The sequence below is a fragment of the Bipolaris maydis genome, assembly GCF_028858645.1.
Source record: "Bipolaris maydis strain C4 unplaced genomic scaffold PSV08scaffold_1, whole genome shotgun sequence".
NCBI classification, from domain to species: domain Eukaryota; kingdom Fungi; phylum Ascomycota; class Dothideomycetes; order Pleosporales; family Pleosporaceae; genus Bipolaris; species Bipolaris maydis.
The window spans coordinates 6,693-78,781 of NW_027093857.1; the positions used below are offsets into that span (position 1 = coordinate 6,693).

General features: G+C 35.8%; 4 protein-coding genes across 4 annotated transcripts; 1 reads left to right on the top strand and 3 right to left on the bottom strand.

Annotated features, from left to right (window-relative positions):
* Positions 1-10,218: 10,218 nt before the first annotated feature.
* PSV08DRAFT_242210 (uncharacterized protein) lies at positions 10,219-12,603 on the bottom strand (the record flags this gene model as incomplete). Its single annotated transcript, XM_066092281.1, has 4 exons — positions 10,219-10,428; positions 10,488-11,796; positions 11,845-12,172; positions 12,300-12,603. 4 exons carry the CDS (start codon positions 12,601-12,603, stop codon positions 10,219-10,221), a joined length of 2,151 nt encoding a protein of 716 aa, XP_065949889.1.
* A 15,239-nt stretch (positions 12,604-27,842) lies between these two features.
* On the bottom strand, positions 27,843-29,681 carry PSV08DRAFT_169718 (Alpha/Beta hydrolase protein; the record flags this gene model as incomplete). Its single annotated transcript, XM_014217147.1, has 4 exons — positions 27,843-28,913; positions 28,953-29,122; positions 29,177-29,300; positions 29,364-29,681. The coding sequence occupies 4 exons, from the start codon at positions 29,679-29,681 to the stop codon at positions 27,843-27,845; spliced, it is 1,683 nt and encodes a 560-aa protein (XP_014072622.1).
* A 1,138-nt stretch (positions 29,682-30,819) lies between these two features.
* Positions 30,820-32,167, bottom strand: PSV08DRAFT_357673 (beta-lactamase-like protein). The gene has a single exon (XM_014217148.1). The coding sequence runs from the start codon at positions 31,956-31,958 to the stop codon at positions 30,894-30,896; it is 1,065 nt and encodes a 354-aa protein (XP_014072623.1). The 5' UTR covers positions 31,959-32,167; the 3' UTR covers positions 30,820-30,893.
* A 1,380-nt stretch (positions 32,168-33,547) lies between these two features.
* On the top strand, positions 33,548-37,302 carry PSV08DRAFT_242213 (heme peroxidase; the record flags this gene model as incomplete). The annotated part of the gene is made up of 4 exons (XM_014217149.1): positions 33,548-34,535; positions 34,604-36,534; positions 36,587-37,085; positions 37,166-37,302. The coding sequence occupies 4 exons, from the start codon at positions 33,548-33,550 to the stop codon at positions 37,300-37,302; spliced, it is 3,555 nt and encodes a 1,184-aa protein (XP_014072624.1).
* Positions 37,303-72,089: the final 34,787 nt, after the last annotated feature.

Consider the following 72,089-nt stretch of genomic DNA (forward strand, 5'->3'; position numbering starts at 1 on the left):
GGATAGGCGAGGCTGGGCTTCCTTGAGGGGTACCTGTCGAGATCTCCTGCGGCTCCTCAGTCTGTCCGTCAAAGGACAGCTGCAGTACTCTGTCCTCTAGGAAGGACTTTGTCCAGGCTAGTAGGCAGCAGGGGAGGCCTTGATCTCTCATGCCTTCAAGGAGCTTGTTTTTTGAGACATGATCGAAGGCTCCTTTAATATCAAGAAAGATAGTAGTAGTAAGTAAATATCTATAAAGTAGATAGATACTTAATTTATAGAATAAAGAAGCTAAGTCTAATAAAAGAGTTTATAAAAGAGAATATACTATACTAAAATATCTATTAGAGCTTCTATTATAATAATTAGTATATAATATACTATTCTACTAAAGATAGTAAAGGCTACTTTCCTAAATAGAGAAAAGATAAGTAGGTAAAAAACTAAGATACTACTAGAGATAGAGTTACGCTAGTAAAGGTAGTTTTAAAATAACTCTTAAGAAAGTACGTAAACTAGAAGTATAAGATTTATAGCTATAAGCTATAGTACTTATAAATAAATATAAAGTAATAGCGCTTATAGATAGTAGAGCTATATAAACTATTATTTTACCCCACGTAGTAGAGAAGAATAATATACTCTATTAGACTAAGAAGGTACTAATATAAGTAGTATTAGCTAATAATAGTCTTATAATATATAAGAATAGTTAGATTTAACTTAAGACTAAGGTAGTATTATTACGCCTAGCTAGTTAAGAAAGCTAAATAAAGATTAGTATTATAGATCTTAGTAAGACTAAGATAATAATTAGCTATAACTAGTTATTAGAGTATAACTCTACTATTAACTAGTAAAAGAAATTAATATATAGCTAAGAACCTATATATAAGGTTATTAGTATATAATAAGAAATATACCTAATAGATTAACGCGTATACCTAGATAAGAGATTTAATATAATTTTACTATATAAAATTATAAGAATCTATATAAAGGACTCTTAGAAAGTAAAAGTTATCTAGATATAGTAGGTCGCAACTATAAAAAAAGGACTAGTACTATAAGTTATATCTATTTATAATAAACTACTACTAGTAATTCTAGTAGAATACTAAATATTAGAGTTTAAGGAACTATTTAAGAAAAATAAAGTAATAGACTTAGTAGAATACTAAAATTAGAATTATAAGATTATATTAGAGAAGAGAGTAAAGTTAAGCTTAGAAGAAATATACTTTATAGTACCTAAGTATAATACTAAGCTATAGAAGTACCTTTAGAAGAACTTAAAAAAAAGATTTATCTAACTAGAATTAGGCCTAATAGCCTCACCTATATTATTTATAAAGAAGCCTAATAAGAAGTAGTAACTATATATTAACTATAGAAGGTTAAATAGCGTTACTTAGAAAAATTAATATTTCTTACTACTAATTATAGAGCTTATAGACTAACTTTAAAGAGTAAAGTAGTTTATAAAGTTTAATATTTAAGAAGAATTTTACTAAATTAGAATTAAGAAAGATTATAAGTAGATAATAGGGTTTAAGATAAAGTATAGACTCTTTAAATATATAGTTATACTATTTAGGTTAATAAATATACTAGTAACCTTTTAATTAGTTATTAATAACGCGCTCTATAAATAATTTAGAATCTTTACTACTATATATCTAGATAATATACTAGTATACTCTAATAGTATACGCGAAGAATATATTAAGTATATTAAAAAGATTTTATAAAAGCTTAAGAAATATAAGCTATACCTTTAACTAAGAAAGTATAAGTTTTATACGTAAGAAATAAAATTTCTTAAATTTATTATTTTAACTAAAAGAGTAAAAATAAACTCTAAGAAGATATAGACTATATAAAAATAGCTAGAACCTAATATAGTTAAGAATATTTAATCCTTTCTAGAATTTATAAACTATTATTAAAAGTTTATTAAAGATTACTTAAAGATTATAGTACCTCTTATAGAGATAATAAAAAAGGAAATAAGTTTTAAATAGAAATAGAAATATTAGAAGGCTTTTAATTAAATTAAGTAAATATTCTTAGAGGCGCTAGTACTTAAGATATATAGCTCTTAGCAACCTACTAAAGTTAAGACTAATACGTCTAACTACGCACTTAGAGCTATATTATTATAGTAGTATATAGATAAGAAATAGAGACTAGTATTCTACTATTTATAAAAGTTCTTAAGAGTAGAACTTAATTATAATATTTATAATAAGGAACTACTAGAAGTAGTTAATACCTTTAAATAATAGAAAGTATACTTATTTAGACTTCCAAATATAATTAAAGTTTTTACTAATTACTAGAATTTAATAAGTTTTATAATAATAAAGAAACTTAATTAATAATAAGTATAATAGGTAGAGATACTAGCTTAGTTTAACTTTAAAATTACCTATAGAGCTATAACGCTTAATAGAGTAGTAAATACTCTTAGTTAATAAAATAACTTATAGGAAAAAGGTTATAAGAAACTCTATAAAATAATACTAAGATAGATACCTAATAGTAGTCTTAAGTATAATTAGCTAGAGCTAGCTAAAATAGTAACTACAATAGTTTACTAAGTAATAACGCTTTAATAGTAGTAGTAAGAGAAAGCTAATAGCTAGTAGTTTAAGCTTAAGAGCTCTAATAGACTATTATAAGACCAATAGAAGTACTAATATATAGTTTTAAAAGATTAAATATATATACTCTTATATATAAGACTAGATCTTATTAAAAAATTATATAAGTCCTCTAAGTATAGATATATAGAAATTAAAGATATAGTAAGATAACTATTAAAGGTATTTACTATACTATATATATATATAAAGGTATAGAAAATACTAAGTAACTATTTAGTATATTACTAGAATAAGCTTAAGAGATATAAGCCCTATAATCTATTATAGCTCTTATAGCTACTATCTAGACTATAGATAAGTATAATAATAGACTTTATAGTAAAGCTTCTAAAATTATAAAAACTAGAATCTAAATAACTATATAATATAGTCTTAGTTATTCTATATTAATTAACTAAAGAAGTAAAGTTTATACCTATAGAAGAAATAATTATAGTAAAAGAATACGCGTATAAGGTTTATAAGGCACTAGTGTTAGAGTATAAAATACTTAAAGAATTTATTATAGATAGAGATAAGCTATTTATATTCTTATATTAGATAATATTTCTAATAAAATTAGATATAAAGAAGAAGCTTTTAATAAGCTTCTACCTAGAAATAGATAGCTAGATAGAATAAATAAATTAAATATTAGAGTAGTATTTATAGATATACATTAATAAGTTATAAAATAACTAGATTAAGTACTTACTAGTAGCGTAACTAGCTTATAATAGTATAAAATTAGCAATAATAAAGTAGTTATTATACTATATAAACTATAGATATAAGCTAGTAGCTTATTAGAATCTAAAAGATATTAAAAGTATTACTAATAATATAAATAAGAAGGCACGCCTTTTATAAAAATTATATAAAGAACTAAGTAAGTATATTACTTAAAGGAACCTTATAACGTCTAAAGTAGTAAATAGGCTAAGAATTAAGAGACTAACCTTTAAAGAAGAGGATAAAGTTTTTCTATTAAGATAGAACCTAAAAACTAAAAAACTATATAAGAAACTAGATAATCTCTAAGTAGAACTATTTAAGATCTTAGAGAAAATAGAGCTAATAAACTATAAACTATAGCTACTACTAAGTATAAAAGTATACTCTATATTCTATAAGAAGCTTTTAGAACTAGTACCTTAGGACGCTAAACTAGTAGAAGATATTAAACTTAAGAATAATAAGTATATAGTTAAAGTAGTTAAGAACTTATAGAAAATTAGTTATTAATAGAAATACTTAGTTAAATAGTAAGAATAGCTAGATAGCTAGAATACTTAAGAACTAAAAGGAAATTTAATAAACTATAAGAAATTAATATAAGTGTATTATTAGTAGCACTTAGAGAAGAGAGGACTAGGTTCTTAAGAGAAAGAAAGTAATTAAGGGATAAAGAATTAAAGGAGTTAGCCTATAACTAGCCTAGATTAGCTATTAGTCTAGATAGTAATAATATAGTAATAGAAAGGTCCGTACTAGAGGCGAAGTTCCTCTTAGCCTACTCTTTTACGCGATCTTAAAGATTTAAGATAGTAAGATCTTAATTAATAAATTCTTACTCTCGCGCCTTAACCTCTAGAAGTTCTAATTTACTTTAAGCTAGCTAAGCCTTTAACTGCGCAACCTCTAAACGCTTTATACGCTTCTTAGCTTAAACCTTCTCCTACTTATCTTTAAATATAAAAAGACTATATAATATAGTAATAGAAATATAATTAGTATAATACCTAGTAGTAGTGTCTATAAAATAACGAAGATTCTTCTCCTTATAACGCTTATAATAGAAAGTTATTTTATTCCTCTACTCTTTTATATAGTTAGCACGAGCGTAGCGCTTAGAAGTTAGACTCTAGGTATAAATATAGTAAGAGGATAGGACCTTAGGTATAGTTAAGAAGGTATAAGAGAAAACAAGCGTATAATATAATAAGCGTACTAAGACCTTATATATAGCTAGCGCTTTAATACGCGGTATAGGAAAATATTAACTTAAGGTATTAAGATAATAGCTCTAAGAGAGGAGGTAATGTTATAAGTAATAAGTAGAAGGATTTACTCCCTAGATATAATAATAGTTAGTTAGGAAACTACTTAGGATCCTAATAGGAAGGATAGATATCGCAGGACTAAGTTACGTAATATACTATTACGCTAAGATAGTGCCATTAGTAATAGTAGGACCTATATATAATAGCAGCTATTAGAAGTAGAGATAACTATTAGTAATAGTAGGTTAATATTCTAATAGTAGGACTAGAAGCAATAAGGATATAAGGATAGATAGATTTTATTATTTACTCTCGTTATAGTTAACTTAAATTATACTTTCTTACTAGTTACTTAACTTTATAAGATTAATACTTATTAGTCTATTTAATATAGATTAGGAATTATTAACTTATTATTACTTTCTATCTAAGCACGCCCACTCTACTATATCGCTAGATAACTACCTCACAGCGCTCTTCACACCATCTCACTCGCCCTAACCTAGATCGAGCTTAGAGAAGTATCGGCACTAAACCCCGTGTAACAGTAAACTACTTATAAGTAATTAGTTTAGAGAATCTAAAGAATAAGGCTATGCTATAATCTTTTAACTATACTATAGTTATAAAACTAATTATATACGATTAGATATATCTAGCTAATTAGAGCGTAATTATTAATAATTACTTTATTAATTATATATAATTACTTTAATAGCTAATTAAAACTACGCCTTCTACCTAATTATTTATAATTACTATATTAATTATACACGATTACTTCTACTCTATAGTATATAGCATAGGCATTAAGCCCTTATAGCTTAATGTATTTAACTTAAGTTTTAAGTGTAAGTATAATATAGAGAGTTATTCTACTTGCACGTTACTATCTACTATATTGCACCCTGCCGCTCTATCTGCGAAAACTAACTAATAAGAAGCTTAACACCGGAGGTCTTATATTACTTCTACTTAAGCTATACTCTTAACAACAACTTAGCACTAGTTGCAATCGATTTCTTAGGATGGATTTGTATATATTAAGCTAAAATTACACCTATTTTAGAAAACTCAAAGTTAGTATATGTGTCGCTTAGTATATAAGAGGTTATATTTAATAGAGAGCTAAGCTTCTAAGCTATATAGCTTAAATAATGGTAGAAAACCTTAAAGTACTACAAGTAAACCTAAACAAAAGTATGCACGCTACAGAGTCAACGCTACAACTAGCAATTGAACTTAAAGTGGACATTATCGCAATCCAAGAGCCGTGGATTGCACCTTCTAGCAGTAATAACTACGAAGCCCCAAGGTCAATAGCCCACCAGAGCTTCTACCAAATCTTTCCAAAAGTAGACCCAAACCTCCGCCCAAGAGCTCTATTTTATATATCTAGATCTCTAACAGCAGAGGTTAGCCAGCGAGAGGAGATAGGTGACCACGACGCTATTGCTATCACGATTCAAGAAGGACGCCTAAAGTTCAACATCTACAACGTATACAACCAAAAAAACGCAGAAAATATAAAAACCTTTCAAAGATTACTCGCTAATACTCAGCTACCAATATCCACCTTACTACTAATAGACGCCAACGAGCACCACCCTTGGTGGGACCCAGGCTGTAAAACTAGCCAAGACGGCCAGCTATTAGCAGATTGGATAGAAGACCAGGACCTTAGCCTCCTTAACACGCCAGGAACAGCCACTTTCTTTAGACCGCACCTGTCTAGAGAAACAACGCTAGATCTAACTATCGCCACACCAGACCTAGCCGCGAAAGTAAGAGACTGGCAAACAACAACAGAAACAGGATCTGACCACTATGGGATACTCTTCTCAATCCAGACAACAAAGGACCTAGTTAATAGCCCTACTAACCAAACAAGATACAATACAAAAAGGGCAGACTGGGACCTATTTAGAGAAGAGCTAGGCAAAGCTATCCAGAGCAACGCAGCTCTACAATCGCTAGATCAGATCCACCAACCAAGAAAAGCAGATTCAAGAAACCTACTCCTAGGCCAAGATAATAAGCTAAAGCTGCAACTAGACGCAATTGGAGAAGCTATTACGCTAGTAATCCAACAAGCCGCAGATAAAGCTATTCCACAACTAAAAGAAGGGCTAAAAGCAAAGCCCTGGTGGAACCAGGAGTTAACTAAGCTACGAAGAAACGTATCTCACTGCCAAAGAATATTCGCACAACAACTTCAAGCTACCTCTATAGAAGAAGCCTATCTTTTTAAGAGAGACTTCCTTCTAGCGCGAACAACGTACCAAACGGCAATTAAGAGAGCTAAAAGAGAACACTGGAGTAACTTCCTAGAAAAAGAAGACCCACAATCTATCTTTAAAGCTATGGACTATACAAAGGAAAAGAGAGTAGAAAGAATCCCTCCTATCCAGGGAGAGACGCTAGAAACCTCTTTTAAAGGAAAGTGCAAAGCCTTTCGAAAAGCATTATTTCCACCGCCACCAAGTACAGCACTACCAAGCTTTAATAACCACCAAGAGAAAGAGTGGGAGTGGCCAGCGCTATCAACAACTGAGCTAGAACGCGCTTGCTCTAATAAGGTTAAAAGTAGCTCACCAGGCCCAGACGCTTTATCACAGGATATTATCACAGCAGCCTACCAAGCTCAGCCAAATACGTTCTTCAAAGCTTACTCTCTGCTATTCAACTACGGATACCACCCAACCTGCTGGAGAAGAGCTACAGGAGCTATTCTAAAGAAGCCGTCCAAGCCCGACTATTCTACCCCAAAGGCCTATAGGGTAATTACTCTACTAAGCTGCCTAGGGAAAGTAACAGAACGGATAATAGCTAAAAGACTCGGCTACCTAGCCGAGACTACCAACCTCCTACACGACTCGCAGATAGGAGGGAGACTAAAGAAATCAGCTATAGACGCAGCTCTACTTCTTGTAGATCAGATCCAGCACCAAAAACAACAAGGCTATACTACATCAACAGTCTTTCTAGACGTTAAAGGAGCGTTTGACCACGTTTCGCACAATCAGTTCCTAGATACACTAAAAAGACTAGGCCTACCTATCAGCCTAATCACTTGGGCTAAAACCTTTCTATCTAACAGATCTCTAAGGCTTGCCTTTGACGGCCAAATAGAAGAGTTTAGCGAGATTAACGCGGGCATCCCACAAGGCAGCCCAGTCTCGCCAATCTTCTTTCTCATCTATATTAGAGACCTATTCCCTCAAATAGATGGATTCCAGCTATCCTATATCGACGATATCTCAATCACAACCTCGTCAACGTCTATTAAGAAAAACGTGAAGATACTACAACGCGAGGTTAACAAACTAGTTACAAAAGGAAAACAACTAGCAATCGAATTCGACATAGCAAAGACAGAGCTAATCCACTATACAAAAAACAAAAGAAGAAAAGAAATACCTCTAGAACTCCCTAGCAAGGAGAAAATATACCACAAAGATACGATTAAGTGGCTAGGGGTATACCTCGACAATAAGCTATCCTTTAGAGAGCACGTAGCTATTAGAGCTAGCCAAGCAAAAACAGCTTTTAATAGACTAGGGAGACTAGCTAACATCGACCGCGGGCTATCTCCCTTTGCTATCAGACAACTATACCTAGCATGCGTCACCAGCATTGCAGACTATGGGTCGCCAATCTATTGGCGCAACCAGAGCTTTATTAAAGATCAGCTTCAACCGCTGCATAACGCGGCTTGTAGAAAGGTACTAGGAGTATTTAAAACAGCTCCAGCTATCCCAACAAGTATCGAAGCTAGCTTGCCGTCACCAGCCGTACGGCTAAGCCAAACGAATCGAAAATACGCTCTACGAGCTATACAACTAGCTCCAACCCATCCAATTACAAAAGCTATTGCAAGGCTACAAAAAACAACCCTTCAGCAATCAAAACAGCCAAATAAACCAAGACAACTACGCGCTATCACAAGCTCCATCCCATCTACCAAAGAGATAGAAGAGATCATCTCATATAGGTTCAGACCATGGGACTCTCTTAACTACAATATCTCTATATCAAAGAAATCCAAAGAAGAAGAGGCAGCCGCCCACAAAGATTATATCCAAACAATAGAGGATAACTCTATAGTAATCTACTCAGACGCCTCTAAAACTAAAGACAGAGATGGGATAGGAGTAGGCCTAGCGGTCTATAACCCTAACCAAGAAGAAATCTACGCAGAGACAAAGAACATAGGCGAGCAACAACTAGTCTATAACGGAGAGCTTGAGGGCGTTACAGCAGCGTTTGAATACGCTGCTAAAACAGCCCAAAAAGACCAGAATATCCACGTTTACGCTGACAACCAAGCTGCCATCTATAGGCTCCAAAGTCTATCAGATAAGCCAGGCCAACAATGGGTAATTCGGTGCCAAAAAGCAGCCAAAGCTATCCTTAACAGAAAAGCAAAGATCTTCTTAAAATGGGCACCAGGCCATACAGACATAGAAGGAAATGAAAGAGCAGACGCTCTAGCAAAGGAAGCTACAAAACAAACACCAAAAAAATCACAAACAAGCCTAGCCTTCCTAGGCACTAAGATTAAGCTCCTCCAACGAGCTAGCCAGGCAGAAGAGTGGAGAAAGTATAGAGAAAAAGTAAGAGAGAAGAAGACCAGCTACGGAGCTATCTTCGATCTAAAGCTCAAAAACCAACTAGCAATCCCTAGAGGCACGAAAAGAGACATTTTAAGCTCCTTCTACTCTCTTAAGATAGGGCACGGATACTTTAACTCCTACCTAAAGAGAGTAAAGAGAAGAGAATGCGACCTTTGTAGATGTGGGAAACCGCAAACTGCAGAGCACCTACTTCGATACTGCGGCTTTTACAGCGTAGAAAGAAACCAGCTTAAAAAGACTCTAAACCAAAAAATACTCAAACTCCCACGACTACTCCATACCACGAGCGGTATAGAAGCTACATTAGCTTTTATTACTAGCACGCGGATAGGAACAAGAAAGTGGCATCTCGGCCAAGAAGGCTAGAAAGAAAAATAAGAAAAACAATAACAAAAGAGGAAAAAAAAAAAAAAAAAAAAAAAAAAGGAAAAAAAAAAGAATAGTTAAAAATTTGAAATATTTAGCACTATTTCCTTCTCCCTAAGAGAGCTCGCTGGAAGGAAGCCTAGCTGCCCTACATCTCTCCCTGTTACCAAACTGCTCTTAAGCACCAGGCGTCTAGAAAGCTAGCAACAGCTTAGCTAGATATAGGCCGAAGCACCACAGTCACGCAATACAGCACAAAGTATCAAATTGTAACTAGTTAGATAGAACGGCCGTCGGCCAAAGTCCTACATAGCCAACGGCTGATACAGGACTATAATGGAATAATAATAATAATAAGCTATATAGCTATCTATCTATAAGTAGTTACCTAAGTAACTATCGGACTAATAAGGCATAGCCTATTAAGTACCTTAAGTGAACTAAGATTCTATCAAGGATCTTATGTAAAGGGCGTTCAGCCCGTTACACTTATACTAGAATTTTTAATGTTCCCGCACGATCCACTTCGCTTAGGCTCACGCCTCGCTTAGCTTAGCAGTGGTTCGAGTTTCATACGTGACAAAACTAGCTAATAACTAGAGTAAAGATAGACATGTTGATATTAGCGACATTATCGCCGTTGTTTGTTACACAGGTGGAAAAAGGGGAATCTCCACTCGACATAGTAAAGTTCCCACTACCGCTACCTGTTTTTCCCGACCCCTGAAAAAGGAACGGGCCGTCTGATGATGAATCATCACCACCAACTGTAAAAGAACTCACAGGTGAGTCCAGCTATACGTTATTAGCTTTGATAGTCTTAAATGGCGGCCGTAGAAGATTTTATGTCTTACTGTGAACTGATAATTGAAATTACCCTGACCATTCTGAAAATCGCTAAATGGAATGCTCCCAGGGAAGCAATCGATTTGACCACCAGTGGCACCTGTCGCAAGGGCGTAGAGTGTCGAGGTTGAAGTAGATGGCCCCGCAGGAGTAATGGTCGGAGGTTCACTTGCGTGTTGACTTTGAGGAGGTGTGGTAGTTGCTGCTGACGAAGAAGTCGACCCGCGCAGCGTTGCGTCTTGAGAAATAATTTCTGCGATCTGGGCTGAATTCAAACCGTCTTGATCTGTGGGAACGCTGGTGGCTGTTGGAGCATCAATTGAAGGACAGCTAGTGCTGGGAGTGCTAGTGCTGGGAGTGGGAGAATGGCTTGTTGGTTCTGGCGCATCGCTATGTCCTGTGGGATTGCTTCCGTCACCTGGCCCTGGAGCTGGAACTGGAACTGGAACTGGAACTGGTGCTGGTGCTGGTGCTGGTGCTGGTGCTGGTGCTGGTGCTGGTTCTGGTGCTGGTGCTGGTGCTGGTTCTGGTGCTGGTGCGGAAGCCCCACCGCCGTCATTACTGGCGCTGCTGGAAGTTGGTTTTGGGCTCGTTATCTGCTGGCTATCGCTTGTTGGCGCTGGTGTAGGGGGTGGACTTGGCGGCGGTTGTGACGGTGATGTAGTGGGCGATGATGAGGGGGAGCCCACTGGCGAACTGGGAGATCCTTTCTGCTGTGGTGCTGACGAGGTGGTTGATGCTGATGATGGGCTATTTTTGGGTGGGGTAGGCGAGCTTGATAGTGGTATAACTACCGAGCGGCTATTCCTGGGCGGGGTAGGCGAGCTTGACTGTGGTATAACCACTGAGCGGCTATTCCTGGGCGGGGTAGGCGAGCTTGACTGTGTTACAACCACTGAGCGGCTATTCCTGGGCGGGGTAGGCGAGCTTGACTGTGTTACAACCACTGAGCTGCTATTTCTGGGCGGGGTAGGCGAGCTTGACTGTGTTACAACCACTGAGCTGCTATTTCTGGGCGGGGTAGGCGAGCTTGACTGTGTTACAACCACTGAGCTGCTATTTGCTGGCCTCGCCGTGGATGATGCCTTGATATTTCCTCCTTGTCTTTTAATAAAGCCTGACGGTAAGTGGTCATGGCGCCCTCGGAGCCTCGCGTAGTAATCGTCAGCGCTGGCTATTATTCTAGAACGTTTCTGTGTACCACAGCTGCTGTCGGATGTGGGGTTCCCAGTCGTCGGTTCAGCTAGGATTTGAGCAGCGAAATAGGCCATATTCTCGGCGTTGGTGATTTTCTGGGCGTCAGGCAGCGCTAGACAGCTACAGTCATTTAGCACGTGTCCAAAGAAGCAAATTGGTGTGACTGACCATGAGATATCATAGCATTCGTCGTTGCATCGTCTAGCTTCACCCACAATAGCAGAAAGATGCTGAACCTCGTGCAACATGACGAAGCCCTGAGAGGGCAAAAACCTTTCTTGGTTCCAAGCTGACACCATTGTAGGCTGGTCATTTAATTCAAAAAACTCTGGACAAAGAAATATAATATTTCCTGAAAGAGCGTTCGCTCCGTTTTGGTAAGCGGACGCTATCACCCCTCCCGGGCACAATACAGTCCCAGCGGCGCAAGCGTAGGTGAGGCCAATTGGGTCAAGATTGTCCGATTTAACAGCGTCAACCTGTTGAGTGGCTGGTGCTAGGGTCGAAATCAGTGCATCATAATTGTTCAATTTAATGGCGAGTCTAGTCGCGGAATTAGCGTTTCCTATGTAGAGAGTCGGTCAGTGATATAGATTAACAGAGGAGGATATTGATATAACTACCTCTTCCAAAGAATGCTTGATAGGCTAAAGAATTTTCGCTGCCGGTAATGCCCAAGGCGTTAGAAGCCGCCCTAGCAAGAGCCTTGGCGTCGTCAATAGCGCTTGTTATTTGAGATATTTGAGTATCAGAACAGCCCAGGGCACTGGGAGGGACGACAACAGCAAAGGATGACAATGCCCTTTTCGAGATCAAGCGGTGATTGCCTGCCAGCAGCGCAATATCTTCTCCTATGTTTGCGGGGATAGAATGGCAAGCCGCCGAAATGGCGAAAGTAATGAGGGCAAGAAGCGAAGTACAAAACATTTGGGAAGCCTGTTAGAATGGGAACAATGAAGGAGTGTTCATGTAGACTGAATTCCAGGCTTTAGAGAGTGACTACAAACCTAAGCTTTTATATACTTATTGTATTATCTTAACAGGAGCAAAACTAGTGCGTTCTTCTCATATCTTGTTGTTTGCATTGTTCTGCCTGAGACATTCTTAAAACTTAAAAGGAAGTGAGATGAACGCATCCCCGATATAGGGCTATGCAGAGCGCATATTTTGTCCAAAAAATGGTCGATCTAGGTGGAAGATTCGCCGAGCAGTTTGATTTCATTCATGCCACCTCTTTACAGCAGTAAAGCGGGTGTGTCAGGTTATTGTGACTCGGGCCGACTTAGGCGTTACAGAAAATAAGACAAGGGGAGGTTCGTATAAGACGCTTGGCAGGTAGAAGCGATTACATTAGAACAACATTCAGATGAATCCTGAGCTGTCAAGGCACGACTGTGGGTTGAATGTGGGTCGATTCCTAAAAGGTAGATTGATACTACAGTACTCCGTACAGTAGGGAGATATGTGCGTAGGGTGGCCTGTCCGCTTATCAATAGCACTAGCGTGACGCTAGTGCGTCAGAAGCGTGCGCCTTGCATACCCAGGCTTGTCATTGGATCATGGCTGCGGACTCGGTGTTGCCCTATCGCGTGGGTTTCATCCTAAGGACTGGATGAGAGATTTTGTATTATCTAGGCCGTCAGCCTCCCTGGCTCAGATCGTATATTCTGCAACGTGAAAGTACGCTCCTTTGCTGGACTGTATGATATGCAAAGTGTCCTTTTCTAATCGTTCCTACGCCTCTACGCCCTAGACTTTGCACGTGATCTTGATAGGCTGCTTTTAGCGGACCAAATATAGAGATGTCGAAGGGCTCTGACTAATGGAAAGTGAGGAAATGATGGCGATACGGTGTAACATACTATTCTCAAAACTAAACTCTGAGACTATGAGAGTTCTATATCTCCTACAAAAATTATAATTTAGCCATGGACAGTAACCTATAAATGATTAGATGAAGGATCGCCAGTTACATACCCTCCTACATAGGCGATTGCGCTTAAACCTAAGTAAGCAGGTTAACCTATTAAAGGTTAAATGGAAGCTCCTTCATTTACGCTTTACGTCTCGCGTAAAATTGCAAAACAATCCCTTGTATCGCGCATTTTCTAGCATAGTGAATAACGTAAGACTCCTTTCTATTGCGCAATGCCAAACCCAGTATTTGGTAGCCTGAAAATGTCCTACATTCTCATTGAAGTTAGACTTACTAGAGCAAATACAATACTAGAGCTAGTTACACATTGATATATAGCTATCCTTCATTAATTACTCTTTTTTAATGCTCTAGGAGTATAGATTAAAAAAAAGATGCTACCTAATGCTCAGTTTGAGGTCATGAACCGCATGAAGGGGTTTGACTTTACGCCTGCTTTTGAACATACTATTTTATGGTTCCTCTCTTCTAGCCTATTCCTAACTGTAGCTCTCCAGAGGCTTTTATAGCTTGCAAGAGAGCCTTGTAAAGTTAGTAAAAAGTAATTAGCAAAGTATAAACCTAGCACGTAATAAGTTATATAACCTCGAAAAGAAGCTGTCTATTATATTATGTAGGAATTATTACCATAAAGAAAGTATCGTAGAGAGGATATAGTTATTTATAACCTATAATTTAGCGCGTAGTTTCTTAATCTACTCTCTAAGTAGCTATCTCTAGATATAGTAAGAGTACTAGAGTAGGTAGGCTATAGTTATCTAGATAGAGAGAACTATCTTGTATAGCTTAACCTACTCTATCTTATACTTAGCTTGCTCTATTTTATAGTTTTTTATCTTAACATTATATTTAAATAGATTCGCGCTGTTAATAAGATAAGACGATATAGCGAATATATGGGTATAGAAGTGCTTTACGCAATATATTCTTATTATAACTATAGTTTACTATTCTACTTATAAGAGGCTACGCTCTAGGGAATAATCGCGAGGTATATAAGAGGTTATATTTAATAGAGAGCTAAGCTTCTAGGCTACGTAGCTATCTATATATAAGTAGTTACCTAAGCAACTATTAGGCTAATAAGGTATAGCCTATTAGTACCTCCTAAGCGTCGTTTATGTGGTTAGTAATAGCCTAGGTGCTTAGCGTAGTACTTAGGTTCTTATAAGTTAATTAATATTCTATTAAGTATCTTATCTAAAAGGCGTTTAGCCTATTATAATACCCCTTTCTTTAAAGTAGTACTATACTCTCTATTTAAAAACTCTTTAAGAGGTAGCCTTTACTATCTTAAAAGCTACTTATAAATACTTCCTAGTAGTCTACTATAAATGCAACTCCTGCCCTATAAAAGGCAAAGCCTGCGTACACACTATCTTTAAGTGCGTTAACTGCAGTAAGCCTCACGCGGCAAATAGCTCTAGCTGCGATATTCTTATAGCTAGGACTACTAGGACAGGCCCTACTAACTAGGATGTTAAAGATCCTACAAATAAATGTTAATAGAAGTAGTTCTGCTACTGAGAGCGCGCTAGACCTAGCTATTAAAGTAGACGCCAAAATCGTCGCAGTACAGGAGCCCTGGCTACTCAAGAGATCCTCCTACTCAAGCACTAGATCTATCGCTCACCAGAACTTTACTCAGATACTACCTACCCTAGAGGACTCCTCCTTAAGGCCTAGAGTACTCTTCTATATTAGGAAAGATCTAGAAGTAGAGGTTATTCCTTTTATTAGCAACGATAACGACTTTCTAGCTATTAAAGTACTAGCCTCTACTTCTAACTTCTATATATATAACATTTATAACGAGAAAAGCCTTCTAGAAGGCCAAAATAAGACGACAATCCAGAGGCGCCTCCTACAGGAGACTCTACAACCTCAGTCAATCATCCTAGGAGACTTCAACACCCACCATCCTAGGTGGAGCCTAGAGGAGCGCAGCCCTAGTACACTAGCGGAGGAGCTAGTAGATTGGATAGACGCGCAAAATCTCACTCTACTAAATACTCTAGGGGTAGGCACCTTCTTTAGGTCTCATATGCGGAAAGAGAGCGTACTAGATCTTACTTTTGCAACCAATAATATAGCTGCTAGTATCCAGGACTGGCAGACTATACCTAAAGTAGGATCTGATCACCACGCAATACTATTTAGTACCTATACTACTAGCCAGCTACCTAGTCAGCTGCCTAGCCAGCTGCCTAGCCAGCCAAAACAGTATAATACTAAACGAACGGACTGGACGATTTTCAAGGAGACGCTAGGACAGGAGATCAAAGCCCTAGATCTAGAAAAGCGACTGTCGACACTACCTCCTTATTCAAACTACACCTCAAGAAAGCTTATTCTAGGACAAAATATCGCGCTAGAAACTAAGCTAGATAAGCTAGGAGAAGATCTTACGAAGGCTATACAGAGCGCACTAGAAAAGTCAACTCCACTAGTCAACCTAAAGCCAAAGACAAAGCCCTGGTGGACTAGCGAGCTAGATAGCCGTAGGAGAGAACTAAGTAGAGCCTATAGAGCCTACAAGAAGGAGGTAGAAAAGGAAAATAATAGCTCTCTCTACCAGTGGAAAAGAGAGTATCTACGTACGAAAAATGGATACTTAAAAGCTATTCAACGAGCTAAGCAAAGCCACTGGGAGGCCTTCCTTCGAAAAGACTCACCAAAAGAGATCTTTAAAGCACTAGCATACACTAAAGATAACCTTAGTACTCAAATACCTACTATTAAAGGTAGGGAGACGTTTACTGAGAAATGCAAGGCTTTTAGAGAGGATCTCTTTCCTCAGCCTCCTACGACAGCCACCCCCTCCTTCCACACCTACAGGGGAGACAGCAAGTGGACCTGGCCTACTCTAACAAAGGACGAACTCTCCTTTGCCTGCTGCAAGGTGAAGGCTACCTCACCAGGGCCTGATCTGATCAGCCAGGAGGTGATCCAAAAGGCCTACCTAGCGCAGTCAGAAGCCCTATTTAGGATATACTCCACCTTCTTCAATCTAGGCTACCACCCAAGGTGCTGGAGAAAAGCAAAGGGAGTTATCCTAAAGAAGCCAAGCAAGCCTAACTACTCGATCCCTAAGGCCTATAGAGTTATCTCACTCCTAAACTGCCTAGGCAAAGTACTAGAAAGACTAGTAGCTAGAAGACTAGGCGCACTAGCGGAAACAACAGATCTACTCCACCCCTCTCAACTAGGAGGAAGACTGAAGAAATCCGCTATCGACGCTGCGCTACTCTTCTATAACAATATACAGCAGCAGAAAAGAAAGCAGAAGATTACTACTACTATCTTTCTTGATATTAAAGGAGCCTTCGATCATGTCTCAAAAAACAAGCTCCTTGAAGGCATGAGAGATCAAGGCCTCCCCTGCTGCCTACTAGCCTGGACAAAGTCCTTCCTAGAGGACAGAGTACTGCAGCTGTCCTTTGACGGACAGACTGAGGAGCCGCAGGAGATCTCGACAGGTACCCCTCAAGGAAGCCCAGCCTCGCCTATCCTGTTTCTGATCTACTCAAAGCCACTATTTAAGGCGATTCAGACTAATGCGAATATCTACTCCTCCTCTTATATAGACGACCTCCAGATCTCTATATCAACTACGTCAGTAAGAAGGAATATCAAGCTACTAGAAAAGGAGATTCAGAATCTATTCAGACTAGCAGGGGAGTCAGCTATCCAGTTCGATAGCTCAAAGACTGAACTAGTAAACTGGACAAGATCTAGAAAGGATCAAGCTAGAGTACTTACTCTACCTAATCAGGAAATAGTACAGTCTAAGGAGCTAGTTAGATGGCTAGGTATATACTTTGACTGCAGCCTTAAATTCAAGCACCACAGCTACATTAGGAACCAGCAGGCTAGCGCAGCCTTCCACCGCCTTAGCAGGCTAGCTAACTCAAACAAAGGCCTCTCGCCTAGAGCAGTACGACAGCTCTACCTAGCCTGCGTCACCAGCGTAGCTGACTACGGCTGCCAAATCTTCTGGAGAGAGCAGCAGACAACGCTTAACCAAAGGCAGAAGCTGCAGAATCAAGCCTGTAGGAAGATCCTAGGCTCCTTTAGAACCTCGCCTGCTATACCTAGCGAGGTAGAAGCAGCTCTCTACCCTCCTAGGATTAGGCTAAATAACGCCCTACGACAATACGCCTTTAGAGCAAGAAAGCTAGCTCCTAGCCACCCTCTTAATATCGCTATCAATAGCAATCAAGGCAAGCAGCTAGAGCGTATTACTAGATCTATCTCAACAGCTCTATCAGAAGATAGCGAGAAGATTCAGCACTACGCCTCTATGCCCTGGAGCGCTACTACGCCCTATAGGATTAATATATCTAAGAAATCAAAGGAAAGCGAAGCAGAGCACCACAAGGAACTACTAGAAGACGAGCATCTTCTTTCTATCTACTCAGACGCCTCAGCTACAAGCAAAGGCAAAGGAGTAGGAGTAGGAGTAGCCCTCTACAAAGGAGCTAGCCTTATAGCTCAAGAAAAGGCTAATATAGGATACAACCAGCTAGTCTACAACGGAGAACTAGAAGGTATTACCCTAGGCCTAGAAAAGGCTGTTGACCTAGCAGACGACTACCTTGAAGTTAGAATATATGCAGATAACCAGGCTGCAATACTCAGACTAAAGACTGCTTCTGACTACCCAGGGCAAGAGTGGCAACTCAGATGCACTATAGCAGCAGAAAAGCTACAAGAAAAAGGCATATTACCTACCATACAGTGGGTACCAGGACACCAGGGCGTTATAGGAAACGAGAGAGCAGACGCGCTAGCAAAGGAGGCGACAAAGCTAGATCCTAGCTCTAGCAGGACGAGCCTAGCTGTAATAGGCACACGAATAAAGCAGCTAGGCGAGCGAGAGTGGCTTAGCTATCTAGGACAATACGGGAGAAAAGCTATTACTCTAAATCCTACTACTTACGCCGCAAGGTACAAGTGGAAGACTAGAAAGCAGATTGCTACTCCTCCTACTAGTAGAGAAGCCTCTAGCGCCTTCTATCAGCTTAAGTTAGGTCACTGCTATCTACGAGACTTCCTATTCAAGCGAGGAAAAGTAGACTCTAAAGCTTGCCCCTGCAACTATAGAGCTACCCAAGACCCTGCACATATCCTCCTTAGCTGCACGCTATACAAGGAGGCTAGGAAGAAGATGCAAGAAACTACAAAGGATCCCCTATCGCTAGCTTTCTTACTAGATACTACAATAGGCGTACAGGCTACTATTACCTTTATTAAGGAAACTAGGGCTGCAACGCAGGCCTGGTATAAAGGAAACCTCGATAACTAGGACAACACCTACACTAGGTGCCTTCGCCCTACACCCAGCCTACCTCTCCTATCACCCGCAAGACCTCCTACTACCCTCCTCCACACTAGGCTACGAGCCTCACCTCGATTTAGATAGCCCCCTCCCCCACCTACACCAAATTGATAGCACTACGTAGTTACCTGTAGGCCTAGCCTGCACGTCTTATATAGCCTACCAGCTGAGACAGGACGTTAATTAATAATAATAATAATAATAATAGTAGTCTACTATTTCTATCTATTGTAAAAACTTGAAGTTAGTATTTATATTTTATCCTAGTACTATAGAAAGGGCTATAAAGATTACTGTTTGCATGCTAGACTCTTAAAATAATTAATAGTATGACATAAGACGCTTGTAATGCTGTGTTTATTAGACTATTTAGATAAAGAAATATATAGAGGAAAGGCTGACCCTAAATGTAGTCTGTATTATAGAGTACCTATTCTCTTAGCACTCACGCTTCTCTCCTAGGTAGCTATGTACTTCTCTACATTCTAGAGATTCGTGTACGCGGAACCGTATGTCATTATCTCGACAGCTTCCTCTATTGCTTTAGTCATGTAGGGGAAAGCGAGATTGGTGGACTGGCCAATCATAGTTCACCGCGGACCTCCAGCGTGTTCACTCACGACCACCTGAGCACTCTCCAAATGCTAAACCCATCAGATTGATTCTTTATGAACTCGCAGTATCTGGTCTTAACCTGGCTCCTATCAGACCTCAAACCGACAGAAGGGGCAAACAAATTGCACAAACTGACAACTCCATGTCCGTTGCTATCCCACTAGATTGCTTCCTCCGCTGCCGAGCCTCCGTCAGACGGTTCCTAAAACCTACGACATGTCCATCAAGATTCAAGGTTCCCTTCAATCGGCATGCATGCAGCGAGTTATTCTCACGGCTCTAGAGCTCGGTGTCGACTACAACCTATATGACATTAACATAGTAAAAGGAAAATAGAAGGTTAAGACGGCTGATTATTCTCGCCGATAGCAACTAAGAAACATGTACTAACGCTTCTTATGCCAGTCAATACCAGCCTTTCGGCCGCATTCCCGCCTTAGAAGAGGGCTCAATTCGCATCTTCGAGTCCCGAGCGATATGTCAGTAACTAGTAGCTGAGTCTGCCAAGGGCTCAGGAAGGACGGTTGCATACGATAATATTGACGGGCCAGTTGCTGTGAGGCTAAGAGAGCAGTCGGCAAGCGTTGAGTATTCGTATTATGGTCCTCCGATGGCGAATTTAGGTTATAAGAAGACGTTTACGAAGTATTTATGTACTGTTAATTCTTTGCTACTAACTGCTCCTATCATTGAGTCTGACTGGGTTTGTTCCAGGTTCATGAGTAGAGGCGAAGCAAACTATAATGAATTCGAGACAGCGAGTCAAATTTAACAACTACACTCGATTACTTTGATAGAGTATTTTTAGACCAAATGTATCTCTCAGGTCGTGTAAGCCGGACATCCCACATGTCTGATATCTGCTGACAATTCGAACCACAAGACATTAGATTGCTGGAGATCTAAGCCGCACGTTGGATTAACTTCCTTCCAATAATCCGCATAGAGCAGGATCACTCTTCAAGATACAGAGTCCAGAACTGGTGGGCACATGTCAGTGAACGGCCGTCTTAGAAGGAGCTCATCGGGCCCCTAATTGTACCTTGACAGGATTGTGATGCAATAATACGTCGCGGTGGTGCGCTCGTATCTTGTTACACTGTAGCAAGTCGTTTTGGCTAAGAGTGGTTGTGTTGTGATCTGCTCCGTCCACCAGGCTTGTTCACCGGTCAATTCAACTTAGTTTTAGTAGCGAATGACTGGATTCCCACTTCTTAGCCTAAAAACTCCTTTTCTACTACTGTTTCTAATACATTGCTATATGTGTAACCATAGCCCGAAAAATAAAACCAAACACAACTATTTCTGGCCTAATTAAAACTCAACGGCACACACACCAACTTCGAGTTTTCTAGAATAGGTGTAATACTAGCTAAATATATACAAATCTCTTATAAGAAATCGTTTACGACTACTTTTAAAGCGTGCATCTAGCGCGCTGCCGCGTAGTAGAGGGAAATACTAGTCTCTCTACAGCTATCTTACAAACCTCAAGAAAAATTTTCAGCGCACAGACCATCTAGATTAATGCCAACTCAAAGAGATCAGGTAGAACTCGAAGGTAGCGATCTAGAAGCTCGAGTCCAGCAGGATATAGAGCGAAGCTCTAGTATAGAGCAGAATAAGAAGAAAAGACCAGCCTCTACTAGCCTAGAAGAGGCTAGTAGAAGATCCAAGATGAGCGCTACTAGCTACACTCAGGAGATCGACGAGATGGACACGATCGTAGTAGAAGTACAAGGAACCCAAGGGACTGAGGAATCCTCACGCCCTAGGGATAGCACACCCCCCTCTACAATTAATGACCTACCAGCCGAGCCCACTAGACCCACGCACACCCGCACTAGAAGCAACTTCTCGCCTTTTATTGGCTCAACACTAAGGAATCCTTTCGCTAGCCAAAATAAGACGCCTAAGGCTACGACAGTAGAAGAGGCACTTGAGATAGCTAGAAACCTAGTAGTCCAAGCAGCTAGTCTAGCTGAAAGCAACCCCTCGCAGCAGACTAGCCTACTCGACTTAGTAGAAGTCTTCAGAGACTACACTGAGACAGGCCGAGTTAGTAGGAAAAACGCTGCAATTCTAGGAGATCAGATCTCCTCGCTTTCAAACGTCTCTAAGGAGCTAAGAGACAAGGTTCGTCGCCTCGACAAACCTACCCCTGCACAACCAAACCAGCAGGGTAACAGACAGACAGCTGCTCCTACGCAGCCTATATCGTACGCTGCAGCTGCAGCAGCAAACAAGGAGCAACAGTGGACTAATGTGCAGAAAAAGGCACCTCAAAAGGCTAAGCCTAGCCTAAAGGAGAGGCAGCTAGTCCTAGTCAACCAAGGAGGCCCCGCTGCCTTTGACGCCCTCAGGCTAAGAAATGCCTTCAACCAAGCCTTCACCGGGAAAGGAGGAGTGCAATCGCCTGTAGTCGCCTCAGTCACGCTATCCTCAAAAGGGAATAAGGTAGTCACTACCACGCCTGCCTTTACAGCCAACTACCTGCTGGAAAACCAGAGTATCTGGAAGGATCTAGTAGCCTTTAAGGCAGCGCAGCCTATTACCTCGTGGTTTAAAGTAGTTATTCACAAACTACCTACGAACCATGGCCTAGAGGTAATTAAGGAGGAGATTGAGACCTTCAACAAAGGCCTTAAAGTAGTAGGCAATCCTTTCTGGCTCACCCCTGAGTCTAAGAGAGGACAGCAGAGCTATGGCTCTGCCTGCGTCGCCTTTGCGACCGAAGAGGAGGCCCTTAAGGCTATTAGAGGAAAGCTCTATATCCTAGGGGAGAGCCTAAGAGCAGAGAAGCTACGAGTTATCAATAACTCAAAGCAGTGCTCAAAATGCCAAGGATTTGGCCACCTCGAGGCTAGGTGCGCGAGAGTAGCCTGTCAGATGTGCAGCGAGGCTCACCACACCAGCCTACATAAATGCAAGTCCTGCCCTACTAAAGGCAAAGCCTGCGTACACACTATTTTTAAGTGTGTCAACTGTAGCAAACCTCACGCAGCTAATAGCCACGAATGTGATATCCTACAAGCTAGGATAGCTAGGACTACCTCTTCTAACTAGAATGTTAAAAGTCCTACAAATAAATGTTAATAGAAATAGTCCAACTACTGAGAGCGCGCTAGATCTAGCTATTAAAGCAGACGCCAAAATCATTGTAGTGCAGGAGCCTTGGCTACCTAAGGGATCCTCGTACGCAAACACTAGATCTACCGCTCACCAGAACTTTACTCAGATACTACCTACCCCTAAGGATACCTCCTTAAGGCCTAGAGTACTGTTCTATATTAGAAAGGACCTAGAAGTAGAGGTTAATCCCTTTATTAGCGACGATAACGACTTTCTAGCTATCAAAGTACTAGCCTCTACTTCTAGCCTCTATATCTATAACATTTATAACGAAAAAAGCCTTCAAGAAGGGCTAAATAAGACGACGATCCAGAGGCGCCTCCTGCAGGAGACCCTACAGCCTCAGTCAATTATCCTAGGAGACTTCAACACCCACCATCCTAGGTGGAGCCTAGAGGAGCGCAGCCCTAGCACACAAGCAGAGGAGCTAGTAGAGTGGATAGATACTCAAGATCTCACTCTACTAAATACTCCAGGGGCAGGCACTTTCTTGAGATCTCATATGCGGCAAGAAAGCGTATTAGACCTTACTTTTGCAACCAGCAATACAGCTGCCAATATCCAGGACTGGCAGACTATACCTGAAGTAGGTTCTGACCACCACGCTATTCTATTTAGTATCTATACTACTAGCCAGCTACCTAGCCAGCCAGCTAGCCTGCCAAAACAGTATAATACGAAACGAACGGACTGGACGACTTTCAAGGAGACGCTAGGACAGGAGATCAAAGCCCTAGATCTAGAGAAGCGCCTATCAACACTACCTCTTTGCTCGAACTACACCTCAAGAAAGCTTATTCTAGGACAAAATATCCCGCTAGAAACTAAGCTAGACGAGCTAGGCCAGGATCTTACGAGAGCTATACAGAAAGCGCTAGAAAAGTCAACTCCACTAGTTAACCAAAAGCCAAAGACGAAGCCCTGGTGGACTAGCGAACTAGATAGCCGTAAGCGACACCTAAGTAGAGCCTATAGAGCCTACAAGAAGGAGGCAGCAAAGGAAAATAATAGCTCCCTCTACCAGTGGAAAAGAGAGTATCTACGTACGAAAAATAGATATTTAAAAGCTATTCGACGAGCTAAACAGAGCCACTGGGAGGCTTTCCTCCAAAAAGACTCGCCAAAGGAGATCTTTAAAGCCCTAGCATACACAAAAGATAATCTTAGTACTCGAATACCTACTATCAAAGGTAAGGAGTCGTTTACTGAAAAGTGTAAGGCTTTTAGAGAGGATCTCTTTCCTCCGCCTCCTACGACAGCTACCCCCTCCTTCCACACTTACAGGGGAGACGGCAGGTGGACCTGGCCTGCCCTAACAGAGGACGAACTCCACTTTGCCTGCTGCAAGGTGAAGGCTACATCACCAGGGCCTGATCTGATCAGCCAGGAGGTGATCCGAAAGGTCTACTTAGCGCAGCCAGAAGCTCTATTTAGGATATACTCTACTCTCTTCAACCTAGGCTACCACCCAAGGTGCTGGAGAAAAGCAAAGGGAGTCATCTTAAAAAAGACAAGCAAGCCTGACTACTCAATCCCTAAGGCTTATAGGGTGATCTCACTCCTAAACTGTCTAGGTAAAGTACTAGAAAGGCTAGTAGCTAGGAGACTAGGCGCACTAGCGGAAACAACAGATCTACTCCACCCCTCTCAACTAGGAGGAAGACTGAAGAAATCCGCTATCGACGCTGCGCTACTCTTCTACAACAATATACAACAGCAGAAAAGAAAGCAAAAGATTACTACTACTATCTTTCTTGATATTAAAGGAGCCTTCGACCACGTCTCAAAAAACAAGCTACTAGAAGCAATGAAAGATCAAGGCCTACCCTGCTGTCTACTAGCCTGGACAAAGTCCTTCTTCGAAGATAGGGTCCTACAGTTATCCTTTGATGGACAAACAGAGAAGCCAAAGGAGATCGCAACAGGTACCCCTCAAGGAAGCCCAGCCTCGCCTATCCTATTCCTAATCTACTCAAAACCGCTGTTTGAATCGATTCAGAATAGCCAGAGCACTTACTCCTCCTCCTATATAGACGACCTCCAGATCTCGATATCATCTACGTCAGTAAGGAAAAATATCAAGCTACTAGAAAAGGAGATTCAGAATCTCTTTAGACTAGCAGAGGAGCTAGCCATCCAATTCGACAGCTCAAAGACTGAACTAGTAAACTGGACAAGATCGAGAAAAGATCAAAGTAGAGTGCTTACTCTACCAAATCAGGAAATAGTAAAGTCTAAAGAACTCGTAAGATGGCTGGGCGTCTACTTTGATAGTAGCCTGAAGTTCAAGCACCACAGCCTCATCAGAATCCAGCAGGCTAGTGCAGCCTTCTACCGCCTTAACAGACTAGCAAACTCAAACAAAGGCCTCTCGCCTAGAGCAGTACGACAGCTCTACCTAGCCTGCGTTACTAGCGTAGCTGACTATGGCTGTCAAATCTTCTGGAAGGAGCAGCAGGCAGCACTTAACCAGAGGCAGAAGCTACAGAATCAAGCCTGTAGGAAGATCCTAGGCTCCTTTAGAACCTCGCCAGCTATACCCAGCGAGGTAGAAGCAGCGCTATTTCCTCCTAGAATTAGGCTAAATAACGCCCTACGACAATACGCCTTTAGAGCAAGAAAGCTAGCTCCTAGCCACCCTATTAATATTGCTATTACTAGTAATCAGGGGAAGCAGCTAGAGCGTATTACTAGATCTATCTCAACAGCTCTATCGGACGACAGTGAGAAGATTCAGCACTACGCCTCCTTGCCCTGGAGCTCTACAATGCCCTACAAGATCAATATATCTAAGAAGTCAAAGGAAATCGAAGCAAAGCACCATAAGGAGCGACCAGAAGACAAATACCTTCTATCCATCTACTCAGACGCCTCAGCTACAAAGGAAGGCAAGGGAATAGGAGTAGGAGTAGCTTTCTACCAAGGAGCTAGTCTCATAGCTCATGAGAAGGTTAACATAGGATACAACCAGCTAGTCTACAACGGAGAACTAGAGGGCATTACCCTAGGCCTAGAGAAAGCTGTCGATCTAGTAGACGACTACCTAGAAGTCAGAGTATATGCAGACAATCAGGCTGCAATATTCAGACTACAGACTGCTTCTGATAAGCCAGGACAAGAATGGCAACTTAGATGTAGTAAGGCAGCAAAGAAGCTACAAGAAAAAGGCATTTTACCTACTATACAGTGGGTACCAGGACACCAAGGCGTGATAGGAAACGAGAAAGCAGACGCGCTAGCAAAGGAGGCGACAAAGCTAGATCCTAGCTCTAGCAGGACAAGTCTAGCTATAATAGGCTCACGAATAAAGCAGCTAGGCGAGCGAGAGTGGCTTAGCTACCTAGGACAATATAGGAGAAAAGCTATTGCTCTAAATCCAACTACTTACGCCGCAAGGTATAAGTGGAAAACTAGGAAGCAGATTGCCACTCCTCCTACTAGCAGAGAAGCCTCTAGCGCTTTCTTTCAGCTCAAGCTAGGACACTGCTATCTAAGAGATTTCCTCTTCAAGCGAGGCAAAGTAGACTCTAAGGTTTGCCCCTGTAACTATAGAGCTACGCAAGACGCTGCACATATCCTCCTTAACTGCGCGCTGTACAAGGAGGCTAGGACGAAGATGCAGGAGGCTAGCAAGGACCCTCTATCGCTAGCCTTTCTCCTAAACACGAGCATAGGCATACAGGCTACAATTACCTTTATTGAAGAAACGAAGGCTGCAACACAAGCCTGGTACGAAGGAAACCTTGAGAACTAGGGCTACACCTATACTAGGTGCCTCTGCCCTACACCTACCCTACATAACACCTCTACCCGCAAGACCCCCCTCTACCTCCCTCTATAATAGGCTACGAGCCTCACCTCGATTTAGATAAACCCCTCCCCCACCAACACTAAATTGATAGAACTACGTAGATACTTGTAGGCCTAGCCTGCACGTCTTATATAGCCTACCGGCTGACACAGGACGCTAAACTAAAATAATAATAATAATAATAATAATAATAATAAAACTCAACGGCGTGCGCAAACAATATTTCATGGCTAACCTTTAATAAACCCGCAACGACCCTTGATGCGTCCGACGAGACGGAAGCGTATTGATTGACCCACATTCAAAAAAGAAAAAAGATGAAGATGAAGAGGAAATCAATGCTGGGCCCCTAGAGTTCTCCCGATACACTATTTCTCGGACAGAAATTCGCATCAAATGACGGAGTCAACGGGTCGGCTTTTCACGTCATGGTAACCCATGGCTTTCATTCAAAGTAGCCTCTAGCAACCAGGCAAGATGCCACGCCATTTGCCGTTCAAGCGAGTGAAAGAGCTGCGCATTCTTCCTCAGGATTAGTTATGTAAATCGATCTAACCAATTTTGATCTTTCAAAAGCGATCAATTATACTGAAAAACGATTCCAGGGTCAGGAAATTGAAGTTGCTAGATAAGTAGTAAACGGGAACAGAAATAGCGAACGCGGTTGACTTTACGTTGGACAGGCATATACAACGGAAGCAGAACATTCGACCTTGCGACTATCATCTACTAAACCACCAGTTTCCTAGTTGTAGACTAGTTACTTCATTCTGGCGTGGATGAATAGCAATGTAATGATAGCTCTGAAGTGAATCTAGCTGCTTCACAAGCTATGTACATGAATTCCACTATTAAGAACGAGGGCTTTATGTTCGGGTCATCTAGTCCCGTTCCCCATGTTATCACTCATGCTGTAGTAAGTGCACTGGGTAGAAGCAAAGACCTACAGTAGGTGCAAATCAAGAGAGGGATGTCTAACATGAAGATTCTCCAAAACTTATCAACGTGACTAAGAAGAAAAGGTTTGGAGGCGCCGATCCTGGTAATGTGGATGGAAATTTACTCATGACATAATTCATACTATGACCAATTGCTGTTTATGTGAAATCCCTGCTTTTGTTGACTATCTAGCAGCGACTGAAGAGACGCAAAGGCCACTATGGAAACAGTGAAATCTATGTCCGAGATAATGGCACGCGGTTCATTTCCTGAGCTAAGGTCATATATGTGGTTGTATATTCAAAGCACCAGTAGATAGCGTTTACACGAAGCAGTGGTATGTTCGTAATTTGCCGACCAAAAGTTCTAGCAGGCAGAAATTGGTGCATAGTTTAACCACGCTTGATAACAGGAACTATAAGTTTACCGCCGAGTAAAATTCTATTCGTGCCAGAGAGAAGATTCTCTGGCCTGTCCGGACCGACATGGCGCATAGGAGGAATAATCTCCTCCTCGTCGCTGGCACGCAATGCAATAGCGAGCCTGTGACCCGGTTCAATAATAATGGAGGTTGGTGGAATCGGAATTTTGACATCGTAATACTCGTTCTTCTCAATCAGTGCCGGCTTCATTTGATCTAAGATTGGCTTCTCTGAGGTTGATGTGTTACACAGCCTTCGGTGAGACAGACGGAACCAGCTTCGAACAAAGGACACGGCAGGCTCGTCGTGGTTGCCGCGAAAAACGAGCTTCTTGCCCTCTGGATCAATGACATGGAAGTAAACAAAGATGTCCATCTCCTGCGCGTCGGTGGATACAGTCAGTTCGAGGAAAGGGTAACCTAAGATCTCAAAGTTCTCCTTCATAGGCGCAGTCTCAAAGAAAGCCTTGCCTGATAGGCCGGAATACGTAATCGCTTCATTTTTGGAGGAAGGACTGTATTGCTCGAAAGACAGCGTCTCGTTTAGAGCCAGATAGAGAGGCGTGTAGGTGGCGTCTTTCGGTGGCCAGGATCTCTCCGTCCGATAGAAGTAGTGCGTACCTCGGCGGATAAGTAGGTCAATTCGAGGGGAATATTCTAGCCTGTTTTCCGTCTTGCCTTTGAGAAAGTAGTCAAGGAACTTAAGTTGTCTCTCGATCTGTACGGGGTCATAGTAAGCAGCCAGATGATTACCAGTATGCATCTCAAGAAATTTCCATTCTGAAGATGCCCTCTCGAATGAGGTTGGATTTCCAGGAAGATGCACCTCAGAGTCCATCCAGTTACCTGCAGTGAGGATTGGAACCTTAATCTTAGACAAATCTCTAGTGCGGTCAAACACAGGCCAAGGACCCTCGCTACGCCAGATCCAGTGACGGGCGAGGGTTTCGTAGTCAAAATGCTGCTTGAACAACTGCTCATCACTGAGACCTTCAATTTTTCCGTACTGTTGAGGAACGATGATGTTGTTGAACCAATGCTTCTGGAATCCAGAATGCCACAGGCCACCTTATCGGCACACATCTCTGTATAGATCCGTCAAGGCCTCATATGGAACGATAGCTGCGAGATGGGGTGGTTGATGCATCGCTGCCCAGTAACAGGACATGCCAAAGTAACTGATACCACACATGGCGACCTTGCCATTTGACCATTCCTGGGTACCAGCCCATTGAACTATATCATACGCGTCTGTATCACGTGGAGTCAACATGTTGCACATTTGATTAAAAGGGGTATACGCACCATTTCCTTCAGAGTCATCACCGATGAGGTCTGTCCGACCAATGCCGAAGGGATCAAGGACGCCAGGGCTACCACCTGACCCTCGGACGTCGCATCTTACGAGAGCATAACTATGATCCTTGCACTAAAAAGACATACAATATTAGCCATCAGACTAAGTCATTCTGTTCACAGCATAATCACTCACCCAAATGACTGGGTCCGGAGTTTCAAAGCATGCATCTGGCCCGAGTGGCTCAATAGCCTTAGCCATGTTTGAATACATGTCAGTGTGAGGCAGGCCAAATTCAGAGAAGTGAATGTCCTTGCCATAAGGACCCAAAGTGAGAAGGACGGGGAACTTCTCAGGATTGTCGCGCAAGGGCAAGTAAACGTTGCAGCAGATCACAGAGTCATCTCTGGTGGGAATGTAAATGTCCTTGATGCGCTTGTAGCCGTCACGAATATCCTCTTCCGTCTTGCGCCGAGGGACAGCTTGGAAATCCTTTGGATGCGGGAAAGACATGAATGGTATCAGATCCTGTTTAATGGCGAAGATAAATGTAAAAAGAGCTGTAGAAGGGCTCAAGATGTAAGCTGGTCTGGATTATTATGTAGGTGGATAAACATTATGCAACCACCATCGGCAAGATACACGGGCGGAACACCCGCGTTGCCCCGCAAAATGCCGTCATCAGGGCCTCTTTCAGTTTAAATCGTTGAGACTCTAACTTGATCGTTTATATCAATGCACATGTGATTGTCTGAGATCATGTACTTGATTACTCTTAATATCTCCCTCCCTTAACCGGTGAATTTCACACATCTCTTCTACAATGTCATCTGACCAGCCTATTATCCTCAAGCAGATCGCTTGACTGCGTCGAAAGTCCAACCTGACGCGTAAGAATCTCTTCGACTATCACTTTCGCATCCATGGGTCCCCAATCTCGACATCAATAGCATAAGTGAATATTTGGGCATGTTTGAGAGGTGAAGCAACGACTGCCTCTGTACTCTGTCGCTGGTCGTTGTAAGTGGCCGCGGGTACACTCCGGATAGGAAAGCTTTTCTTTGCGAGCGGTGGTATGTAGCTCGCACCTTGCAGCTCTAAGGCAAATGAGTTGCAGGGTATTGCAGCTAGGGTTAGAGCGATGAAGCTATAATCTATTTGCTAATACATCTTGAGCGCGGGGAATTGCATAGCAAGGGTGAAGACGATAATAGGATGAGAGAGAAGGAGAGGGTGTCCAATGCATAAAGCGCTCTCGATATTGCTTTTGACAATTGAGCACTAATAGCGCCTTACAGAACTATGATATTGGTATAACTAGTAAGAACTAATACATAATGGATTATGCTTTATGGAGATTTCGGAACATCTGGAGGCCGAGATATTTTGCTGATTGTATTTGGAACATCGACGGAAGAGTGAACTCTAATCATATGGTGCTCCTCCAGTAAGTCCCGGCGGAGGGCAGCTGGCTATACCACTGGTATGGTGAAGTGGGGCGATGCCGATATCTTTTCGGCAAAGCGTCGGCTGTTCGCCAACCTTTTGCATCCGGGCATAGCTGCGCAGAACGCGGCTGAAATCGAGTAGGAATCAAACAAACAAGCAAACAGTACTTCCCGATTAATGATGATGACATATAAGATTGCTTGGAGAGTTGCGCATATTCTGTACGCCAGAGTACTTTTGCGCCGTCAAAGACTGTGTTCATTTCCAGCTATCTTCTCAGCCTACACTTGGCAAATCCTTAATCCCCTTCTTCTCCCCCTCCTGCTTAACCAAAAACTTATATTGATCCTTCCGGTCCAAATACACCACCTTCGCACCCAACCCCGCCTTCTCAACCTCCTTCTTGAAGTCATCCAGCGGGCTCATGAAAAGATCATAATCATCATAATGAATCGGAATCGTCACATCCGGGTTAATGAGGTGCATCAACTCGACGCCCTGCTTCGCATCCATAGTAACCATCAACAACGGCATACTGGGTCCCGGAATCGTAGTCCCGCCCAAATGAACGAGCATGAGATCGATATCCATCCCTTCATAGCGCTGTGGTATTTCCTTGAGCTCGTCGACGAGAAGGGTGTCCCCGGTGATGTACACCATGTACCCGCTTGCGAAATCATCCGCGCTTGATGACGGTGGAGATGAATAGCCGAGCTCGATCATCCATCCGTTTGTCGGGGGTACGGCGCCGAGGATCTCGTTGGCCGCGTTGAGAGGACCCGGGGGAACGTGTTTTCCCGGCATGCCGGTTATTTTCAGACTTGGTGTTGTACTTATCGTGCCAGTCTTGGGGTGCACGTCGACAATTAGGCTGTCCCAGAAGTTGAGCGCGTGCACATTGGTAAACGAGTCCGCGCCTTTGTTCGTGAGACAGCTGTGGGCGTGGGGCGTGGTGATGATCGGAATATCACGGGACAGCTTGTCTTCGACGAGCCGGTCGAAGTGGTCTTCATGATAATGTGAAAGCAGTATGGCATCGATGTGCGGCAGCTCTTCGATGTCGATGGCGGGATTGGTGCGCCGGGTTGCGCTGACGCCGGGGCCGAGGTGCACGTGATCGCCTGCGTGGAGAAAGTTGGGGTCAGTGAGAATGCGCAGGCCTTCCCATTCTAGGATCGTGGTTGCGGTGCCGACGAAGAAGAGGGAGGCGTTTGTTGAGGCGTCTGGCGCGTTTGCTGGGTGGATTCTTGTTCCTTGGGCTTCTGGGAGGGCGGCGGGGACGGATCGGCTGTCTTTTAAGGGCTTGACTCCGGACCCGGGGGTGAGTTGAAGGTGCTTCATGGTTGCGGATGCTTAGAAATGGTATATATGGATTCTTGAACGCTGTGTTACGGGTTCAAGTCGGCGAACTTGGAGTTGATGTCTGCTGGACTTACGCACGCGCAGAGTAGTATGAATTGTAGAGAGGAGGAAATGGGCAGAAGATGAAGAAGAGAAAGCACAACTGTTGCACAAATAGAGGCATGTCCTGAGCCATGTTGACGATTAATGACGACAGCAACCCTAAGTTAGCACGGGCCATACCCACGAACATCAACTCTCCCCCCTAGTCTATCCAATAACTCACGCTATATAAGTCGCATGATAAAAGATTTTAGTGCATGAAACGCGTACGAGATTTCCACATTTAACGTGAAAGTTGCATCTATTTAAACATTGTTATAACGGTATTCAAAGTGATATTTCGGGTGTAGACTGTAGAGCAGCATTTACAACAATTATCTACTTCACTTTAGGGTAAGGTGTCCGACGAGTTTCCGTTGAACACGTTGCTAGTGCCATCGAAACAGAGAACAAGCTTCCTCGGGGTGCGCGTACCGGCCTCCGCATCCTTTTCATTAGTATAATGAGGCATAATAGTATACGTTACGATATCGAAATATCGAAAATGAAGACTGTCAGTCTAGAGAAGGTAGAAAAAGGTTGAAGTTTGGAAGATTGAAGCGATACTGTTTTGTGAAACACAGTATGAAAAATTGATAGTTTCTTTAGTAAGATTTTACAAAAACAAATAGCATAAAACAGTGCGTTAATTTTGAATCAAGTTGGAGAAGCTTAGATGAGTAGTAGCATGTGTATTGCAAAAAGATTTAGGTGACTTAGAATCTCATTCTAAGCTCACGTGCCCACATGTGGGCACGACAGTGGGAAGGATGCTGAGTCCGAAGTTGTTTGGAGAAAAACAGATATTACCGTGCTCCCGCATATTAAACTACATACTTTTTTTCAGATAAATGAATCTCGGCAATCTTAAAACTAGTCTGATTGGTCGATATAGCATGAACAGGCGGTGAGACAGCACCTGTGTACGGACGATTTTGGAACGAAAGGTTGAAGAAGTAAACTGGTGGGTAACTACCATCAAAAGAACATCAATTACCCACCATCCCTACCACCATCTTTCGTTATTAAACGGGAAGGGCCGGTCCGAGCCTTGTTGAGAGGGATTGCCGTCGTGGCTCCCCTCAGATGCCGCCTGGGCGTTATAACTTCACCGCCAGAATTCGGCGGGGGGTTTTTTTTTGGCGGGGTAAGCTGCGAAAGGATCACTAAAAGAAGCAGGTAGTGCATGACGATGATTCGACCGGACCCTGCGTCGGGTAGAGCAATCAAATATTAACTTTTTTCGCGTTGGCAAGGCAGGCGAGGGTCCCGTCAGCCCCATGACTGGACCCTATTTCTACATTCTGCCTAGTCTCAAGCTGCGACTACTACATTCCGTTCTTACGTAACCTATTAATGAATGTAGTTACGGATTGAGGATACCTGTATGTGACTGAGCGCCATGGGATTGTGTATAAGAGTCCGCTATTCCATGCATCTTGTCCTTATCCAAATCACTCTGGATTCTCAATCACCTTTTTTGCATTATGGTTGTCAACAATTTGGAGCTCGGTGTGGCTGCGCTTGCCAGTGCAGCAACAGTTGTACTGTATAATTACTCCGGTGACATCGCCAAAGCCACAGCACCGGATCACAAGTATCAGGCAGGCGAAGACTATCATAGCGAGAAAAAGAAGGCCAAGAACTTCTTTGCCGACCCAAAAGCGATTACTGCCGCTCTTCTCCGTGACTATGCTTCAGTCCGGAGTAAGATCAAGCCTCACGAACTTCTACCCATCGTTCAGGATCTTCTTAAGAAGGGCGAGCCCATCGATGATAAGGCTGGGTCGACAGAGAAGCTGATCCACGTCCTTACTACGTTACCTGAAGGGTCACAAACGAGAATCAACCTGACCAACAAACTGATTGACACTCTATGGGACAACCTTCAGCATCCCCCATTGAGCTACATGGGCGGTTCCCTCAAAGTTAAGATTGAGGGAGACAAGACAGAAGTGAGGTTGACCGACACCATCACGTACAAGTCACCTGAGAATGGTGTGGAAATCACAGAGACGATGCCCCTGCGGCCACATGCCATGCACCAGTACCGAACCCCCGACGGGAGCTACAACAACATCCTAAGCCCTGATCTTGGTCGCGCAGGTACTCCATACGCGAAGTCGGTGCTAACATCAAAAAAACTTCATGGAGTAAAACCGGATCCAGGGCTTCTCTTCGACTTGCTCATGGCTCGTGAGGAAGGCACTTTCAAAGAGAACCCCGCGGGTATCTCATCGATATTGTTCTACCATGCGTCCATCATCATTCACGACATTTTCAGGACCAACAGAACGAACATGAATATATCAGACACATCTTCGTACCTCGACTTGGCGCCACTTTATGGCTCTAGTCTTGCAGACCAGCTGGAGATCCGTACAATGAAGGAAGGCAAGCTGAAGCCTGACACTTTCCACGAGAAGCGCCTGTTGGGCCAACCCCCAGGTGTCAACGTTATGCTCATCATGTACAGTAAGTTTTCGACGTATCAAAGATTCATGTGAAACAAATACACTGACTTGGTAATTCCACCTCTACAGACAGATTTCATAACTATGTGGCCGAAATCCTTCTGAAAATTAACGAGAATGGGCGATTTACTTTGGCGAAATTCGAAAATCCATCGCCTGAAGACATTGCCAGAGCTGTGGCTAAACAGGATCACGATTTGTTCAACACTGCTAGACTGATTGTTGGCGGTCTCTACATCAATATCTGCCTTCACGACTATCTCCGTGCTATCACTAACACACATCACTCTGACAGTAATTGGACTTTGGATCCTCGCGTTGACATTGACAAGCACTTTGACCCTAATGGCGCTCCGCGTGGCATTGGAAACCAAGTCAGTGTCGAGTTTAATCTGCTCTACCGTTTCCACTCCTGCATTTCCAAGAGAGACGAGAAGTGGACCGAAGACTTCTTCCAATCAGAGTTCCCAGGAAAAACTATAGACGAAATCAACAAGCTTGACTTATACGAGTTGTTAGGTGGTTTGCAAAAGTTCTTCGGCAATGTGAATCCAGACCCAAGTAAGCGAGAGTTCGGCGGTCTGCGAAGACAAGAAAACGGCATGTTCAATGATGAAGAACTTGTCAGAGTGATGAAGGAAGGCATGGAAGATCCAGCAGGATGTTTCGGCGCCCGCAATGTCCCCAAGGCTCTTCGCGTGGTTGAGATTCTGGGCATTGTGCAAGGGCGGAAATGGCAAGTTGCAAGCCTCAACGAATTCAGGGAATTCTTTGGGCTCAAGCGCCATGCCACATTCTCGGACATCAATTCCGATAAGGATATCGCCAGCGTGCTAGAGAAGCTATATACCCATCCGGATATGGTAGAGATGTATCCTGGCATCATGATTGAGAACCACAAACCGGCTATGGATCCAGGCTGTGGCATTTGCCCTACGTATTCTGTCGGCCGAGCCGTTCTCTCTGATGCAATTACCTTGGTCCGTTCTGATAGATTCAACACTCTGGACTATACCGTTAGCAATCTCACGGCATGGGGTTACAACGAGGTCCAACAGGACTACAAAACTTTGGGCGGCTCCTTGTTCTACAAACTCATCCAACGTGCATTGCCAGGCTGGTTCCCGTTTAACTCACTGCATGTCATGCAGCCCATGTACACTAAGAAAGCGAATGAGGCTATTGCAAAAGAGATTGGTACCATCAGTCTCTACACAGAGGCTGATCCCAAGCCTCCACGACCCGTTCATGTGCTCGCTGAAGGAATTTCTGTTAGAGAAGTCCTGCACGATGAACGATTCGTCGTGCCTTGGCTTCCTGCTGTTAATGATCTCTTCCCAGGCTCAGGCAAAGACTTTAGTTGGTTTATGCTTGCTGGTGATAAGCCTGAGAATGCTGCACAGAAGCGCATGGTACAAGAAGTCTTCCATAGCATACCAGGATTTGAAGCCGCCATCTCGAGCTTTGTCGCTGAAGTGGGCTCCAAACTTCTAGCCAAGGAAACCTTCAAAATGAAGGAAGGCCTGAACCAGATCGACATCATCCGCGACATTGCAATTCCAATGAATGCCCAGTTGCTTTCAGATATCTTTTACCTCGACCTCCGTACTGATGAGAACAAGAGCGGCTCGCTATCGACAGCTGAGTTCTACAAGCATCTACTCAATATCCGTATATGGGGCGTGAACAACAACGATCCCGCAATGGCTTGGAACCGGCGGCGATGGGCCCAAGAAGGTGCCGCCATCATGACTAAATCAGGGCGCGATCTGGTCCGAGATGTAGCAAACGAGAAGGGGGCCTCGGGTTTTGCTGGCTATCTTGCCTCTGCAATCTCGGACAAGCACAAATCTCGAAGCTCTGAAATCAAGCAAAATTCCCTTCGCTCGTGTGGGCACAAGATTGTGCAGGGCTTCCTTTCCAAAAGCATAAGTCCGGAGAAGACAGCCGATATTTGCTGGTTGACGGCCTTTGGCGGAATTGGTGTACCGGTTACAACAGTAAGTTTGTCCAAGCAATCAAGCAGAATTGTGCAGCTAACGGATGGGCTAGCTTTGTGAGATTATGCAATTCTTCCTCAATGAGAATAACAAAAAGCACTGGTCTCAGGTGCAGTCAATCGCAGCGGCCGGTGATGATCAGACGCTACGTTTGTACACGCTCGAGGCCATGCGCCTGACAACGGCACAGCGCAATCTTCGCATTGCGACACAACCTGCGATGATTGATGGGAAAGACATCAAGCCCGGCGACGCCGTTTTGCTACTTCTTGGTCAGGCTGGACGGGACCCAAGCGTTGTACAAGATGCCGACAAATTTATCCCAACCCGCAAGCAGGATGGCCTGATTACACCTTTCAGTACCGGTCCTCACGACTGTGTAGGTCGCCAGATTGCCATGAATTTCATCGTTGGCATGGTGAAGCTATTTGCTGGACTAAAAGATCTACGGCCTGCTCCAGGACAAATGGGAATAGTCAAGACTATTCAGGTTGGCACAGAGAGATGCTATCTCAATGACAGTTGGAGTTGGCTTTCCTTCGATGCATCCAGTAAGTCTTATCCATCTCGACTTCGAGCCTCGAGCTTTAAAGCCTTCTAAATACATTCGGTTGGTTAACAATACTTCTAGCCTGGAAGCTTCATTTCAGTGGGCATGGTAAAGGTTCCTTCAAGGCCCCACCGGCGCACATCGGTGAGAATCTTGAACTCAGCCAAATAGAGGCAATTCTGGGCAAAAACAAGGACGAAAAAAATCTCATAGATTAAAGTAGAGATATTTGTCGGGGTCAGGGCCAATGCTGGCTTTGTTCTGCATACGGCTAAACGACCACATATTGGACTCTTTAGGATTTAGACCGTGCAGCCAACGCAGCGTGTCTATAGAGAGGATTTATGTCAGTGCAACAAACAGTGATTAATTCTCCTCTTCATGCTGTTTTCTATCCTCGGAGTCATCGTACAAGAGTGATAGATAGTTGTAGATGTGTTCGCCATGATGCGTCTCCTAAGTCAAAGTCGCATCAACTTGCTCGGTATCAATAGCACGTTGCATGGTAGGCCCATATCTCACCGTTGATACTGCTGAGAGCAATATCACAATTATATTTACAGGGTAAGTGAGGTATTTGTTGCGATTCAAAATTCCTATCACGTGTCTTTTCTACCAACTTTATAGTACTATCATAAGACCGCCTATACCAGCCCTGCGATTGGTACATCAATGCCGGTGCTTAGGTACCTATTTATCACTGTTATGCCATTGTAGTCCTGTGTCAGCTATTGGCTCTATAGGACTTCAGCCGACGGCCATTCTATCTATTTATTCGCAATTTAGTACTTTATGCTGTGTGTTACCTGAAACAGCAAGAAGTATCTTCTCCCCGGGTATAACAATAGAAAGATAGGAAACCACTTAGGGTCCTAATCGGAAGGATGATGATCGCGGGGCGAAATCACGTAACCTAGCAACCCGCCAAAGCATAGCCTCTAGAAGGCTATAGTAGAAAGAGAGGCCAACGTCCTCCCAAACCTCCCGCTAAGACAGGAGGTTAGGGAAGACAGGATTAAAGGCAATCAAGTTATAAGATTTGGGGAGCTTCGCGGACAAGAACTAAATATTCAGTTAGAGTGAATTAAGACGAATCATTAAGGAGTACTTAGGGTTTGAGCGAGTTTATATACTCTATACACGTGACTAAGGCTGCCCTGGCCTAAGGGGTACCAGACAGATCCCTGAGAGTCGTCCTCTGGCTCCTAATATCGCGACATATTATTATTATTCCATTATAGTCCTGTATCAGCCGTTGGCTATGTAGGACTTTGGCCAAAGGCCGTTCTATCTAACTAGTTACAATTTAGTACGTTGTGCTGTATTGCGTGACTGTGGTGCTTCGGCCTATATCTAGCTATGCTATTACTAGCTTTCTAGACGCCTAGTGCTAAAGAGCAGTTTAGTAACAGGGAGAGATGTAGGGCAGCTAGGCTGCCTTCCAGCAGGCTCTCTTAGGGGAGAGAAAATAGCGCTACTAAAATTAAATTCTCTTTTGTTTATCTTTTTTTTTTTTTTTTTTTTTTTTTCCCTTCTTTTCCTTCTTTTCTCTTGTTTTTTCCTTCTAGCCTTTATAGCTAAGATGCCATTTTCTTGTTCCTATCCGCGTGCTAGTAATAAAAGCTAAGGTAGCTTCTATACTGCTCGTGGTATAGAGTAAGAGTAGGAGTTTAAGTACTTTTTAGTTAAGAGTCTTTTTAAGCTGGTTTCTTTCTGCGCTATAGAAGCCGCAGTATAGAAGTAAATGTTCTACTATTTGCGGTTTCCTACATCTACAAAGGTCGCATTCTCTTCTCTTTATTCTCTTTAGGTAAGAGTTAAGGTATCTATATTTTATTTTAAGAGAGTAGAAGGCGCTTAAAATATCTCTTTTTATACCTCTTAGAATTACTAGTTAGTTTTTAAGCTTTAGATCGAAGATAGCTCTATAGCTAGTCTTCTTTTTTTTTACTTTTTCCCTATACTTTCTCTACTCTTCCGCTTAGCTAGCTCGTTATAGGAGCTTAATCTTAGTGCCTAGGAAGGCTAGGCTTATTTATAATTTTTTTAGTGTTTATTTAGTAGCTTCCTTTACTAAGAAGTCTACTTTTTTATTTCCTTCTATATCTGTATAGCCAGGAGCCCATTTTAAGAAGATCTTTACTTTTCTATTTAAGATAGCTTTAGTAGCTTTTTAGTATTAAATTATCTACTATTAGCCTAGCTTATTTAATAGACTTTAGAGCCTATAGATAGTAGCTTAGTTATTAGCGTAAACGTGGATATTCTAGTTTTTTTAGGCTGTTTTAGCAGCGTATTTAAACGCTGCTATAATACCTTTAAGCTCTCTATTATAGACTAGTTACTACTTACCTATATTCTTTATCTCTATATAGATTTCTTCTTAGTTTAGGTTATATATAGCTAGGCCTACTCTTATCCTCTCTTTATCTTTAGTTTTAGAGGCGTCTAAGTAGATTACTATAGAGTTATCCTCTATTATTTAGATATAATTCTTATATATAGCAGCCTCTTTTTCTTTAGATTTCTTTAATATAGAGATATTATAGTTAAGAGAATCTTATAGTCTAAACTTATATAAAATAATCTCTTCTATCTCTTTAGTAGATAGAATAGAGCTCTTAATAGCGCGTAGCTATTTTAGTTTTTTTAGCTATTTTAATTATTAAAGGGTTGTTTATAGCCTTATAATAGCTTTTATAATTAGATAAGTTAGAGCTAGTTATATAGCTTATAGAGCGTATTTTTAATTTATTTAGCTTAGCTATATAGCTAGTAATAGTAAGCTAGCTTTAATATTTGTTAGAATAGCTAGAGCTATTCTAAATACTTCTAGTACCTTTCTATAAGCTACATTGTGCAGTAGTTAAAGCTAATCTTTAATAAAGCTCTAGTTGCGCTAATAGATTAGCGACCTATAGTCTATAATACTAGTAACGTATACTAGGTATAGTTGTCTAATAGTAAAGGGAGATAGCCTATAGTTAATATTAGCTAGTCTCCCTAGTCTATTAAAAGCTATTTTTACTTAGCTAGCTCTAATAGCTACATGCTCTCTAAAGGATAGCTTATTATTAAGGTATACCCCTAGCTACTTAATTATATCTTTATAGTATATTTTCTTCTTACTAGAGAGTTCTAGAGGTATTTCTATTCTTCTTTTATTTTTTATAAAGTAGATTAGCTCTATCTTTACTATATTAAATTTAATTATTAGTTATTTTTCTTTTATAACTAGTTTATTAACTTTACGTTATAGTATCTTTATATTTTTCTTAATAGATATTAATAAGGTTATAATTAAGATATTATTAATATAGGATAGCTAGAATCTATCTATTTAAGAGAATAGATCTTTAATATAGATAAGAAAGAAGATTAGTAAGACTAGGCTGCTCTATAGAATACCTACGTTAATCTTACTAAACTCTTCTATTTAGCTATTAAAGGTAAGCCTTAGAGATCTATTAGAGAGAAAGGTTTTAGCCTAAGTAATTAAGCTAATAAGTAGACTTAGTCTTTTTAGTATATTTAGAAACTAATTATATAAAATATAGTTAAACGCTCCTTTAATATCTAGAAAGACTATTAATATAGTATAGCCTTATTATTTTTAGTACTAGATCTAATCTATAAGAAGTAGAGCTGCGTCTATAGCTAATTTCTTTAGTCTTTCTCTTATCTATAAGTTATATAGAAGGTTAGTAGTCTTAGCTAGATAGCTAAGTCTTTTAGCTATTATCTATTCTATTACTTTCTTTAAATAGCTTAGTAGAGTAATTACTCTATAGGCCTTTAAGATAGAATAGTTAGGTTTAAATAGCTTCTTAAGAATAGCTCCTATAGCTCTTCTCTAGTAAGTTAGATAGTATCTATAGTTAAATATTAGTAAGTAGACTTTAAAGAACGTATTTAGTTAGGCTTAGTAGGCAGCTATAATAATTTCCTATAATAAAGCGTCTAGGCTAGATAAGCTACTTTTAACCTTATTAGAATAGGCGCGTTCTAGCTTAGTTATTAATAGTACTAGCTACTTCTATTCTTTCTCTTAGTAGTTATTAAAGCTTAGTAGTGCTATACTTAGTAGTAGTAGAAATAATACTTTTCTAAAGGCTTTATATTTTCCTTTAAAAGAGGTTTCTAGCGTTTCTCTTTAGATAAAAGAGATTCTTTCTACTTTCTTCTCTTTAGTATAGTTTATAGCTTTAAAAATAAATTATAAGTCTTCTTTTTTAAGAAAGTTATTTTAGTGCTCTTTTTTAGCTTTCTTAATTACTACTTAGTATACTATTCGCGCTAGAAGGAAGTCTCTTTTAAAGAGATAGGCTTCTTTTATAGATATAGCTTAAAGCTATTACGTAAATACTCTTTAGTAGTAAGATACCTTTCTTTATAGCTTAGTTAACTTCTAGCTCTACTAAGGCTTTACTTTTAGCTCTTATTTTAGTTATAAAATAGCTTTATCTATAGCTTATTAGATTACTAGCGTAATAGCGTCTCTAATTACGTTTAGTTATAGCTTAAGCTTATTATTTTAGTCTAGGAGTAGGTTTTTTAAATCTACTTTTCTTAGTTAGCTAATCTAATCTAAAGATTATAGAGCTATATTACTCTAAATAGCTTTATCTAGCTCTTTTCTAAATAGGTTCTAGTTTACTTATTTTATATTATATCTTATTTAGTGTTACAAGTAACAAGAAGGATTCTCTCCTTGACAAATGACGAGACGGCTGAAGGCCTACGGACGTCCACGTCAGAAGGTAATAGGGCATCGCGGGGCTCGAGGTCACGTGATGTGCCATCCCGCCAAGGCTGGCCATCCGGGATGGCAGTACATGAAGGGATGGCAATGCCATCACAACCATCCCGCCAAGATGGGATGGACGGGATGGCAGGACTGGAAGCAATGAGGATATAAGAATGGATGGATTTCGTTATTACTCTCGTTGTGGTCAACTCAAATTGTACTTTCTTACTAGTTACTTTACTTAACAAGATTGTTACCTGTTAGTCTATTTAATATAGATTAGTAGTTGTCGAACCTTTTGTTACCTTCTATTCAAGCACACCACTCCACTGCATCGCCAGACAATCTCTCACGGAACACTAGCGTAATACTCGCCTGCCTTAGTGCGGACCAGGACAGAGAAGTATAGATCCCAACCCCGTGTAACATTTAGTTAGTAAGGCTATTAACTAGGTCCTTTATTATCTAGATTAAGAAGAGTATCTTATAGTAGTTAGATCCTATTTCTATTATTATTTACTAGTCTCTTACTTTCGCGGCTAGATCTAGTATAGCGATAGTTAGATCTAGTATTATTTCTCTAGATAGATATAGTCTAAAGAAAGTAGCTATTCCTAGCGTGTTAAGAAGGCTAAGGTCTTAGTCTTCTATCTAATCTACTAATAGCTAGCTATCTTAGCTAGTTTTATAGCCTAGGTCCTACTAAGGGTAGTACTTATTAGCGTCTATTAGTAGTAAGGTAAATATTAGTAGCTAAGTATTAGTAAGTAATCTTTAAAAGGTTTTTATATTTTCTACATTTTTTTAGTTATATATATTATAGATATTAAACTTTAAGTATTCTTCTTAAATTATAATAGTAATAGCGTTAGAGTTAGCTATTTCCTTTTACTAGCTAACTTTTACTATTAGAGATCTAGATATATAAAATAGAGCTCTTAGGTGGAGGTTTAGGTCTGCTTTTAGAAAGATTTAGTAGAAGCTTTAGTAGGCTATTAACCTTAGAGCTTTGTAGTTATTACTACTAGAAGGTGTAATCTATAGCTCTTAGATTATAATAATATTTACTTTAAGTTTAATTACTAGTTATAGCGTTAACTCTATAGCGTGTATACTTTTATTTAAGTTTACTTATAGTACTTTAAAGTTTTCTACTATTATTTAATAGATAGAAATACTTTATAGTCTTTACTATTAGTAAAGTAGAGTTATTTATAGTTTTTATATTTTAGTAAGGTATAGTTATAGGCCTTCTCTTTAGTTTTGCAAATACTATAGTTATACTAAGTAGTTAGGTAGTTTTTAGCGTAAAACTAGTAGCTAGCTAGGTTTCTATACCTACTATAGTTGTGTCTAAATCCTTAGCACTTACTATATTACGTAGTTAGTAAGATTTAGTAGTATTTCTTTACCTAAAGGGACTAGCTAAGAATTATTATTCTACTACTAATTTTCTTTACCTTTTCTTTAGATTTAAACGTAATTATAATAGAGCTTATTTACTTATTCTTCTAGCTTCTAGATAGCTAGTATAGATTACTAATAATTATTTAGTTCTTATTATACGTTAGGATCTTTATATAGAGTAGCTAAAGGCTTTTAGCTCTATTAAAGGTTATTAGTACTCTATATATAATAAGTTTTATCTAAGATTCTAGCGGCTAGGCTTTTTTAATTAGAAGCTAGCTTTACTATATATTAACTTACTTTAGAAGAAATTTACTTAAGTATCCTTTAGTAGTTATAAGGATAAGGTTGTTTCTTTTACTTATTAAAACCTACTAGATAACTAGGCTAGTAATACCTGCCTTTTAAAAGGCTTAGTTAATCTTATTTCTAACTAGTAGAGGGCTAATTATTTAGCTGTCTTCTAGTGTAACTAGCGTCTAGTAGTAAGATACTAGTTTCTTAGCCTATTATATTAGCTTCTTCTTTAGCTATACTATTATTTAGGCCTAGTTTAAGTTATTTACTATAACTATAGCGTAGGAGATTAGAGCTAGCTTTTAAGCTAGCTAGGGTGTTAGTAAAGCTTTAGAAGCTACTATTATAGCTTATTTAAGCGTCTTTATTACTTATTAAGACGCGTTTATAAGTGTAGCTAAGTAGTAAGCTAGTTTCGTAAATAGCTTTTCTATAATTTAGTTAGCTACTCTACCTATTTTAGTATAGTCTCTAAAGACGTCTAGTAGCTCTAGTAGCTTATTTTAGGCTATATAAGATTCTTCTATTATAGAGGCCTAGAGAATTAGGTCTCTAGCCTAATAGATTACCTATTTAGCGTTCTTAGCAATTAGTTTTAGGCTAGAGGTGTTTTAGTATAGGTTTCTATCTCTATAGGTAGTCTCTAGCGAGAAGTTAGCGTATTACTTATTTAGTAGTAGTATTAGTATTTTAAATACGCTTAGTATTTGTTAGTTTTAAGTAGGGGTAGCTAGTAGGGACTCTACGTCCATTTCTTTATTAATTTAAGCCTTTAGTCCTTAGCTCTCTTACCTATTTTCCTGCGTATTTACTATAATAGTATCACTATTAGGCGGTATTTTATTACTAAGCTTTTTTTCTTAGTAAGCTATAGAGTAGTCTATATGTTTTTGTTTTCGTGAGTAAGACGTGTTTAAATTAGCTACTTTACTAGCTTCTAGCTCTATAGCGCATAAGCTATATAACTTAGCTCTAGTTATAATTAATTTCTTAAGATGGATTTGTATATAATAAGCTAAAATTATACCTATTCTAGAAAACTTAAATTTAGAATAGGTGTAATATTATAATATAAGAATAGGTAGATTTTATTATTTACTCTTGTTATAGATAAGTTGAACTATACTTTCTTACTAGTTTCTCTACTTAATAAGATTATTACTTACTAGTCTATTAAATAGATAAGTAGCTATAAAACCTTTTATATCTTTATATAAGTACGCTACTCTACTACATTACTAGATAAATACTCACGGGGCTATATACGTTATCCTACTAGCCCTAACCTAGAATAAGCTTAGGGAAGTTTTAGTACCTAACCTATCTAATAAAGGTTTAGGCTAGTTTTTAAATAAGTTACGTAGTTTTTAGTTATACCTTATTTAAAATTATAATTAAAGCTTGTTTAAGCATTTTAATTACTAATTAGGAGGCGTTTGCGAACATCGCTAAGTAGTAAGCTAATTTAGTAGATAGCTTTTCTATAATTTAGTTCTCTACTCCGCTTATTTCTATATTGTCTATAAAGACGTCTAATAACTCTAGTAACTTATCTTAAGCTAATTAGAACTTTTATATATATAATAGTAGCTTAGATAATAAGGTTGCTAGCCTAATAGACAGCCTATTTAGAGTTTTTAGCAACTTCGTTTAAGCTAGAGGTACTTTAGTAGAGGTTTCTATCTTTATAGATAGTCTATAGTAAAAAGTTAGTATATAATTTATTTAGTAGTATTATTAGTATCTTAAACGCACTAGGTGTTAATTAATTTAGGTAGGAGTAGCTAGAGTTAACTATATATCTATATCTCTATTTATAATAGGCTACGCCTAATATAGTAAATATACGTAATAATATTATGTTTATATTACACGGGTTTTAGGTCTATACTACTCTAGTTAAGTCCGCTCCTATAGTTAATAAGCCTTACGTTAGTGTTCTGTAAAGTTTATCTAGTAAGATAGTAGAGTAGTATACTTAGATAGAAAGGTAATAAAAGGTTAGATAACTTAATCTATATTACTTATTATAAGTAATAAGAAGGATTCTCTCTTTAACGCGGAATAATAAGGTTAAAGACTAACTACGTCTATATTAGAAGGTAATAACTATTATAGGGTAAGAAGTTACGTAATATATACTCTTACTAAGAGCTCTGCTCTTAGAGTATAGAGGGCCTTAGAAAAATTATACTCCTAATACTTCTATAAGAAAGGGAGAATAAAGAGTACTAAGATAGAAGTAATAAGGATATAAAGATAAATAGATTTTATTATTTACTCTTATTATAGTTAACTTAAATAGTACTTTCTTACTAGTATCTTTACTTAATAAGATTATTACCTATTAGTCTATAGTAATATAGATTAAGTTATCTAACTTTTTATTACTTTCTTATTTAAGTATACTACTCTACTATCTTACTAGATAAACTTTATAGAATACTAACGTAAGGCTTATTAGCTATATTAGTAGACCTAACTAGAGTAGTATAGACTTAAACTCTATATAATACTTTAATTACCTATAGATTTAGTAGACTTAAGAAGATTAATATTAGAACGCCTAATTAAGATTTAAAGATATCTTACTATTACTCTTAGTTATAGGCTAGCGTTAGTAGACTAGTTTAGAGTTCTAGATAAGAGCCTAATCTAGTAATTAATAACGAAATACTAACTCTAAGTAATAAAGAGGTAGATGATAACGCGTATAACTTATAAGAATTATAGAATCTTAAGTACTAGACTATAATCTATATATAGTAGATAGCTAAAATATAAGTAATAATTAATTAGCTTATAAGTTAGCTAATAGCTATACTAAATAAAAAGCCTATTAAGAAACTTAAGATAGTAACCTTAGATAAATACAATAGTAACTAAGAAGAGTTATAGACGTTCCTTATTAATATTAAGTTATACTATAGCTATAATAATATACTAAATAATAAAGAAAAGATACTTATAGCTAATACTTATATAAAGGGAAAAGTAGTAAGCTAGATATAACCTTATATAGAGGACTTTTTAATAGATATTAATAATAAAGAAATAAAAGATAAGATATATACTTTATTTAGTAGTTAAGCTAACTTTAAAAAGGAATTAAAATATATCTTTAGAGAGGTAGATATAGAAAGCTAGGTAAAGAAAGCTATATCTCGCCTAAAGTAAACTAAAGTAGTTTTAGCTTATATAGTAGAGTTTAAGTAACTATAAATATAAATTAATTAGAATAATTTAGCACTCTAAATAATATATAAAGTAGGTTTAAAGGAAAATATTAAGAATATACTTATATACTATAATAAGCTAAAGAATATATACTTATTAATTAAGTTAGTAATAAGAATTAATATATAATTATAAGAATAAAAGAAAGCCTAGAAAGGAAATAGACTAGGGCTACTCTTTACTAATACCTAAAAGTATTAGAGTAATTAGAATTATAATAGAGATATATATATAACTAGTAAAATATAAGATAAGTTTAAGAATAAGAATAAAGCTAGAGGAAAGTTTAATAATAGTCTTTCTAAGAAAGAACGCTAAAAGCGTTATAATAGTAAGGTATGCCTCTACTATAGTAAAGTAGAATACTTCTATAAAAACTACCTAAAGAATAAAGTTAAGTAAGAAGTAGTTAAAATAAGAATACTATAGATAGTAATACTATACTTAACTAAGAAGCTAGATAAGACTCTTAGTAACCTAAACCTATATAATAAAGTAAGATAAGCTACTAATAAGGCTTTTAAGCTAGTATAGAAGGTAATAAAACGTTAAGACTTTAAGTAAAATAAACTACTACTAATAAATTAGTAGATTAAAGAGGTAGGGGTACTACGCTGCCTAAGAAACTAATAGTACTAGATTTATAGAAATACTAGGCACTAAGCTAATAATTATAATATTAAAGAATAAATTATAATTATAGAACCTTATATAAAGGAAATTACTTATAGAGCTACCTAAGAATAACCTAGATTTAAGAAATCTAATAATAAGAAGACACCTTAGACATTTGAGAAATAAATAGAGTAATATAAGCGCTTATATTAGGTTAACTACCTAAGATAGTATAATTATTACTTAAGAAAGCGAGAAGAAACTAGAAATAATTAGAATAATTACTACTATATTAACTTATAGTATAATAAGTATTAAGTATAATATTACTAAATATACTAGCTAAGAGAAAAGAAAGCTTATAAGAAGCTATACTAAATTAATTATATAACTAATTACTAGTGTTAGAATATTGCTACTTAGGTAGCGGAAGTTGCTGCTTGTTCTACTAGTAGCTCAGAGGTAGAGGTCTCTGCCTTCTACTTGTCTAGTAATAGACTTAGAGGCAGCTTATCGAAGGTTCTAGTAAAGAGAGATAAATAAGAGATAAAAAGATATTGCTAGGGGAGAGAGAATAGTTAAATTGCCTTCCTAAGGTAGTCTGTAGGATTCGCTCTACTCTTCTCTACTTTCTATCTACTAGCTCTTCTACTACTTATATATTCGTTGTCTTAGATTCTAGAAGAGTCTTCTTAGTAGTAGCTTGCGTAATCTATGGCGTAATAGATAGATATTACTAGATAATAGCATAATAGCTTCTAGTAATAGATTAATTGACGTGTCTTGGTTGAAGGTTGAGTACTTGGTTCTATTAGAGATTAGCTGGTGAGCTTATATCTCCAACACACCCCCTTAAGCTAGGCAGCTGAGATCTGATTGATCTGCTGGTTTTGATTAGCTTGTTTGTTTCGATGAGCTTAGGCTGATAGATTCGATCGATCTGATGGGTTGGATTGTTTTGATAGATTGGTTCGATGGATTGGTTTGATGGATTGGTTTGATGGATTGGTTTGATGGATTGGTTTGATGGATTGGTTTGATGGATTGGTTTGATGGATTGGTTTGATGGATTGGTTTGATGGATTGGTTTGATGGATTGGTTTGATAGATTGGTTTGATAGATCTGATAGATTGACTAGATTCGATTGCGATCGAAAATCTTGAATCTTATCAGCGTTTGTAGCTTTGGTGAGACAATCAGCTAGTAGCTGGTTGGTACTTTGGTATTGTATTTGGATCTGTTTATCCTCCACCTTTTCGCGAATAAAGTAGTATTGAATATCAATGTGTTTCGTCCTCGCGTGGTAGGTAGGATTTTTGGATAGTTGAATTGCGCTTTGGCTGTCAGAGTATATAGTAACAGTTCCATCTGATAATATATCAAACAGTGGTTTGATACTTTTAATAATCTGGTTTAGATAGATACTCTGTTTTGTAGCTTCGCGGTAGGCCATGAATTCAGCTTCTGCGCTTGATAACGCGACGGTTGGTTGGAGCTTTGATAGCCATGAAATTGTGCAATAACTCTTGTTCAACTGGAGTAAAAAGATATATCCTGTGGTGGATCTGCGGGTATCAAAATCACCCCCCCAATCTGCATCGGTGGATCCGATCAGTTTGATCTGATCTAATCTCATCGATGTAGATTGATCAGTTTTGATGGAGCCTTCTTGAATATTGGAGCTAAGTTGATATAATAGTCCAATTTGGCTTGATTGCGATAGGTATCCCCATAGGTGATCAAGGTTGCTAAAATGTTCAGGGCTTGGATTGGCCATAAATCGCGATAGAAGATTAACTGCGTAGGTAATATCTGGCCGAGTAAAGATAGATAGATAGATTAGTGCGCCAATTTGTTGTTGAAATAGATTGATATCTTTTGGCGTTGCTGTTTGGTCGTTTTTTGCAAGCTTGGTACCTTGTGGTAAAGGTATTTTTCTTGGCTTAACGTTCTGCTTATTGAAACGAGTAAGCAGCCGTTGAAGATAGCTTTCTTGGCTGATATATATCGATCGATTAGATCGATTAATTTGGATACCTAGGAATTCAGTTACATCGCCAAGGTCTTTGATTTCAAGCTCTGATATATCAGATAGCTTGTAGAATAGCTGTTGAATCCTTTGTTCGTCTGGTCCAAAAATGAGTAAATCGTCCACATGGGTTGCGATTATTATTTTCTGTTTTTGATGGATATAGGTAGCTGTATCGATCGGCAAGGATTGAAAACCTAGTTGATAGAGTAAGCTTGATAGCAGTTTCTGCCATTGTCGACTAGCTTGTTTAAGCCCATATAGAGCCTTGTTGAGTAAACAAACGTGGTTAGGATAATTTGAATTTGAAAATCCCTCTGGTTGTTCGATATAGATCGTGGTATCGATTAGTGCATTTGGAAAAGCTTGTTTTATATCCCAGCTCTGTATAGCCCAGCCTTGGGCTGTCGCAATCGCAAGTAACAGACGGATAATATCGGGCCTTGTAGTATTGGCAAACGTTTCTTGATAGTTAATGCCAAACTCTTGTTGAAAACCTTTGGCTACCCAACGAGCTTTGAAGATAAAATCGTTGTTTTGTTGATATTTTCTGTTAAGTACCCAGCGTCCTTTAAGTACTGGTTGGTTGGAAGGCCTTGGTACAAGCGTCCAAGTATTATTCTTTTGCAGCTGATCTAGCTCTTTTTGCATTGCCAATAGATATTGATCCTTATTGTCATGCTTAAGAACTTGGGAGTAGTTTTTTGGATCGGTAATATCCTTGGAGGTAAATAGGATTTCTTCAAGAATAATATCCTCTGTTGTAACTTCGGTAGATAGGGCTGATTCTGTCGTTCTAGCTCTATTCTTGATAAGTACAATTGGATTTCGTCCAACTGTTTTCATTTGATTGGTGGATTTCTGATCGTTTTGATTCACTGGTTTCGTCTGATCTACCATTGGATGAAGGTTTTGGTTGGTATTTGGATCAGCATTTAGTTGATCGTTGGATTGATCGTCGGATTGATCGTTGTATTGATCGATTACTAGTTGTGATTCAAGATCATAAGCTTGATCGTTGAATACTCCTTCAAGTATTTGAACATCCCTTGCAGTTACAATCTTATTCGACTTTAGATCAATTAGTCGATATAGATTGTTACTTAAATAGCCAGTAAGGTAGTACGGTTGGACTCGAGAATCGAGCTTACCCACGAATTCCTTTGGTTCTTTTCGATAGGCTAGTGATCCCCAAATTTTGATATTGTTAATATTTGGTTTTATTCCGTATTTTGCTTCGAAAGGTGTTCGAAAATTGATAGAACTATGCGGTGTTCTATTATATAGATATACCGCTGCGAGTAAGGCTTCTGCCCAAAGTTTGTTTGGCATTTTTGCTTCAAATAACAGAGCTCTGATCTTGTCGAATAGGGTTCGATTGATTCGTTCTGCGCCACCTTTAGCTTCAGGATTGAAGGGGGAAGTAAAACGTAACTTAAACCCTCTTCGATTTGATAGCTTTTGTAATTCTTTGGTATTTAGCTCATTATCTGATTGAATGAGCTTAATTAGCTTTGAATCCTGAACTTCAGCTCTTTTAATAAAAGCTTTGACTGGCGTTATAAGCTCTGATCTTGATGTGAGAAGGTCCACTTCTAGATATTTCGTGTGGTAGTCCAGGAAGGTAATGTAGTACCTATAGCCCTTGTTCGTTCTTGGCTTGATAGGTCCTCCTAGATCGCAGTATATAAGATCGCCAAACTCATTGACTTGAGTTATTGGTGGATTTCTGCTTATCTTGCTAGTAAATTTGCTTTTTAAGCAGATCTCGCAGTTGCTGAATGAGTTGTTTGTTTTAATATTTGAATTCATGCCGTTGGTGTTGTCACAAAGCTTATTTAAGCTTGTTTTACCAATATGGCCGAAACGTCGATGCAATAGATCGATTTGATCGTTTTCTTCTGTTTGATTGATTTGATCGATTTGATCGATTTGATAGTTTTGATCGTTTTGATCGGTTGGCATCGATTTTGACTGATTGGGCTGTTCTGATAGCTTTAGCTGATCAGATATATTGGTATCGTCTGATGTTAGTTCGGATGGTATGGGCTGTTCTGTCAGCAGTGCTGTATAATTGGCTTGTATATGGATCTGATCGTTTTGATGGATATCGCTAGTCGTGTGAAAGATCGCGACTTTTCGATTGTAGTAGCCCTTGGCTAGTATTTGGCTGGATTGGGTAATTAGACTATAGTCCCTCGCAAACTTGAATTCAGCTCCTTTTTCAACTGCTTGATAGAGACTAAGTAGGTTGACGCGAAACTCTGGTACAAGGAGTACTTCTTTTAGCACAACTGATTGATTAGTGCTAGTAAAAGTAATTGGTACTTCTCCTTTACCAATCGCTGGTAATAGTGTTCCTGTATTACCCCATTTGATATAGGTGTTGGAAATACTGCTGATATTTCTGAACAGCGTTCGGTCGGAACAGATATGCGCACTAGCTCCACTGTCTAGTATCCATTCAATAGATTTGTTTGTTTTGACCGATTGGGTTATATTGATATCAGCGATAGTTTGGTTAACTGATACTATTGTTGATAGAGCTGTTTCAGATCTATTGGAGCCTTGGTTGGGGCGTTTGCTTGGATCTTTCTGCCAACACTGATCAATTGTATGCCCATTTCTTCTGCAGAAGCTGCAGTTTTTTGAGCTTTTATATTGTTGGGTTGGTAAGGTCATTTCGATATCCTTTGGCTGCTGGTTTCGATAGGATTGATTGGATCGATGGTATTGATCAGATCGATGGGTTGGATCTGATCGATGATTGGATTGATGATCGAATCGATGATCTGATCGATGATTGGATCGATGAGCTGGTTGATAGATTTGATGCCTTTGGTAAGGTTTGGTATCGCTCCTTTGGATTGAGTTGTTGGAGCTGTTTTTGATCGATTTTAGTCGTCGAGCTTCGTCAATAATCTGACTGCTCATTGTTTCAAGATTAATTTCTTTATTTGATCTAAAATCTTGAGTAATTGCTGTGACTAGATAATTGAAATCTGAACTCAAGTTATTGAGTATTAGCGCAGCAATAAACCTGCTTGGTAATTCGATACTTCGAGCTTTTAGGCTGAAAGTAAGCCTTGATAGCTTTTGAAGATAGTTTTCCACGTTGTTTTGGCAGCTTGAAACAGTAGTATTAATAAGTTCTTTGCAGATAAGAAAGTCTGAGCTAAAACCTTCTTGCGCATATAGAGCTTTAAGGTTGTTCCATAGCTCTACTGGAGTATTGATTTCTTTTGTTTGTAGGAGAGGTCCATCTTCAAGACTAAGTCTTATAGTAGATAGTACCTTTGTCTCATTGTTTTTGAACGATTCTGGACGTTCTTCTGGTGTAAGGTCGGCTATTACAGCTATATCGCCGCAATCTTGTTGAATTAGAATTGATTGAATCCTTATAGCCCACATGTCGTAATTTGAGCTTCCTTTAAGCTTTGGTACTTTGAAAATACTGTCAGCCATTTTGATAGACTGATAGATTGATTGGTTAGATCGAGCTTATGCTGATACTATTGCAGTTACTGTCCTTACTATGAAGAACTCTGGCTGCAGATCGTCAGCTTGATAGATTGAAAAAACTGATTGATCGATTGATTGATTGATAGATCGATAGGTTGAAATATCGATAGGTTGAAATATCGATAGATTGATAGATTGATAGATTGATAGATTGATAGATTGATAGATTGATAGATTGATAGATTGATAGATTGATAGATTGATAGATTGATAGATTGGTGGATTGATAGATTGGTGGGCTGGTAAGTCGATCGATGGATTGATCGATCGCTGGATTGTTCAATTGATCGATAGATAGTTCTAGTCAGCTGATCTGACTTCGGATGATAGAGTTTCTCAGCTCTTCGCCGTGGTTATCCTCTTAACCCTTGTTACCCTAGCTCTTACTAAGAAACTAACCTAGATAGGTATAGTTCTTATATAGACAGCGCTGATCGTAATAGATCGCAATAAACGTATAGTACTAGAAGCTTCGATAGATCGCGTAATCCGGGCTCATAACCTGTTAGAATATTGCTACTTAGGTAGCGGAAGTTGCTGCTTGTTCTACTAGTAGCTCAGAGGTAGAGGTCTCTGCCTTCTACTTGTCTAGTAATAGACTTAGAGGCAGCTTATCGAAGGTTCTAGTAAAGAGAGATAAATAAGAGATAAAAAGATATTGCTAGGGGAGAGAGAATAGTTAAATTGCCTTCCTAAGGTAGTCTGTAGGATTCGCTCTACTCTTCTCTACTTTCTATCTACTAGCTCTTCTACTACTTATATATTCGTTGTCTTAGATTCTAGAAGAGTCTTCTTAGTAGTAGCTTGCGTAATCTATGGCGTAATAGATAGATATTACTAGATAATAGCATAATAGCTTCTAGTAATAGATTAATTGACGTGTCTTGGTTGAAGGTTGAGTACTTGGTTCTATCGGAGATTAGCTGGTGAGCTTATATCTCCAACAACTAGTTTTATAAAGAATAATAATAAAATATTTAAAAGGTAGATAACTACTACTATAGTATAATATCTACTAAGAAATATAATATAAAGAACTATAGAATATATAAAGATATAAGACTAAGAGTTATAATAACTAGAGTACTTAGATAGAATTAAAGAAAGTCTAAGAAAGAAAAGAGCTATAAATAACTCTTATAGACGTATTATAAAAAAGAATATATCTTCTATTAATAATAGTTTAAAAATACTTATAGAGTAAATAATTACCTCTATAGTACTTTATTAGTAAATATTTATAAGGTAGATAGATACTTAATTTATAAAATAAAGAAGCTAAGACTAATAAGAGAGGTTATAAAGGAAGATATACTATACTAGAATACCTATTAAAGCTTCTACTATAATAATTAGTATAAGATATACTATTTTACTAAAAATAGTAAAGGCTACTTTCCTAAGAAGAAGAAAGGTAAGTAGATAAAAAACTAGAATACTACTAGAGATAGAGTTACGCTAGTAAAGGTAGTTCTAAAATAACTCTTAAAGAAGTATATAAACTAAGAGTATAGAATTTATAACTATAAGCTATAGTACTTATAGATAAATATAAGATAATAGTACTTATAGATAATAGAGCTATATAAACTATTATCTTACTCTAAATAGTAGAGAGGAATTATATACTTTATTAGACTAAGAAAGTACTAATATAAGTAGTATTAGCTAATAATAGTCCTATAATATATAAGAATAGCTAGATTTAACTTAAGACTAAGATAGTATTATTACGCCTAGCTAGTTAAGAAAGCTAAATAAAGATTAGTATTATAGATCTTAGTAAGACTAAGATAATAATTAGCTATAACTAGTTATTAGAATATAAGTCTACTATTAATTAATAAAAAAAATTAATATATAGCTAAGAACCTATATATAAGGTTACTAGTATATAATAAGAAATATACTTAATAAATTAACGTGTAAACTTAAATAGAAGATTTTGTATAATTTTATTATATAAGATTATAAGAATTTATATAAAGAACTCTTAGAGAGTAGAAGTTATTTAGATATAGTAGGTCGCAACTATAAAAAAAGAACTAATACTATAGGTTATATCTATTTATAATAAACTATTACTAGTAGTTCTAGTAAAATACTAAATATTAGAGTTTAAAGAACTATTTAAGAAAAATAAAGTAATAGACTTAGTAGAATACTAAAATTAAAATTATAAAATTATCTTAGAGAAAGGAGCGAAGTTAAGCCTAAGAGAAATATACTCTATAGCGCTTAAGTATAATACTAAGCTATAGGATTACCTTTAAAAGAACTTAAAGAAGAGATTTATCTAACTAGAGTTAAGCTTAATAGTCTTACTTATATTATTTATAAAGAAGCCTAATAAAAAGTAGTAACTATATATTAACTATAAGAGGTTAAATAATATTACTTAGAAGAATTAATATCTCTTACTACTAATTATAGAGCTTATAGATTAACTCTAAAAAGCTAAGTAGTTTATAAAGTTTAATATTTAGAAAGAATTTTACTAAATTAGAATTAAAGAAGGTTATAAGTAAATAATAGTATTTAAGATAAAGTATAGACTCTTTAAGTATATAGTTATACTATTTAGGTTAATAAATACGCTAGCAACCTTTTAATTAGTTATTAATAACGCGCTCTATAAATATCTTAGAATCTTTATTACTATATATCTAAATAATATACTAGTATACTCTAGTAGTATACGCGAAGAATATATTAAGTATATTAAGAAGGTTTTATAGAAGCTTAAGAAATATAAGCTATACTTTTAACTAAGAAAGTATAAGTTTTACACGTAGAAAATAGAATTTTTTAGATTTATTATCTTAACTAAAGGAGTAAAAATAAATCTAAAGAAGATATAGACTATATAGAAATAGCTAAAACCTAATATAGTTAAGAATATTAAATTCTTTCTAAGATTTATAAACTATTATTAAAAGTTTATTAAAGATTACTTAAAAATTATTACACCTCTTATAGAGATAATAAAAAAGAAAATAGATTTTAAATAAGAATAAGAATATTAAGAGGCTATTAATTAGATTAAGTAGATATTTCTAGAGGCGCTAGTACTTAAAATATATAACCCTTAATAATCTACTAAAGTTAAGACTAATATATCTAACTACACACTTAAAGCTATATTATTATAGTAGTATATAGATAAGAAATAAAGACTAGTGTTCTACTATTTATAGAAGTTCTTAGAAGTAGAACTAAATTATAATATTTATAATAAGGAACTACTTAGAGTAGTTAATACCTTTAAATAATAATAGGTATACCTATTAGGACTCTCTAATATAATTAAGGTTTTTACTAATTACTAAAACTTAATAAGTTTTATAACTATAAAGAAACTTAACTAATAATAAGTCTAATAAGCTAAGACGCTTACTTAGTTTAACTTTAAGATTACGCACTATATAGGAATGCTTAATAGAGTAGTAAATACTTTAAGTAGAAGGTCTAATTTGCGTAATAAGGGTTATAAAGAACTATATAATATCTTACTTAAGATAATACCTAATAGTAGTCTAAAGTATAACTAGCTAGAACTAGCTAAAGTAGCTAAGGTAGCTAAGTAGGTAGAAACGCTATAGTAATAATAGTAGTAGTAAGTAGCTAGCTAGTAGTTTAAGCCTAATAAACCAGGCTCTAATAAACTATTAACTAATAAATAAAAGTGCTAAGATATAGTTTTAAAGGATTAAATATATATACCTCTATAAATAAGATTAAGTCTTATATAGAAACTATATACGTCTATAAAATATAAATATATAGAAATTAAAGAAATAGTTAGATAACTATCTAAGGTATTTATAATACTATATATATATATAAAAGTATAGAAAATACTAGGTAACTATTTAGTATATTACTAAAATAAGCCTAAAAGAAATATAAGCCTTATAGCCTATTATAACTCTTATAGCTACTCTTTAAACTATAAATAAGTATAATAATAGACTTTATAGTAAAGCTTCTAAGATTATTAAAACTAGAATTAGCTTAATTTTATAATATAATATTAGTAATTATAGACTAATTAACTAAGATAGTAAAGTTTATACCTATAGAAGAGACTATTATAGTAGAGAAGTGCGCGTATAAAGTTGTTAGAATATTGCTACTTAGGTAGCGAAAGTTGCTGCTTGTTCTACTAGTAGCTTAGAGGTAGAGGTCTCTACCTTCTACTTATCTAGTAATAGACTTAGAGGCAGCTTATTAAAGGTTCTAGTAAAGAGAGATAAATAAGAGATAAAAAGATATTACTAGGGGAGAGAGAATAGTTAAATTACCTTCCTAAGGTAGTACTATAGGATTCGCTCTACTCTTCTCTACTTTCTATCTACTAGCTCTTCTACTACTATTTATATTTATTGTTTTAGATTCTAGAAGAGTCTTCTTAGTAGTAGCTTATGTAATCTATAGCGTAATAGATAGATATTACTAGATAATAGCATAATAGCTTCTAGTAATAGATTAATTAACAAGTTTTAGTTAAAGATTAAGTACTTATTCTATTAGAGATTAGCTAGTGAGCTTATATCTCTAATACACCCCCTTAAGCTAGGTAGCTAAGATCTAATTAATCTACTAGTTTTAATTAGCTTATTTATTTTAATAAGCTTAAGCTAATAGATTTAATTAATCTAATAGGTTAGGTTGTTTTAATAGATTATTTTAATAGATTAGTTTAATAGATTAGTTTAATAGATTAGTTTAATAGATTAGTTTAATAGATTAGTTTAATAGATTAGTTTAATGCGATAGGCTAGATTAAGCTAATAGATCTAATAGATTAACTAGATTTAATTGCGATTAAAAATCTTGAATCTTATTAGCGTTTGTAGCTTTAGTAAGACAATTAGCTAGTAGCTAGTTAGTACTTTAGTATTATATTTAGATCTATATATCCTCCACCTTTTTGTAAATAAAGTAGTATTGAATATTAATATATTTTGTTCTTACGTAGTAGGTAGGATTTTTAGATAGTTAAATTACGCTTTAACTATTAGAGTATATAGTAACGGTTCCATCTAATAATATATTAAATAGTAGTTTAATACTTTTAATAATCTAGTTTAGATAGATACTCTATTTTATAGCTTCGCGATAGGCTATAAATTTAGCTTCTACGCTTAATAATATAATAGTTAGTTAAAGCTTTAATAGCTATAAAATTGCATAATAACTCTTATTTAACTAGGGTAAAAAGATATATCCTATAGTAAATCTACAGGTATTAAAATCACCCCCCTAATCTATATTAGTAGATCTAATTAGTTTAATTTAATCTAATCCTATTAATATAGATTAATTAGTTTTAATAGAGCCTTCTTAAATATTAGAGCTAAGTTAATATAATAGTCTAATTTAGCTTAATTGCAATAGGTATCTCTATAGGTAATTAAGGTTACTAAAATATTTAAGGCTTAAATTAGCTATAAATCGCGATAGAAGATTAACTGCGTAGGTAATATCTAGCTAAGTAAAGATAGATAGATAGATTAGTGCGCTAATTTATTATTAAAATAGATTAATATCTTTTAGCGTTGCTATTTAGTCGTTTTTTACAAGCTTAGTACCTTATAGTTAAGGTATTTTTCTTAGCTTAATATTCTGCTTATTAAAACAAGTAAGTAGCTATTAAAGATAGCTTTCTTAGCTAATATATATCGATCAATTAGATTAATTAATTTAGATACCTAGGAATTTAGTCATATCGCTAAGGTCTTTAATTTTAAGCTCTAATATATTAGATAGCTTATAGAATAGCTATTAAATCCTTTATTTATCTAGTCTAAAAATAAGTAAATTATCTACATAGGTTATAATTATTATTTTCTATTTTTAATAGATATAGGTAGCTATATTAATTAGTAAAGATTAAAACCCTAGTTAATAGAGTAAGCTTAATAGTAGTTTCTACTATTGTTAACTAGCTTGTTTAAGCCTATATAGAGCCTTATGAAGTAAATAAACGTAGTTAGGATAATTTAAATTTAAAAATCCCTCTAGTTATTTAATATAGATTGTGGTATTAATTAGTGTATTTAGAAAAGCTTATTTTATATCCTAGCTCTATATAGCCTAGCCTTAGGCTGTTATAATCGCAAGTAATAGACGGATAATATTAGGCCTTATAGTATTAGTAAACGTTTCTTAATAGTTAATACTAAACTCTTATTAAAAACCTTTAGCTACTTAACGGGCTTTAAATATAAAGTTGTTATTTTATTAGTATTTTCTATTAGGTACCTAGCGTCCTTTAAGTACTAGTTAGTTAGAAGGCCTTAGTATAAGCGTCTAAGTATTATTCTTTTACAGCTAATCTAGCTCTTTTTACATTACTAATAGATATTAATTCTTATTAGTATACTTAAGAACTTAAGAGTAGTTTTTTAGATTAGTAATATCCTTAGAGGTAAATAGAATTTCTTTAAGAATAATATCCTCTATTATAACTTTAGTAGATAGGGCTAATTCTATCGTTCTAGCTCTATTCTTAATAAGTATAATTAGATTTTATCTAACTATTTTTATTTAATTAATAGATTTCTAATCGTTTTAATTTATTAGTTTTATCTAATCTACTATTAGATAAAGGTTTTAGTTAGTATTTAGATTAGTATTTAGTTAATTATTAAATTAATTATTAGATTAATTATTAGAATAATTAATTACTAGTTATAATTTAAGATTATAAGCTTAATTATTAAATACTTCTTTAAGTATTTAAATATCCCTTATAGTTACAATTTTATTTAACTTTAGATTAATTAGTTAATATAGATTATTACTTAAATAACTAGTAAAGTAGTATAGTTAGACTTAAGAATCGAGCTTTCCTATAAATTCCTTTATTTCTTTTTAATAGACTAGTAATCTCTAAATTATAATATTACTAATATTTAGTTTTATTCTATATTTTACTTCGAAAGGCGTTTAAAAATTAATAGAACTATATAGTGTTCTATTATATAGATATACTACTATAAGTAAGGCTTCTACCTAAAGTTTATTTAGTATTTTTACTTTAAATAATAGAGCTCTAATCTTATTAAATAGGGTTTAATTAATTCGTTCTACGCCACCTTTAGCTTTAGGATTAAACAGAGAAGTAAAACGTAACTTAAACTCTCTTTAATTTAATAGCTTTTATAATTCTTTAGTATTTAGCTTATTATTTAATTAAATAAGCTTAATTAGCTTCGAATTCTAAACTTTATCTCTTTTAATAAAAGCTTTAACTAGCGTTATAAGCTCTAATCTTAATATAAGAAGGTCTACTTCTAGATATTTTATGTAGTAGTCTAGGAAGGTAATATAGTACTTATAGCTCTTGTTTATTCTTAGCTTAATAGGTCCTCCTAAATCGTAGTATATTAGATTACTAAACTTATTAACTTGCGTTGTAGGTGGATTTCTACTTATTTTACTAGTAAATTTGCTTTTTAAGTAGATCTTATAGTTACTAAATAAGTTACTTATTTTAATATTTATTTTTATACTGTTAGTGTTATTATAAAGCTTATTTAAGCTTATTTTACTAATATAGCTAAAACGTTAATATAATAAATTAATTTAATTATTTTCTTCTATTTAATTAATTTAATTAATTTAATTAATTTAATCGATTTAATAGTTTTAATTATTTTAATTAGTTAGCATCGATTTTAACTAATTAGGCTGTTCTAATACCTTTAGCTAATTAAACATATTAGTATTATCTAATATTAGTTTAGATAGTATAGACTATTCTATTAGCAGTGCTATATAATTAGCTTATATATAGATCTAATTATTTTAATAGATATTACTAGTTGTGTAAACGATCGCGACTTTTTAATTATAGTAGCCCTTAGCTAGTATTTAGCTAGATTAGGTAATTAGACTATAGTCTTTTATAAACTTAAATTTAGCTCCTTTTTTAACTACTTAATAGAGACTAAGTAGATTAACGCGAAACTCTAGTATAAGGAGTACTTCTTTTAGTATAACTAATTAATTAGTGCTAGTAAAAGTAATTAGTACTTCTCCTTTACTAATCGCTAGTAGTAGTGTTCTTATATTACCTTATTTAATATAGGTGTTAGAAATACTACTAATATTTTTAAATAGCGTTCGGTTAGAACAAATATACGCACTAGCTCTACTATCTAGTATCTATTTAATAGATTTATTTATTTTAACTAATTAGGTTATATTAATATTAGCGATAGTTTAGTTAACTAATACTATCGTTAATAGAGCTGTTTTAGATCTATTAGAGCCTTAGTTAGGGCGTTTACTTAGATCTTTCTACTAATACTAATAAATTATATACTTATTTCTTCTATAGAAGCTATAGTTTTTTAAGCTTTTATATTATTAGGTTAGTAAGGTTATTTTAATATCCTTTAGCTGCTGGTTTTAATAGGATTAATTAGATTAATAGTATTAATTAGATCAATAGGTTAGCTCTAATTGATAGTCTAATTAATTAATAGATTAATAGTAGAATTAATGATCTAATTAATAATTAGATTGATAAGCTAGTTGATAGATTTAATACCTTTAGTAAGGTTTAGTATCGCTCCTTTAGATTAAGTTGTTAGAGCTATTTTTATTTAATTTTAGTTATTAAGCTTCGTTAATAATCTAACTACTTATTATTTTAAAATTAATTTCTTTATTTAATCTAAAATCTTAAGTAATTACTATAACTAGATAATTAAAATCTAAACTTAAGTTATTAAGTATTAGCGTAGTAATAAACCTATTTAGTAGTTTAATACTTTAAGCTTTAAGGCTAAAAGTAAGCCTTAATAGCTTTTAAAGATAGTTTTCTATATTATTTTAGTAGCTTAAAATAGTAGTATTAATAAGTTCTTTATAGATAAGAAAGTCTAAGCTAAAACCTTCTTACGTATATAGAGCTTTAAGGTTATTCTATAGCTCTACTAGAGTATTAATTTCTTTTATTTATAGAAGAGGTCTATCTTTAAGACTAAGTCTTATAGTAGATAGTACCTTTATTTTATTATTTTTAAACGATTCTAGACGTTCTTCTAGTATAAGGTTAGCTATTATAGCTATATTACTGTAATCTTATTAAATTAGGATTAATTAAATCCTTATAGCCTATATATTATAATTTAAGCTTCCTTTAAGCTTTAGTACTTTAAAAATACTATTAGCTATTTTAATAGACTAATAGATTTATTAGTTAGATTAAGCTTATACTAATACTATTATAGTTACTATCCTTACTATAAAGAACTCTAGCTATAGATTATTAGCTTAATAGATTAAAAAACTAATTAATTAATTAATTAATTAATAGATTAATAGGTTAAAATATTAATAGATTAATAGATTAATAGATTAGTAGGCTAGTAAGTTAATTAATTAATAGATTAATCAATCGCTAGATTATTTAATTAATTAATAGATAGTTCTAGTTAGCTAATCTAACTTTAGATAATAGAGTTTCTTAGCTCTTCGCTATAGTTATCCTCCTTATTAATAGAGTTTTTTAGCTTATTGCTATAGTTATCGTCTTAACTCTTATTACTCTAGCTCTTACTAAGAAACTAACCTAGATAAGTATAGTTCTTATATAGATAGCGCTAATTATAATAGATTATAATAAATGTATAATACTAGAAGCTTTAATAGATCGCGTAATCTAGGCTTATAACTTATTAGAATATTACTACTTAAGTAGTAGAAGTTACTACTTATTCTACTAGTAGCTTAGTGTTACAAGTAACAAACAGAAGGATTCACTCCCTAGGTATAACGATGGTTAGTTAGGAAACCACTTAGGATCCTAACGAGAAGGATAGATATCGCGGGGCTAAGTCACGTAATATACCATCACGCTAAGATAGTACTATTAGTAATAGCAGGACCTATATATAATAGCAGCTATTAAAAGTAGAGACGACTATTAGTAATAGTAAGTTAATATTCTAATAGTAAGACTAGAAGTAATAAGAATATAAGGATAGATAGATTTTATTATTTACTCTCGTTATAGTTAACTCAAATTATACTTTCTTACTAGTTACTTAACTTTATAAAATTAATACTTATTAGTCTATTTAATATAGATTAGGAATTGTTAACCTATTATTACTTTCTACTTAAGCACGCCTACTCTACTATATCGCTAAATAAATACCTTACAGCGCTTTTTATACTATCTCACTCGCCCTAACCTAGATTAAGCTTAGAGAAGTATTAACACTAAACTCTATATAACACTTTAACCACCTACAAATTTAGTAGACTTAAGAAGATTAATATTAGGACGCCTAATTAAGACTTACAATATCTTATAATCACTCTTAGTTATAGGCTAGTACTAGTAAACTAGTCTAGAGTCCTAAACTAGTACATAACCTAGTAATTAATAATAAGATATTAACTCCTAGTAATAATAAGGAGGAGATAATAGATAACTCTAGATAAGTAGTTTATAGTCTTAGGCAATAGGCTAAGATCTATATATAATAGATAGCTAAAATATAAGTAATAATTAATTAGCTTATAAGTTAGCTAATAGCTATACTAAACGAAAGGCCTATTAAGAAACCTAAGATAGCAACCTTAAATAAATATAATAGTAACTAAGAAGGGTTATAGACGTTCCTTACTACTATTAAATTATATTATAGCTATAATAATATACTAAACGACGAAGAAAAGATCCTTATAGTAAATATATACCTAAAGGGTAAAGTAGCTAGTTAGATATAACTCTATATAGAGGATTTCTTAGTAGATATTAATAATAAAGGAACTAAGAATAAGACGCGTACCTTATTTAGTAGTTAAGCTAACTTTAAGGAAGAAATAGGTCGTATCTTTAGGGAGGTAGACGTAGAAAGCTAAGTAGAGAAAATAATATCTCGCCTAAAGTAGACTAAAGCTATATTAGCTTATATAGTAGAGTTTAAGTAACTATAAGTGTAAATTAATTAGAATGATTTAGTACTCTAAATAGTATATAAAGTAGGTCTAAAGGAAAATATTAAGGATAAACTTATACACTATAATAAGCTAAAGGATTTATACTTATTAATTAAGTTAGTAATAAGAATTAATATATAACTATAGGAATAAAAAGAAGCCTAGAAAGAATATAGACTAGGGCTACCCTTTACTAACACCTAAAGGTATTAGAGCAATAAGAATTATAATAGAGATATATATATAACTAGTAAAGTATAAGATAAGTCTAAGAATAAGAATAAAGCTAGAGGAAAGTTTAATAATAGTCTTTCTAAGAAAGAACGCTAAAAGCGTTATAATAGTAAGGTATGCCTCTACTATAGTAAAGTAGGACACTTCTATAGAGATTACCTAAAGAATAAAGTTAAGTAAAGAGTAGTTAAGATTAGGATACTATAGATAGCGACACCCTACCTAACTAAGGAGCTAGATAAGACTCTTAGTAACCTAAACCTATATAACGAAGTAAGATAAGCTACTAATAAGGCCTTTAAGCTAGTATAGAGGGTAATAAGACTCTAAGACTTTAAGTAGGATAAACTACTACTAATAGATTAGTAGGTTAAAGGGGCAGAAGTACTACGCCGCCTAAGAAACTAATAGTGCTAGATTTATAGAAATACTAGGCACTAAGCTAATAATTGCGATATTAAAGAATAAATTATAATTATAGAACTCTAAGTAGATAAGATTACCTATAGAGCTGCCTAGGAATAACCTAGATTTAAGAAATCTAATAATAAGAAGACGCCTTAGATATTTAAAGAATGGATAAAGTAATATAAGCGCCTACGTTAGGTTAACTACCTAAGATAGTATAAATATTACTTAAGGAAGCGAGAAGAAACTAGGAACAACGAGGATAATTACTACTACATTAACTTATAGTATAATAAGTATTAAGTATAGTATTACTAAATATACTAGCTAGGAGAAAAGGAAGCTTATAAAGAGCTATACTAGATTAATTATATAACTAATTACTAGTTCTATAGAGAATAACGATAGAATACTTAAAAGGTAAATAACTACTACTATAGTATAATATCCGCTAAGGAGTGTAATATAAAGAACTATAGGATACACAGAGCTATAAGACTAAGAGTTGTGACGACTAGAGTATATAGGTAGGAACTAAAAAAGTCTAATAAAGAAAAGAGCTATAAACGACTCTTATAGACGTATTATAAGAAGAGATATACTTTCTACTAATAATAGTTTAAGAATACTTAAGAAATAAATAATTATCTCTATAGCACTCTATTAGTAAATATCTATAAGGTAGATAGATACTTAATTTATAGAATAAAGAAGCTAAGTCTAATAAAAGAGTTTATAAAGAAAGATATACTATACTAGAATACCTATTAGAGCTTCTATTACAACGATTAGTATATAATATACTATTCTACTAAGAATAGCAAAGGCTACTTTCCTAAGTAGAGGAAAGATAAGTAGGTAAAAAACTAGGATACTACTAGAGATAGAGTTACGCTAGTAAAGGTAGTCTTAAAATAACTCTTAAGAAAGTACGTAAACTAGGAGCGTAAGATTTATAGCTATAGGCTATAGTACTTATAGATAGATATAAGGTAATAGCGCTTATAGATAGTAGAGCCGTATAAACTATTATCTTACCCTAAGTAGTAGAGAAGAATAATATACCCTATTAGACTAAGAAGGTGCTAATATAAGTAGTATTAGCTAATAATAGTCCTATAATATATAGGAATAGCTAGATTTAACTTAAGACTAAGGCAGTATTATTACGCCTAGCTAGTTAAGAGAGCTAAATAAAGATTAGTATTATAGATCTTAGTAAGACTAAGATAATAATTAGCTATAACTAGTTATTAGAGTATAACCCTACTATTAACTAGTAAAAGAAATTAATATATAGCTAAGAACCTATATATAAGGTTGCTAGTATATAATAAGAAACACACCTAATAGATTAACGCGCGTACTTAGATAAGAGATTTAATATAATTTCACTATATAAGATTATAAAAATCTATATAAAGAACTCTTAGAAAGTAAGAGTTATTTAGATATAGTAGGTTATAACTATAAAGAAAGGCCTAGTACTATAGGTTACGTCTGTTTATAATAAACTACTACTAGCGATTTTAGTAGAATACTAAATATTAGAGTTTAAGGAACTATTTAAGGAAAATAAAGTAATAGACTTAGTAGAATACTAGGATTAGGATTACGAGATTATCTTAGAGGAGGGAGTAAAGTTAAGCCTAAGAGAAATATACCCTATAGCGCCTAAGTATAATACTAAGCTATAGGATTACCTTTAGAAGAACTTAAAAAAGGGATTTATCGAACTAAGATTAGGCCTAATAGCCTTATTTATATTATTTATAAAGAAGCCTAATAAGAAGTAGTAACTATATATTAACTATAAAAGATTAAATAGCGTTACTTAGAAAAATTAATATCCTTTACTACTAATTATAGAGCTTATAAACTAACTCTAAAGAGTAAAGTAGTTTATAAAGTTTAATATTTAAGAAGGATTTTACTAAATTAGAATTAAGGAAGGTTATAAGTAAATAATAGCATTTAAGATAAAGTATAGACTCTTTAAGTATATAGTTATACTATTTAGGTTAATAAATACGCTAGTAACCTTTTAATTAGTTATTAATAACGCGCTCTATAAATATCTTAGAATCTTTATTACTATATATCTAAATAATATACTAGTATACTCTAGTAGTATACGTAAAGAATATATTAAGTATATTAAGAAGGTTTTATAAAAGCTTAAGGAATATAAGCTATACCTTTAACTAGGAAAGTATAAATTTTACACATAGGAAATAGAATTCCTTAGATTTATTATCTTAACTAAAGGAGTAAAAATAAACCCTAAGAAGATATAAACTATATAGAAATAGCTAAAACCTAATATAGTTAAGGATATTTAATCCTTTCTAGAATTTATAAACTATTATTAAAAGTTTATTAAAGATTACTTAAAGATTACAGCACCTTTTATAAAGATAATAAAGAAGGAAATAGGTTTTAAATAAGAATAGAAATATTAGGAGGCTTTTAATTAAATTAAGTAGATATTCTTAGAGGCGCTAGTACTCAAGATATGCAGCCCTTAGCGACCTACTAGAGTTAAGACTAATACGTCTAACTACGCACTTAGAGCTATATTATTATAGTAGTATATAAATAAGAAATAGAGACTAGTATTCTATTATTTATAGAAGTTCTTAAGAGCAGAACTTAATTACGATATTTATAATAAAGAACTACTAAGAGTAGTTAATACTTTTACATAATAGGAGGTATACCTATTAAAACTCCCTAATATAATTAAAGTTTTTACTAATTACTAAAATTTAATAAGTTTTATAATAATAAAGAAACTTAATTAATAATAAGTATAATAGGTAGAGATACTAGCCTAGTTTAACTTTAAAATCACCTATAGGGCTAGAACGCTTAATAGAGTAGTAGATACCCTTAGTTAATAAAATAACTTATAAAAAGAAGGTTATAAGAAACTCTATAAAGCAATACTAAGATAGATACTTAATGGTAGTCTTAAATATAATTAGCTAGAGCTAGCTAAGATAGTAACTATAGTAGTTTACTAAGTAATAATACTTTAATAGTAGTAGTAAGAGAAAGCTAATAGCTAATAGTTCGAGCCTAAAAGCTCTAATAGACTATTATAAAATAAATAGGAGTACTAATATATAGTTTTAAAGGATTAAATATATATACCTCTATATATAAGACTAGATCTTATTAAGGAATTATATAAGTCCCCTAAGTATAGATATATAGGAATTAAAGAAATAGTTAGATAACTATTAAAGGTATTCGCTATACTACGTATACGTATAAAGGTATAGAAAATACTAAGTAACTATTTAGTATATTACTAGAATAAGCCTAAGAGATATAAGCCCTATAGCCTATTATAGCCCTTATAGCTACTATCTAGACTATAGATAAGTATAATAATAGACTTTATAGTAAAGCTCTTAAAATTATAAGAACTAGGATCTAAATAACTATATAATATAGTCTTAGTTATTATATATTAATTAACTAAAGGAGTAAAGTTTATACCTATAGAAGAAATAATTATAGTAGAAGAATGCGTATATAAGGTTTATAAGGCACTAGTGTTAGAGTATAAGATACTTAAAGAATTTATTATAGACAAAGATAAGTTATTTATATCCCTATATTAAATAATATTCCTAGTAAAATTATGTATAAAGAAGAAGCTTTTAACGAGCTTCTACCTAGAAATAGATAGCTAAATAGAATAAATAAATTAGATATTAGAGTAGTATCTATAGATATATATTAATAAGTTATAAGATAACTAAGTTAAGTACTTACTAGTAGCGCAACTAGCTTATAATAGCACAAAATTAGTAATAATAAGGTAGTTACTATACTATATAAACTATAGATATAAGCTAGTAGCTTATTAAGATTTAAAAGATATTAAAAGTATCGCTAATAATATAAATAAGAAGGCACGCCTTTTACGAGAATTATATAAAGAACTAAGTAAGCGTATTACTTAGAGGAACCTTACGACGTCTAAAGTAGTAAATAGGCTAAGAATTAAGAGACTAACCTTTAAAAAAGAGGATAAAGTTTTCCTATTAAGATAAAACCTAAAAACTAAAAGACTATATAAGAAACTAGATAATCTCTAAGTAGGACTATTTAAGATCCTAGAGAAAATAGAGCTAATAAACTATAAACTATAGCTACTACTAGATATAAAAGTACACTCTATATTTTATAAGAAGCTTTTAGAACTAGCACCCTAAGACGCTAAACAAGTAGAAGATATTAAACTTAAGAATGATAAGTATATAGTTAAAGCGGTTAAGGACCTATAGAAAATTAGTTATTAGTAAAAATACTTAGTTAAATAGTAAGGATAGCTAAATAGCTAGAACACTTAAGAACTAGAAGGAAATTTAATAAACTATAAGGAATTAATACAAGCGTATTATTAGTAACACCTAGAGAAGAGAGGACTAAGTTCTTAAAAGAAAGGAAGTAATTAAGGGATAAAGAATTAAAGGAGTTAGCCTATAACTAGCCTAGATCAGCTATTAGTCTAGATAGTAATAATATAGTAATAGAAAGGTCTATACTAGGGACGGAGTTCTTTTTAGCTTACTCTTTCGCGCGATCTTAAAGATTTAAGATAGTAAGATCTTAATTAGCAAATTCTTACTCTTATACCTTAGCCTCTAGGAGTTCTAATTCGCTTTAAGCTAGCTAAGCCTTTAACTACGTAACCTCTAGACGCTTTGCGCGCTTTTTAGCTTAAACCTTCTCCTACTTATCTTTAGACACGAAAAGACTATATAATATAGTAATAGAAATATAACTAGTATAACGCCTAGTAGTAGTATCTATAAAATAATAAAGATTCTTCTCCTTATAACGCTTATAATAGAAAGTTATTTTATTCCCTTACTCTTTTATATAGTTAGTATAAGCGTAGTGCTTAGAAGTTAGACTCTAGGTATAAACATAGTAAGAGGATAGGACCTTAGGCATAGTTAGAAAGGCATAAGGGAAAACAAGCGTATAATATAACAGGCGTACTAAGACCTTATATATAGCTAGCGCTTTAATATATAGTATAGGAAAACGTTAACCTAAGGTATTAAAATAATAGCTCTAAGAAGGGAGGTAATATTATAAGCAATAAATAGAAGGATTTACTCCCTAGGTATAACGATAGTTAGTTAGAAAACCACTTAGGATTCTAATAGGAAGGATAGACATCGCGGGGCTAAGTCATATAATATACCATTACGCTAAGATAGTGCTATTAGTAATAGTAGGACCTATATATAATAGCAGCTATTAGAAGTAGAGACGACTATTAGTAATAGTAGATTAATATTCTAATAGCAGGACTAGAAGTAATAAGGATATAAGGATAGATAGATTTTATTATTTACTCTCGTTGTAGTTAACTTAAATTATACTTTCTTACTAGTTACTTAACTTTATAAGATTAATACTTATTAGTTTATTTAATATAGATTAGGAATTATTAACCTATTATTACTTTCTACCTAAGCACGCCTACTCCACTATATCGCTAGATAAATACCTCACAGCGCTTTTCACACTATCTCACTCGCCCTAACCTAGATTAAGCTTAGAGAAGTATTAGCACCAAACTCTATGTAACACTTAGAGGTAGAGGTCTCTACCTTCTACTTATCTAATAATAGACTTAAAGGTAGCTTATTAAAAGTTCTAGTAAAGAGAGATAAATAAGAGATAAAAAGATATTACTAGGGGAGAGAGAATAGTTAAATTACCTTCCTAAGGTAGTACTATAGGATTTGCTCTACTCTTCTCTACTTTCTATCTACTAGCTCTTCTACTACTATTTATATTTGTTATTTTAGATTCTAGAAGAGTCTTCTTAGTAGTAGCTTACGTAATCTATAGCGTAATAAATAGATATTACTAGATAATAGCATAATAGCTTCTAGTAATAGATTAATTAACGGGTTTTAGTTAAAGATTAAGTACTTATTCTATTAGAGATTAGCTAGTAAGCTTATATCTCTAACAAGAACTAGATTCTTAAAGAGAAGATAATAATTAAGAGATAAAAAAGAGTTAAAAGAAAAGGAATAATTAGTCTATAACTAGCCTAGGTTAGTTAACTATATAAGTAGTAATAGTTTAGTTATTAGAAAAACTATACTAGAGGTAGAGTTCCTCTTAGCCTTCTTTTTCTTATAATTTTAAAGATATAGAAGAGTATAGTTATAATTAGTATATACTTACTCTTATTTTTTAACTTTTAAGAGCTTATAATAAAGTTGCGTAGTTTATTTCTTAGAATAAGTAAGCTTAAGACGCTTTTAATACTTCTTAGCTTTAACTTTTTTCTACTCTTCTTTAGTTATAAATAAACTATACTTAGCCTTTATAGTAATATAACTAGTGTACTACTTAGATATAGTATCTATAAAGTAATAAAAGTTCTTCTTTTTATAGCGCTTATAGTAGAAAGTTATCTCTTTTCTCTAATAATAAATTTTATTAAACTAAGCCTAGTAACGTTAAGTTAAGATTATTATAAAAGCTTAATAAGAAGAAGATAAGACCTTAGGTATAGTTAGAAAGGCTAGAGTTAAGAAGAGATAGTTATAATAGCCTAGGGCCTACTAACCTTATATATAGCTAATAATTTAATATATAATATAGTAAAATAATAATCTAAAGTATTAAGATAATATACTTAAAAGAGGGAATAATATTATAAGTAATAAGAAAGATTCTTTTCTTAATATAGAATAATAAGGTTAAAGACTAACTACGTCTATATTAGAAGGTAATAACTATTATAGAGTAAGAAGTTATATAATATATACTCTTACTAAGAGCTCTACTCCTAGAGTATAAGAGGCCTTAGAAGAATTATACTCTTAATACTCTTATAAGAAAGAGAGAATAGAGAGTACTAGAATAGAAGTAATAAGAATATAAGAATAGATAGATTTTATTATTTACTCTTGTTATAGTTAACTTAAATTATACTTTCTTACTAGTATCTTTACTTAATAAGATTATTACCTATTAGTTTATAGTAATATAGATTAAGTTATCTAACTTTTTATTACCTTCCTATTTAAGTACACTACTCTATTATCTTACTAGATAAACTTTATAGAACACTAACGTAAGGCTTATTAGCTATAGTAGTGGACTTAACTAAAGTAGTATAGACTTAAACCCCGTGTAATATTACTATAGACTAATAGGTAACAATCTTATTAAGTAAAGATACTAGTAAGAAAGTATAATTTAAGTTAACTATAACAAGAGTAAATAATAAAATCTATCTATTCTTATATTCTTATTACTTCTATTCTAGTACTCTCTATTCTCTCTTTCTTATAAGAGTATTAAGAGTATAATTCTTCTAAGGCCTCTTATACTCTAGAAGTAGAGCTCTTAGTAAGAGTATATATTATATAACTTCTTACTCTATAATAGTTATTACCTTCTAATATAGATGTAGTTAGTCTTTAACCTTATTATTCTATATTAAGAAAAGAATCTTTCTTATTACTTATAATATTATTCCCTC

Excerpts from the sequence above, each read along its gene's own strand:
- PSV08DRAFT_357673 (XM_014217148.1), bottom strand. The coding sequence starts at position 31,958 with ATGAAGCACCTTCAACTCACCCCCGGGTCCGGAGTCAAGCCCTTAAAA.